Source organism: Hyaena hyaena, unplaced genomic scaffold (genome assembly GCF_003009895.1).
Source record: "Hyaena hyaena isolate Hyena2069 unplaced genomic scaffold, ASM300989v1 scaffold_83, whole genome shotgun sequence".
Classification (NCBI taxonomy): Eukaryota; Metazoa; Chordata; class Mammalia; order Carnivora; family Hyaenidae; genus Hyaena; species Hyaena hyaena.
The window spans coordinates 1,152,621-1,221,789 of record NW_024080715.1 but is presented as its reverse complement, the minus strand read 5'-3'; the positions used below and the strand labels follow the sequence as shown (position 1 = coordinate 1,221,789).

The following is a 69,169-nucleotide window of genomic DNA, read 5'->3' as shown; positions in this document are numbered from 1 at the left end:
ACTTCGGCTCAGGTCATGATCTCACTGTTCGTGGGTTCGAGCCCTGTGTCGGGCTCTGTGCTGACGGCCAGCTCAGAGCCTGGAGCCTGTTTCAGATTCTGTGCCTCCCTCTCTCTCTGACCCTTCCCTGCTCACGCTGTCTCTCTCTCTCTCTCAGAAATAAATAAAACATTAAAAAAATATAAAAAAATAAAGACGAGGGCCAGAAAAAATAAAGTGAACAGGGTTAAGTTCAAAACCAGGTTTCCTAATTCAGAGATTACCATGTGCAGTTAGTTACACAACATTTTTAGAGAAATAATGACCCAGACCAACTAGATTTATATCAGAAACGAAGGATCTACTTTGGGCAAAGCATTGTACTCGATGCTCGAAGCCATAGAGATATAAGCCAGAACTGTCTCTGCCCCAGGGAGCTTCCAATCTAGGGATGGGTGGGAAATAACACCAATACATGGAATAAATATAATATAAACAAGTACTTTCCCTGGCTTGGTGTTTATCATTTCAGAATAGTAAGGTCAGAGCCCTACTTTACCCCGAATGTGGGACACAGCATAAGAGACCTGGAGGAAGGCATGTCCCACCATGAGGTGGGAACAACTGAGGAACCGAGAGTCTTCTCGGAGGACAGGAGGCTTAAGTGGAACAAACTAAGTACAGCCAGTTAAATGTGTGAGCAGTGAGTTACGCAACAAGATGAGGGTGAGGCTGGGAGGTTCAGGAAACTACAAACGAGGGGCTCATTTGTCTGGAATATTCTCTTAGCTGAGCATCAACAGGGTACTTAAGGAAATAAAATTGGCACAATAGGAACAAAATTCCCAAGTGAGTGCTGGAATAAGTTGCAGGTTTTCAAAGGAAATGCCCAAACACTAGTTTCATAACTCTAAAACTACCCGCCCCATAATAAGGGTGTCACGGTCAGTCACCTGTGACAGTTTAGCCAGGTCACAGACCCCAGCCACTCAATCAAACATGAATCTACGTGTTGTAGCGAAGGTATTTTGTAGGTGTAATGAAAATCCAAAGTCAGTTGATTTTAGTGTCATTCTCTAGATAATCTGGGTGGGCCTGGTTCAGTCAACTGAAGTTGAAAAGCCTTAAAAGCAGAGCTGAGGTTTCCCTGAAGAAGAAGAAGCTTCACCTGTGGGACGCAGCTTTGGCTCCTGCCAGAGAGTTCCAGCCTGCCCCTCCTGACGGCCTGCCCTACGGATTTGCCTCCACGATCATGTAAGTCAATGCTTTATAATAGATTTCTTAACATATGTCTCCTATTGGTTGTTTCTCTGGTTGAACCCTGACTGACAGAACGAGTTGAAGGAGGAATGCTCGAGAGACAATTTACTAAAGAGGATGTCCTTGGGCAGAGGTGTTGGCCTCTGTACCCTGAAGTGGGGGGGGCGGCATGGACAGATAGCAGCCACCGAGGCTGAGTGGTGGGCTTGCTCCTTTAGCAGAGGAGCCCCGAAGCCAGGACAGAGGCTTCCAGGTAAAGATGTGAATGAAACACACACTGACATGTGCTTCCTAGTGAAAGAATGATCATACGTGAATTTTCTAAAAAGCCATAAATCGGGCGGTGCCTGGGTGGCTCAGTCGGTTAAGCTTCCAACTCTTGGTTTCAGCTCAGGTCATGATCTCGTGGTTTCATGAGTTCGAGCCCCTGAATCAAGCTCTGTGCTGACACCATGGAGCCTGCTTGGGATTGTCTCTCTCTCTCTCTCTCTCTTTCCCCCTCCCCCACTCACGCTGTCTCTTTCTCTCTCAAAAATAAACTTTAAAAAATAAATAGATGAAAAATAAAAAGACAGAAATCCCTAAAGATAGGAAGCTTAGAAAAAGGGACAACAGGAAGAACATCTTGTCAGCAAGGGGATAAATGTGGTAAAGTCCTAGCGGAGCCTGTGGTGGACAAGGCCAGGTCTTTCTCTGAAGGGCCGGCCTGATACTGCAAGTTACTGCATGGTGGAGAACAGGGGGGCACCCCGTTTCTGCAGGCTGCCTGCTCTCAGCAGGAAGGGAGAATCTATCCCTGGCGTCTTCTTCCAGAGCGTCTAGTTAAGTAAGTTCCCCCTTTCTGCCAGGGGAAGGGAGGGTAAGCAGAAGGAGAGGCCAGCAGAATTATACAGTCACGTCCTCCACATGCCATCCCCTGCCCACCCAACAAGGTCTATGCCATTTTTTAAAAGTGTTTATTTTTGAGAGAGAGAGAGAGAGAGAGAGAGTCCAAAGTGGGCTCTGCACTGACAGCAGATAGCCCCACATGGGGCTCGAACTGACAAACCATGAGATCATGACCTGAGCCAAAGTCAAGAGTAGGATGCTTAACCGACTGAGCCACCCAGGTGCCCCAAGATCTATGCCACTTTTATGTTTTTTCTGGGTTTCACAAGGACTGACTTTTAAAAAAGACACCGGCACAGTTGGATTATAACACATATCAGTTAAAACTCCACAGGGGCACCTGGGTGGCTCAGTCGGTAGAGGGTCCGACATCAGCTCAGGTCATGATCTCCCGGTCTGTGAGTTTGAGCCCCGCGTCAGGCTCTGTGCTGACAGCTCAGAGCCTGGAGCCTGCTTCAAATTCTGTCTCTCTCTCTCTCTGCCCCTACCCCACTCACATTCTGTCTCTCAAAAAAAATAATAAACTTAAAAAATAAATAAATAAAAATAAAATCCCACATTCATAATCTCCCAATAACAAAAAAGAGAATGAAATAACTTCAGGGGATTTTTTAAAACATAAAATTAAGTACAATAAATTCAGCAAAGTACAACCATAGAAAGTTAGCCATTGTATTGGACACCAATTCTGGCTGGTTTCAATAGAAAAGGGATTCATTGCAATGATGTTAGGCATTTTGGAGAGTTTTGGGGAAGGCTTAAAAAGCAGCATTGGAAAATGGGCAGGAACGAAAGGAGGCTAGCCAGCCAGGAAGGGCCTGCCTCCCCGGCTGAACACTGTATGTGGGCTGTCGCTTGCATCACTGATCTTGAACACACTTTTGGCCTTTGGTCACCATTGTCCTCCACCCCCGCCCCTCCCCTAAATGAAAATGGGTGGTGCAGCCACCGCCAGAAAGAATTCTCCACTTGCTTTGCTTCTTTGCAACACTAACTTCACGTTCAAAGACGCAGGTGGATGCCTCTGACACGCTAAATTCAGGTCACATGCCCTCTCCCTTGTTAGGTGCTGTGAGAAAGTAAATATCTGCTGTTCTCACCTGATTGTGGGAGGAAGACCATTCATAGGGAATTTCCTAAATATGGGAAACAGGTCCACGGGCTCAGAAATGAAGATAAAAAATGACAAATGTGCACTATAACAATTTTTGGCAGTGGTGCAAATAACCAAATGTTTTTGTGTATTAAGACAAATCATATCTGGGGCGCCTGGGTGGCTCAGTTGGTTAAGCTTCCGACTTCAGCTCAGGTCATGATCTCGCAGTTTGTGAGTTCAAGCCCCGCGTCAGGCTGTGTGCTGACAGCTCAGAGCCTGGAGCCTGCGTCACATTCTGTGTCTCCCTCTCTCTCTGCCCATCCCCCACTCATGTTCTATCTCTCTTGTGCTCTCTCTCTCTCTCAAAAATAAATAAAGCATTAAAGAAATAAACTCTTGGGGCACCTGGGTGGCTCAGTCAGTTAAGCGGCCGACTTCAGCTCAGGTCATGATCTCACAGTTCATGGATTCAAGCCCCGTGTTGGGCTCTGTGCTGACAGCTCAGAACATGGAGCCTGTTTTGGATTCTGTGTCTCCTTTTCTCTCTGACCCTCCCCCGCTCACACTCTGTTGTCTCTCTCTCTCTCAAAAATAAATAAACATTAAAAAAAAAACTATCATTAAAAAAAAAGACAAATCATACTTAACTCCACCATTTTGTAGTCTTACAGTGGTTTTATTATCACCAGACAGATCAAATACAAAGTTCAACTTATCAAGTATTAAAGTCCACAAAACAAAAAGTTAGCACAACAATAAATCTTGGTTCCAAGGAGGAGAATCAAGTAAGAAAATACCTAAGACAAGAAATATTGAAGTTCTCACGTTCACTTTATCACACGTGTTCACTACTTTTTAAACTCGAAGCATTCAGTATGTGGGTACAGTGATTTAACATTGTCTTCTCAGTTCAGAAATGGAGCCTCAAGCCAATATTTTAAAATGGCAACGAAACTTGTTTTACTTCTTCCTGTCTTTTTCTTAAGTATTCAGCATCAGTAACGATGTTAATAAGTGTTCTGGGCAGATTGCCCCTTAATTATTCTTTAACACTTGCTACAATTCAGGACTCTCATCTTGAGAGTAAGGTTATGCTGGAATATAAACAGTTACTATTTTAAAACAACTTTTGCATGATGGCATTTCCTCTGCTTGGATGCAAGTCGTGAGATGGAGCTCGCTGCTCCTTTTCCCACATCAACTCATCATTCCAAGGCCGGACATACCTGCCTGCGTCAAAGAGAGTTTCAAAAATATATTTTTAAATATATTTGTGAATTGGCATTCCTTATTCTTGATTACATATTTTATTTGCCTGCACTTTTTTTTCCAGGCAACCATATTGGAAACTGGCATTCTGAATATATCATAGTAAGCATCATAAACTTGGTTGATGTGAGTGTACTTCTGGTTAAAGTTATGATTCCCACACTGCTACTGTTCTCTTTACCTAAAATCTTACGATCATTCCCCCTGTCTCCCCCCTCACCCCGCCCCATCTCCAAGTCTGGCTAATGCCTATTAGTTCTTTAAATTCAGCTCAGTCACGCTTGTCTTTTTGTCCGTTCATCAGACAGGGGTAATTTATTTCTATCTCAGAACCTTTGTACTTGCTGTTCTTCTTGCAACATCCAGAGCTTCCTAGGACTGGCTCCTTCTAATCATTCATTTCTCAGCTCAACTTTCACAAGAAATGACTGTTTTCCTAACCCTTCATGTATCACCATCCACCTCTCAGCCAATCATGTTCTATCTTACCCTCCTGCTTTGTTTTCTTAGTATTCTCTCTGGAAACATTTCAGCTTATTTATTAACTTATTTATAGATTTGCTTACCTATTTCACTGGCTCCTCTCCATGTTTAACACTGTGATTTATAATTAGAAATGTATTTTTGGTCAGTGTCCCATTTCTGGCATGGAGCTGCTAAAACCCTTGGCACATCCTAAGTGGTCAGAGCAATAAAGGTGTCATTATTCATAACAAACCCTTTCAAGCCCACCTGAGTTTATGTTCATGAGGTGACTTTTGGAAAGCACCTAAAGATGCTGGCTGGTTTGCAGGGAACCAACCCTGTGTTTAGAGTATTGGAACTTTCAGTCCCTCTACCCGTCCCCCCCATTCCCCACCCCTCGGGAGGGGAGAGAGGCTGGAGATTGAATTCAATCAACCATGCCTAAGAAATGAAGCCTCCACAAAACCCCAAAAGAACAGAGTTTGAAGGGCTTCTGGGTTGGTGAACGAGAACCTACCCAATGCTTTGGAAGACGACACACTCCAAATTCCATGGGGACAGAAGCTCTTGTACTTGACACATTTCTGGATCTTTCCCTATGTTATCTTCATCTGGCTATTCGTTTACATCCTTAAAATCCTTTGTAATAAGCCAGTAATTACTATTGTCTAGTAAGTAAACTGGTTTCCTCAGTGCTATGAGTTGCTCTAGAAAATTAATTAAACCTAAGAGGGGAGGGTACCATGGGAATCTGATTTATAAGTGGTGGGAGAGAAGCACAGGTAGTAACCAGGACTTGTGACTGTGTCTGAAGTGGTTTGAGAGGGAGGCAGTCTTGTGAGACTGGGCCTTTAAACTGTAAAATTGGATGCTTTCTCCAGGTAGATAGCGTCAGAATCGAGTTAAATTGCAGGACATCCAGCTGGTGTCGAAGAACTGCTTAATGTGTGGGAACCCACATGTCTGGTGTCAGAAGTGAAGTCGTGATAGAGAGAATGGAGGAAGCATATAGCAGTGTGTTTTTCCTTAGACCACCCTGCTAGAAAGAAAGCTCTGTGGGCACAAGGATGTTGCTTGTTTTGTTTCAAACTGTTAGCCTTGTGGGACGGGACTCTTGAGCAAAGGTGCCTTTCTGAGAAAAATGCCAACACCAAGGAAATCAGTCCCCATGGGCGGAGAGTGCTATAGTAGTAAAGACATCGACTGACCTCTTGAATCCAATTATCCTTGAAATAAAACCAACCTCCTGGATTTTTCATTATACAAACACATCGATTAAGCTAGTTTCTGTTCGTTTCTGTTCTTTGCAACCCAAAGAGTATTGACTAATACACCAGTGAATGGAATCTCCAAATTAAATCAACCGGCAACCAATTTGGGTTTGAAGGGAATATTTTGCCATAAAATCCCATGTCTGGCAGGAAGAGTCCTGGGATTACTCAGCCTCCATGCAGCCCCCAGACACCTCCACCCACACATCGGATGGTGGCTGCTCACGTAGAACAGCTCCCAGCTGGGGACTCCTCCATCAGGCAGATCCAAGTCCTGCCTACCCTTTAGTCTTTTGCCCCATATTCCTTTTATTTTATTTTATTTTTTAAATATTTTTATTCATTTCTAGGAGAGAGAGAGAGACAGCATGAGCAGGGGAGGGTCAGAGAGAGAGGGAGTGACAGACTCTGAAATAGGCTCCAGGCTCCGAGTTGGCAGTCAGCACAGAGCCCGATGCGGGGCTCGAACCCACGAACCGTGAGATCATGCCCTAAGCGAAAGTCGGACGCTTAACCGACTAAGCCACCCAGGCGCCCCCACCCCCCCCATATTCCTTTTAAATAGAACCCAGAACTTATTTCAGAGAAGGCTGAAGCTGGAGTGCCTGGGTGGCTCAGTCGGTTAAGCATCTGACTTTGGTTCAGGTCATGATCTCACAGTTTGTGGGTTCGAGCCCCGCATCAGGCTCTGTGCTGACAGCTCAGAGCTTGGAGCCTGCTTCTGATTCTGTGTCTCCCTCTCTCTCTGCTCCTCCCCCCCACCCCATGCATTCTGTCAAAAATGAATAAAGATTTTTAAAAATTTAGAGAAGGCTGAAGATAATAATAATAATGGTATTCCCCCATAACGATTGATTTAGGAATGGGCACGTGATGCCATTCTGCCCAATGAAATATGAGAGGATCCAGAGAGGCTTTTAGAAAAGTGGTCTTTGCTCTTCCAAGGGGATTTAGGGAAGGAAGCCCCTTCCCCTCTTCTATCCTTTGAGTATTGTTAGGCGAAGACATAAATATTAGACCCGTTGCAACCATCTTGTGATGTGACTAAATAAGCCTGAAGACAAAAGCCAAACAAAGCCACGGGGGTAGTGGAGCAGAACCATGGCAAGATCTTCCTGCAGCAACCACACAGCCCTCACCCCTTGTGTACGAGGAGAGCCTTCACATGCAGCCGTGGGAAGCTCTGAGGTTCTCTTTCATACTCTCTTAGTGTCGTGGCATCATACGACAGGGTTTCCTGTCTCCTTCGCAGGCAATACCTCAAGCGACTATTCCAACACATTTTCTTTAAAAAAAATCTACAGACCAAAGCAGGCACTAATCTTTACATTTAATGTTCTCCCTCCCTTCCCCTGGGGGATATATGTAAATTTTTTCCAAGAATTCTTCCTCCACTCCCCAAAGTGCTCCTAAGGCAGCAGTGGGACAGGACTTTAGGCTGTGCAGCTCAGCAATCTGGTGGTCAGTCGAGGAGGGAAATGTCAGTCTTCTCTTCCTGTCAATAACCCCAAAGTTTGATTTAACCTGGGAGCAATGGAGAAATAACCACCCTTCCTCCTGAGGGCAAGAAGTGGCCCTCTCCCTAGAATCCCAAACTTCTCTCTGGGCTGACGTCTCTTGACCTCCCTCTCTTCCTACCCTCACCACTCAATTTTCTTTTATGTTGTGGAGGTAGGGCAGGTGGTGGTTGATTGTAGAAAGGTTTTCCTTTCACCAATTCAAAATTCCTTTGTAGGAATGAAACTGGCTCCAGTATTGCTCTTTACAGAGTGTAAGGTATTTAGTGCCTCTGTACTTCTCAGCTTTGGGCCTGAGGGCTCAGTGCAGGCCTGGGCGCTCCAAATCTAAGGTGACTCACTAGTAACCACACCGCATTACTCAGGCTGTTTTGTGGGCTCGACACTATCTTAACATATTCCTTCCATACGCTACTGTGAGGGAGACTGACACCAGTATGTGTTTTCAGGGGGTGCTGTCTTCTGTGAGGTACCCCCAAGGACCGGGAAACTGTCATCTGCTGAAGAATAACCTTTAACAAGTTGACACATACTGAAGCAGAGATAGAAAAAGTTACTTTGAAGAAATCAAATATTACTCAGGCAGTAAGACTAGACTTTAACCTGACTGATTGTACTGACTTGTTTAGAGAACAGAATGGGAAGTAGAGATGGTCAGTCACGGATTCATAAAAAAAGAAGTCATAGATACAAATGCAAACCATGTCTAATTAAGAATGAGTCACAGAAGAAGCGATTAGGAGTGGATTATGTATCAAGTATTCTTGAGCCATTGGCAAAGCCAGTCTTAATGTGGCGTGGGTAAAGTTCATTGGTAGTTTCATGGCCTTGGCTTATCTTCACTCCTACTGGGAAGACCATCCTATTGAAAAATGGATACATGATGTTACCCTAACCTGAGGAGAAGAAGAGCTTGAAAGAGCTGTGTTTCTAATTTTCTTCCCAATTCCATGTTTGCCAATTAGTATTCTGAGGATGACATGACTTTCTGTGTTGGTTAACCTAGAGGGTGAGTCATGTAGACTTTGAGGGTTGTGGTCTGTTTTGTACTATCAGTAGTAAACTGGCATTCTGATTTTATGCATCATAAACTTGTTATGCAGTGCACCCCTCACAGATGGACTTGCTCTTACTAAGCTGGTAGAAGTCTGCTGAGCCCATAAACCAGGCACCAACTGTTATATGGTAAGAGTCCCTAGGGTACTAAGTGCTGTCCTCTGAGGCCACTTGGGAGAAGTTACCTACCTTCCCTTACCTGACATATACCACCCCACCCCAGTCCACCCTCTTTGAACACAACTGTGTTTCTGTGTATAGAATAGTAGAAGGAACATGGGTTTTGACATCACAAGATCTAGATTTGAATTCTATTTTTGCTACTTTTTAATTGAGTAACTTGAAGTAAGTTACCTAACTTCTCTGCACCTCGGTTTCCTCATTTGTAAATTGGGTTTTACACAGTGGTAAATTGGAGAGATTGTGTATACAATATACATATTATAATCTCAGAAAAACACTATATACTCAGTAAACTCTTACTACAAATGTTGACAAGTGAGAAGTAGATTAACCTCAAGATCACACTGTGGGAAGAACATTCCATTGAACTCACTCCTTTTCTTCCCAACTGAATGGAAAAAATACCATACTCTGCTCTATTAACACCCATTTTAAATGAAAAACCCAGCACAAGGGAGATTTTACTGGAACTCACCACCACTTGAACTTACGCTATCATTCTTGATTGAAGTTGCAGTTCCCACATTATACAGTTGATGGATCTCTTTCCCTGAAATGACGCACCCTCCCTTGTTCATGACCTAGGTCCATGACCCAGATATCTCCTGTCACTCCTTCCATACTCAGCTCAGACACATGGGCCTTTTGTTTTCTATTCTTCACCAGGCAAGCCTTTGCCCCTGCTGGCCCCTCCACTTGGCATCCCTCTGACCCCAGATTTTCATAGACTGGGTCCTTCTCAACCTTCACGTGGCATTATTTCAGAGAGGTTTTTCCTATCCACCTCACGGACGTGTCCACCCCACAGGCATTTTCTGTCTCATTGCTACACCGCATTCTATTCTTCACAGTATTCTCACTGCCTGAAGAGACATCAACTTATTGTTTTTCCTACATAATGTTCAGTTTTCCTTCACTGAAGGAAACACAAACAGAAATTGTGTCTGTCTTCCTTGCCACAATGAACCTCTGAGCCTAGAACAGTGCCTGGCACACTGTAGTGCTCCGTAAAGACCTCTGAACATGATAAATGAACAAATATCACTTGCTCTGGAAAACCTTCCTTTGACACCACGAGGAGTTCGATGCTTCTCCTTTGAACTTCTAGCATCCTTTGGGCATGCTTCTTTGTATAGCACTTGAACTATGTTGTGATTACTAATTGTGCTACTTAAGAAATATCTGTCATGCATCCTCACATAGTAATAACCCTTTCAGGGATGAAGTGGGAAAGAGGAAGTGCAAGAGATAAACCCCTGAAGAGAAGTCTTGTTGGAAACACTACCGGATTGTTGGGGTAAACGTGCTAAATCAGTAGGGTTTTCAATCAAGTTCCCATTAAGAAATCTTTGAGGAGGGGGTGGATGATGGTTCTGGAGAAAGGAAACTATATCCCTGGGTACCACAGCCTACTTTGGAATGCAGCAGTGGAGGTGAACTAGTGTCACTGTGCTGTCAGGTAGGGACAGGTCCCGAGTTGTGTGGAAGAACTACAGAAACTCCTCACGTCACACAGAGCACAGGAGAGAGCTGAAACTGGCTACGTTGAGGGGTCATGCTGCAAAAGGGGGTGAGGGAGCCTCAAGTCAAGGTCTGCGGTAGGGCTGCTGAGGGTGGACTGCTGGTAAGGCATCCAGTGAAAGCCATGATGAGCCTTAAGATTTTGCAGAGCCGAGTCCGGGTTCCTGTGAGCACCAGGAGGCCAGCAGGAGGGCCCAGGAGCAGGGCTGAGCACCCTGCTCTCCTCCGATGTACAACAACCCAGTGAGCTCCTCCAGAATCCATCTTGCCCAGTCGAGGGGCTTGTGGAGAAATAGCCCTAATAGGGAATTAAACGTTGAATCTTTGGAATATTTAGGCAAAATAAAGCTGTTAAACCTGAAGAGATGGAATTGGCAAATTTGAAAATTCCTCCTATCCCACCCTCTCCTACTCTTTACCTAGTGAGATGGAAACCCAGCCTTTTGCCATATTTACTTTTCTCCATTTGTTAGACTATGAACTCTTTGAGGAAAGAGTCTTTTGTTGGGTCTTCCTACTGTCTAGCACAAGTGGGAGCCCAGATAAAGTTTTACATTTTCCAGGAGTTACACTAAAACTAAAAAGAAACAGGTGAAATTAATTTTAATAACATATATTACTTAACCCCATAGAATCAAAATATTATTGTAACATGTACCAATATAAAGATAATTAAGGTGCTAGTTCCTATTTTTGTACTGTCTTTAAAATCGGGGTTGTATTTTACACTGATCTCATCTCACTTTGTGCTAGCCACTTTTCAAGTACTCAAGAGCCACATGCAGCTAATGCTTGCTTTATTGGACAGCATAGGCCTGGCACAATCCCTGCTACAAAGCAAGCAAAAAAGTGTTTGTCCAATGGATGAATTTATAATACTAAAGGCTATCATTAGATGTTCCTGCCTCTAATAAATTTTTGTTCCTTTCAAAGCAGGGCAGAACAATAAACCATATTTTGACTTTGATGTGTAGCATCTATAGTGCATGACCAATATGACTTAGCATTCAACTTAGAAACTATAAGAAAACATAGATCTTACTATGTCTTAAAAATGCACATTCAAGTACGGCATTGACTTGACTATGCTTGTATAAAATTGTACCGCAGAGAAACTTGCAGCCCCTTCCAAAATAGATATATGTCTATTTTGTCCTCAACTGCATGGGCCATAGCTGATATTTGTGTAGCTTCGTATTATCTATTATATTTCACAGAATCTCTGAGGCTTGTTCTTAAAAATTCAATTAAGATGCTCTATATCTAATTATTAACCCATTTTATTGCTTATTGCTTAGCTTCCCAGTATCAATAACTGTGCTCACTTTGCTTAATTGAAGATTAACTCGATCAAAAAGACAATCTGTGCCTTTTGGGAATTTCCTATTGTACAAGATGATCATCCTCACAGTTATCTGCTAATCATTTCTTACTGTGAGCTCCTGGAGTTGGAACTATTTACTCTCCTTTCTAAGGATAAAGCTGTATCTTCTTCCTTTGGTTGTCCTTCCTGTCTTTCAATGCATTCTAATATGCCAAGAATGTTTAATTCCCCCCTCAAAAGTGCTGTTGATCACAACCAGGCAATTTTTCTCTCTTTTAACATCTACTTTTTGGGTGTATGAATCAGGCAATACTATGGGGCGATGATAGTCATTGAGTGGCCTGTTTCCCTGAGTAACTTACGCCACCACTTCACAATAGTTCCATTGCCAGTATATTTTGCCACTTTGCTGGTGACAATGTCTCTTCCTAGGTTAATATCTATAGCAGATAATAAATCTCATATAAAAGTAGTTGTGCGATGCACAGAATCATCAATGGGCTCTTGTTAGCAGCATTCCTGGGTCTCAGTGAAACAGAGGGGGAGAGATAGGAACGACCCTCAGGGTCCCCCGCCAAATCTAAGTTTTATGAATTCTCAATCTAAGGAGGCGATGAGGCAGAGTCTAATTTAAGGCCATAATTGTCCTCCCTTGGATTCTCCCAAATGGTGTTCCCAGTGATTTCCTCTGGCTGCCTCTCCTGCTCCTTATTCTTTTCTAGGGAAGCTAGACAGTTCATATCCCATGGATTCGCTAAACAGGCAATTATGGGGCCCTTCCTTCTTTCAACAACCTTTTATTTGGCACCTACCCTATATCAAGCTCAGAAGATACAGTGAGGCCAGATTGGAGCCCCTTTCCTCAGAGTGCGCGGGCTACCCAAACCCCTACAATTGGGATCAATTTCCCTGCTCAGGCAAGGCCCCTTACGTCCTCACTGGTTTCTAACCCCAAACCGTCTTGTTTCCAGTTTACTTAGGAAGAATCGTACCAATAGCAGTCTCTTAAAATTAGTCACGTTAGTTTTGAATAGAGGTATTAAGTACTGACAAATAGGGTGTTTAGAATATTTACACATTTACAAATTCTGAGTGACATCCTGCTTCAACTTGTAAGGTAGGCGCGCTTGGCTTCTCTGGAAACTAGAAAACGTTAAGATTGAATTCAAAGAAGGTATTTCAAAAATCTTACAGAAGCCCGGCTCGGTTGCTAGGCAACCGGACAGAGTCCCAAGTGGGGACCAACTTGCCTCCCACACTTGACCATCTCGCCCCAGTGGTGGGACGCGGAGACCTCATTGGCTCCCGTCTCCTCTCCCTAGACTCCCATTGGTCGGAGAACCTCTCACTCCGTTCCTGTTGGCTCTGGCTGTCTCTCGCCGCTCTGTAATTGGCAGGCCGGCTCTCGGGCCACCCCACGTCACTCTCTCACCCCACTTCCTCGGCCTCCAACTTAGTTCCCGCCCCTTCCCCCGCCCTTCCAGCCACGAGGGAAAACCCTAGCAAGATCCCGCCTCTAGTTTTCTTCGGATTGGTAGAAGTCGGACTGGGGGGCGGGCGCTGCCCGGCTACTCTGCGGGCCACGATTGGCTGCTGGAACCACTGTCCAGCCTCCCACCGACTGCCGGCCTTGCCGGAGTCGGGTGGGTCGGTGGCTATAAAGCTGGTGGTGGAGGGGAGGCCCCGCGTACTGCCCTTTCGTGGCTCGCTCCCTTTCCACGGCCACCACCCGGAGGTCACGTTTGGGTGAGTGCCCCGCGCGGAAGGGAGCTAGGTTTGCTTCTGGCGGGCGGGGTGAGGGCTGGGCCGAGGCGATGTCCTTGACTAGGCCCGTAGGAGGTCCTGCTTCGGCCGGGTGGGGGGAGGTGTGGACCTGTCCCGGCCCGAGGAAGGGGCGCCGCGATCAGGGCCGTGCGGGGCCTCCCCTGGCAGGGGCCTGGGGCCGACTGCGGTAGGTCTCACAAGGTGCCAGAATGTCGAGGAGGGGAGAAGGCGAAAGGGCGTTGAGGGCTAGGGTTCTAAATGACACAGTCAGCCAGGTGCTGAAGGTGCCGGGGACGTGGCTGTGATCGCCAGGAGGGGACTGGGGGGCAGGGAGGCGCATCTGGAGCGGACGAGGAATGAGCTGGGCTGCCAGGGTCTTCCCAGAGCTTTGGGTTTAGGGTGGACGCCGAAGGATGGGGAAGATCACAGTTAGACGGAGGCTTGTAGGTTGGCAGTGGGTGTGTCCCCCCCTGCAGCCACATACAGAGTTGCTGGGAAGTGGGCAAGCATAACTTTTGTTACCTAGCTCTGGTGCAAGAAAGCGTCACACTGCTTCAGTCAGCTTGCTTCAGATGTCACAGATTCCTGCCTCCCACGTTCCTGCCTCCATATTTTTTATGCCCATATGTAAAAAATAAAAGTTTCCTTGGTATTCTGAAATCCCATACCTCCCTCCTGCTAATAGCTTTAGGGCCAGCCCGACCTGATATGATGATGTAATGGGCAGGCACCCACAGGGCCTTCACACACACCGGGTTTTGGATTTAGCCGGGGACATTTCAAAGCCAAGTGTATGGTGTCTTTGAAAAACGTGTGTCCTGCTTTGACCAGTGGTCGAGAAAAAGATTACTCTGACCTACTCTGGAGGAGAGATTTGGACAACAGGTAATGAGATTGTCTCTGCTTGTCACTTTTGTCCTGTGGCCTTGGCCATCACAGGCTTTCTTTCGCTGCTCACCTCTGCTGCATCTCTTCCCTGCTGCTGATGCTCTTGTCATCTGGCTGCAGTGGGATGAAATGTTCTGGTGGCTGCTGAGTAACATTGGCTCCATTACACGGATGAACTATGAAAAACAATGGCAGGATAAATGACAAAATTAAGACAAATTGAAGTGCTCATATAGTTAACAGGTTTTTCCTTCTGAGACGGAGCTTGGACTTTCATTGCACAGATTCTGTTAGAAGGCAGAGTGGAAGTCCTTAACATGGATCGGTTCCAAAAGGTTCTTTGCATCTTGAGACGTCTAAGCAGTTTTGTGTTCTTTCTCTGATCAAAACTTTATTTTTAAAATTTCAGTTATTTTTGTGGGGGGTGAAGAGGGCAGGGAAGCATATTTTATGGGAGAGGAGAAAGACTCTCTTTTCTTGGGGTTTAACCTTTGTAGGTCTCTTTCTCCTAAATTTGTAGGTTTGTTCTTTATTCAATTCTAGCTTAGTCAGGAACCCCAGTTTTCAGGAAGGTGTTTCCAGTGGGGAGAAATTATGGGATATTATGTTTGGGGCCATACAAGGCCACGTCATCTGCTGGCAATTTCTGGGCCTTGCTTTTCATTTTGTTTCCTTAAGTATTTCTCTAGAGTGCTTTTATACCTTGTCATTCTTTTTGTTTATTTTTAATTTACATCCAAGTTAGTTAGCATATAGTGCAATAATGATTTCGGGAGTAGATTCCAGTGATTCATCCCCTGTGTATAACACCGAGTGGTCATCCCAACAATTGCCCTCCTTACTGCCCCTTGCCCATTTAGCCCATCCCCCACCTACAACCCCTCCGGCAACCTTCAGTTTGTTCTCTGTGTTTAAGAGTCTCTTATGTTTTGTCCTCCTCCTTGTTTCTGTATTATTTTTGCTTCCTTTCCCTTACGTTCATCTGTTTTGCATCTTCAATTCCTCATATGAGTGAAGTCATATAATACTTGTCTTTCTCTGACTAATTTCGCTTAGCATAATACCCTCTAGTTCCATCCATGTAGTTGCAAATGGAATACCTTGTTATTCTAGCCGTGGGGTTGACTTTAAGATTTTTTGATTGAATTGAGATTTTAGATAGCTTTCCTGGAAGGAAGTGCAAAACCCCGGTATTGATGTAATGTGTATTTCCTGGGTACCCTAGCATTATTTAAAACCATAAAGCAGTGGAACCAAATGAAGGGATATGTAGTTGAGGTTCTGGTTCGAGGAATTTGATGCACTATCTATCAGAATCTATATTTAGTTTCATGTGGAAAGGAACAGAGTCTTAAAATTTTATGTTGGGTTACTAACAAACCAAATAGAAGGGTGTGATATTTTAATGTTTCTCAGGATGGTGATATAGATTCAGAAAGCTCGAAAACATGTTACCCAATCTAATGGGAAGGTGGTAGGGCTCAACTCTTAATAATCCATTCCTTCTGACACTTCTTGGCATGTGATGATGTTCAGTTGCTGTCTGTCAGCCGAGTATAGATAGAGTGGTAGAGGAGAAGCCGATCTTTCCAGGCTCACAGTCTTCATCTTGGCGGGGTGTGTGACGGGGGATGTATCACATGGGAATGTTTGTAAGACCAACAGATGTTCTCTTATTCTGTTTGGACTCCTTACATTTTTCTGTAGAAAGCCACTTTTCTTAAATACCTTCTGGACACTGTTTGGTGCTGCAGCTCATTTACAAAGTGATAGCAAAAGGAACTTAATAAGGGCTGCTGTATGTACTTGAAACTAAAAGATTTGTCCTCTCCTTGTGCTAACTCCAAATTTAGCTCCTCAAAAACTGGCAGTTGAATGCCCTTTTCTCCAGGGTTTCAAGGGGATTTCAAGGGAATCAAAATACAGCCCGTCTCCCAGCAGGAGCCTAGGACTCTAGTATGGATAAGAAGACTGCCAATAACTAGTTTTTTCCCTGGAGAGTAGAACATAAAGACTATGTGTGAGTCACATACTTGCTGTAGAAGTGCGGGACCCTGATTAGAAAGCTCTAGGAAACCTTCCTGGAAGAGGTAGCTTAGAACAGGGCCTTCAAATAGGAGTAGAATTATGAGCAGTCCAGTAACTCTGGGGAGAGGCAGCAACGTCTGTTTTTTACTTAGAGAACTAGACCAGAGTGTACAAGCGATGCCAGAGCCTTCGCAGTAGTTTTGCTTGCTTGCTCCTAAGGAGGAAAGGTTGCCAGCTCTTTCTCTCATGAGAAAGGATGTCCTGGATTCTTCTCCTCTTATAGTGAAAAAGATCAGCAGGTAACTGCTTATCGTTTATCACGGACCAAAATGTGTGCTGGACGAACTTTTCCGACGACTTGTTTGAATCCAGGCTGTAGAGGGGTGCCCAAGATGGAATTCAGAACTTGGAATAAAGCCCCGGAGAAGGCATCCCTGCCTGAACCTCGCTGGCCCCAGCAGTCTCAGCAGTTTTCAGTTTCAATCTTTGCCAAATTACAAGTGCCTATATTGGGCCTCTGGAGGCTCCAGACATGCTCTGTGGTAACATTAGTGCCCAGCCGCTTGTGATTTATTAACTACTTTTTTTTTTTTAAATGTTTTATTTATTTCTAGGAGAGAGAGAGAGACAGCGTGAGCAGGGGAGGGTCAGAGAGAGAGGGAGTCACAGACTGAAACAGGCTCCAGGCTCTGAGCTGGCAGTCAGCACAGAGCCCGACGCTGGGCTCGAACCCACGAACCGCGAGATCATGACCTAAGCGAAAGTCGGACGCTTAACCGACTAAGCCACCCAGGCGCCCCTTATTAACTACTTATTATCCTGACCCATGCTGCTCCCCCATTTGCCCTGAAAGGCCCTTCTGTTAGAAATAAGCTCATGATCAGCTGGAGACTTTGGCGGTGCTGTCTCAGTGAGGATAGAGAACCCTGCAAGCAACTGCAGAAGAGAAAGGAAATCTCTTTCTAATGGGTTATTCCCTAAAGTGGCATTTACACCCTCTATTTCCTTTCCTGGTCTCCCGGCCTCTCTTTCTCCTGAGGGCTGAAGTAGCACAGCAGCCGACTGTGACTCTTCTTTTTTCTTCTGGTTCTTTCTTCTTTGCTCTAATGCCCTCTTCTCTGTCTCCTTTTCTTTCCCCTCTTCTCTTCCACCTCCTCTCTTTTTCCTCCCCTCCTCTTCTCTCTGGGTGTCTCTCCCCAATTTAAATAATCAAAATTGAAAGAGGGAATATTGGCAATTCAGGAGAAATTTCTTTGGGAAAAAAGTGTCAAATACATATGTCTACATGGCTTCAAGAAGAAATATTACTAAGTTATTTAAATAGTCTCAACATGGAAGGGGAATCACCAGTGAGGACCAGTCCCTGCAGTCTGCTTAATTTGCAGGTTACAGAAGCATAATTGAAATAGTAAAGGACAAAATACAGGTTATTTCCCAAAGTGTATATATAATTTTGTAATCAAAGAGATCTTTTTTTTTAATGTTTATTTATTTCTGAGAGAGAGAGAGAGAGAGAGAGAGAGAGGCAGCATGAGCAGGGGAGGGTCAGAGAGAGAGGGAGAGAGAATCCGAAGCAGGCTCCAGGCTCTGAGCTGGCTCCCACGAACCATGAGATCATGACCTGAGCCGAACCATGAGATCATGACCTGAGCCGAAGTCGGACGCTTAACTGATTGAGCCACCCAGGCGCCCCAAAGAGTTTTTTGGAATTTAGTAGTCTTATCTTTTCCTACAAAACTCAGGGTTTGTTTATTTGGGAGCAGAGGGGAGTTAAACGTAATGAAGTAAAAGGAAGTAAATCTGTGAGGAGCTCTTAAATGTAATCCTTTAAAAGGAATAATAAAGCTTTACAAAATTTTTTACGATAAATAATTCAGACTACTGAATGTGGTCTCTGGTTAATCAGTCAAGGACAGATGTAAAATTTGCCAATAATTACATAGAGAGCAAAGGTAATTGTGTTTTTGTTATTAATATAGGAACTGTTGTCTCAAGTAATACTCCTTCAGAACAGATGGACTGAAGAAAATGTGCCAGTGTCACGATCCCTTTGTATTTCCACATAATTTAAATGATGATAAAGCTTGATGCTCTTTTGTCTCGATATTGCATGCTTATCTTTTTAACGCAAGCACTATAGGGAAAATTACTTACTAAAAAGTTGGGGAGAGTGAAGGTGGATCTCTTGAAAACTAGGGGCTTAAGATTAAATAAAGGAAGGTAATTAGGTCTTGCTGGAAGTATACGTATTTCGTTTGAAAAATTCTAAGAACTAAGATAACGATGAGTTGGTGCTTTATATTACAAAGCATTATTTACATGATTTATCTTCTCAACAAACTCTTCAAGATGATCTGGGAGGATGGGTATCAAATCCATTAAAATTTTGTTTTAGGCTTATTTATTAATTTTGAGAGAGAGAGAGAGAGAGCACAAGAGAATGAGTGTGAGCAGGGGAGGGGCAGAGAAAGGGAGAGAGAATCTCAAGTAGGCTCCACACTGTCTGCGCTGAGCTCTATATGGGGTCCAATCTGACAAACCCGTGCAATTAGGACCTGAGCCAAAATCGGGTCGATCACTTAACCGACTGAGCCACCCTGGAGTCCCTTCACTCCATTTTATAGAGGAGGAAATGAAAGCTCAAAGAGGCACAAGTCACTAAAGCCACCAACTCTTCTAAGTGTAGAGCAAGCTCTTGATTGTATAAATCAGTTTATTCCAGAGTTTGCCAGTCCTGTACAACTTACTGATAATCCTTTCCTTCAATTCTTAATAATTTCAAATTAGTGAAGACAACTAACAACTCTCCCAGCATCACACTTGGTTTAAAGCCTGAATCAGTGGTACGAACTTCAATATGTCAGTTCATTAGCAGGACTGAACCTACCAGTAGAAGCACTAATGAAGTAAGCGGAAACGTATAATAATAAGCTTTAAGTACCATTTTTCCAAGCAAAGTCAAATTTTGTTCTATGTTATGTAATTGGACAAGGAAATGTTTATTTTAACACACTTGGAATTGGAGTCATTATTGGAATTCGTGTGGTGATTTATGACTTTAAAAGAAGTTCTTATTTGAAATTCCTAGCACCTGAAGGAGGAAACAGAGTGACAGACCTGGAGACTGCAGTCCTTTATCCCTCACACAGGTATGGCATCCTGTCATGCTGCTGAAGGAAAGCGTTCCTCTCTAACGGAAGGGGGAAATTTAGTTTTAATCCTAGGGCCAATAGCCATTTGTGTGCCCCACACATTCTTAAAGTCCATTACAGAGTTATACCTCGTCTTTAAACCTCAGTTAATGCTGTAATGTTTTGGGAGACCATCCAATTTTGTGATGATTAGACTAATGTTTAATATCTGGAAACTCATTTTTTTTAAACGTATGCCTTTCCTCTCCTTTTTAAAAAGAAAATTTTAAAAGAAAATTTCTATATTTTATTATAAACACAGAATAGAATCCCCATTATCCCACTGCTATATTTTTCTAATTGTGCATACAGTGCTCTGAAAAGTAATGAAGTACCTTTTTACCAGCAAAAGGCTAAAAATATATGAAGGTAATTTTTTAACTGTCAGATTTTTTATTTTAAGTTTATTTATTTTGAGACAGGGTGCGAGTGAAGGAGGGGCTGAGAGGAGAGAGAATCCCAAGCAGACTCCGCACTCAGTGCGGACCCTACGGAGCCCAATGTGGGGTTCAAGTCCTCAGCTGTGAGACCATGACCCAAGCCAACATCAAGTGTCAGACGGTTAACCGACTGAGCTACGCAGGCGTCCCTAAACTATCAGATTTTTAAACTATGTTCTAGTTAGATTTTTTATTGTGATATTTAGAATAGTGAATTAACCAAAGTACCCCAGTCTGAATGGAGTTAACACCATAATATGAAAATCTGGGATCTTTAGCTGGCTTTTTTCTTTTTCTTTTTATAATTTATTTCCGGCCCACTTCAGAGAGCATTGAGAGGACAACAGAGAGCACATGCTTAGTATGATAGTTAAAAGTAAAGATTACAGATCGGAAACTATATCATATTTTTTGTGGTTTGAAATGCCGTGGAAGCAGTTACTTCCCTGTATTAATTTTCCATTCTTTTCCTACTTTTTACTCCCCCTTAATTTTCAACCAAAAGCTACGCATTTCTAATTAGATGGTTTTTTTATTGGGAATATAATAAACATGTTGGCATCAAAACCCCTCAGAGAATGAGAATATTGGCTGAGTAAGATATTATAAAATTTTTTCCATACCAAGATTAGGGTCATGGTTGACTTTCACCTTGATGTGAGTGGGTTAGTTAAGCTACATTTTCTACCCCAAATGAAACAAGGCACTTAATTTAACCTCTCGGAGGTTTAAGAATGACAGAGTTATACCTTATTTCTTAAGAACCATAATATAAGAACTGATCAGAGCTAGTCAGATTATGGTAAATATGGATTAATTCTGGAATCACAGCCTTGCATTATGGCTTTTTATAAACTGGTGTATACCTTCAGAAGATTGTATATATTTGTTTATTTTATTTCTAAAAGCATGGCAAGCTGTTGGGCCAGGCAGGGGAAATCACACTGTGCTCAGGATGTTTAGAGCAGTTTGGAGAGTTGGAAAGAACCTAAAGTGTCAGCTTGTGGGAAAGGCTGGGAAGGTGGGTGATCGTCCTGCCTCTGGTTTGGGGACTTCGAGGGTAGCATGTAGGAGGGACTCCTCTTCTAAGGGTATGGATGTGTTTCAACACTAATTGTAGAGCTTTTTCCTGCGGATTATCCAGAGGACTTCATCTTATTTTTCTGTGAACTGAGAATCTCCCTAGTGACATTGTAGTCCCTTTACGTCTTTATTTCAGCTTCAGTGTAGCATAGTTTAGAAGATCATAGACTGCTAGGTTTTCGTGGAAGAGGGGAAAGAATAGTAAAAGGAAAGAGGTGCTTCTCTGTTCACTCAGCCGATTTGACAGAACGTCTGTCAGGTCATAACGGTTGAGGATAGAAATCTGGGAGCCATCCTAAACACTTCCTTCTTTTCCTAACTTCTTGTCCATTGCAATTTCTGCCAGTGTTTTGCTTCCGTATTTTTTTGACGCTTTTCCTTCTTCCCCCCCGTGTCATGTAGTCATGGCTCTGCTTCATGACCTGTCTTATCTGGGCTGCTGGACCTGCTCCCTAACTCACATCTGTTCTCTGCACAGCACCAGCAATTGTGCAGAACGTTGACTCTCAAATCGTTTTGACTGTGACCCTCAGTAAGAAATAAACTTTATATTGCAACACAGGGTATGTGTGAATGATTGAAAAGGAATTTTCATGAAAAAATTCTTAAATGTACTGTGTGCCAAACAATCTGATATTTTCTGTTTTTTTCTATTACATTTTTAAAAATGTTGTTTGCCATTCACTAAACTGATTCCAGAGTTGGAAAAACACTGATCTGAATGCTACTATGACCCATGTCATTCCTCTTTAAAACCTTCGATGGCTCCTTAATGTCTTCATGATGAAGTTGAAGCTCCTTAACATTAGCATACCAGAACCGTTCTGACCTGACTCTGACCTAGTTCTCCTGACCTACTACATGCCTGATCTACTCCCTGAGCCTCACATTTCCCCAAGTAAATTAGTAAAATTTTTCACAGTTCTTAGGCCTGTGCCTTTATGTATGCTGTCCACCCTGTTGAAAATCTTCTACCACCGTTTGCTTCTGTAGAGCTTTACTGATTACTCCTTACTCATTCCTAAGACTCAGGTCAGTGCCAGTAATCAAGAAACCTCTCTCCCCACTCTTTTCTCCCGCCACCAGGCCGGGTCAGGTAGTTCTCCATAACATAATCTGACTGTCTCTGCTGTTTCACTTGTTTAGTATTAGGTGTTTGTATCTTACGCACAAGGTGGGGAATATTTATTTGAAAGGGTGAGGATTATCTCCTATGAAATGGATCCCAAATGTTCGGCATATAACATGTTGTCATTGTTTGGATGACTGAGAAAACATATACATAAGAATCTTGTATTCAGAAGGAAGATTCAATGATATCCCTTAAGACTTTTTTTTAAATGTTTGTTTATTTTTAGAGAGAGTGAGCATGAGCAGGGGAGGGGCAGAGAGACGGCGAGGGAGAGAGAGAATCCCAAATAGGCTCTGTGCTGTTAGTGTACAGCCCGACGTGGGGAGCTTGATCCCACAACCATGTGATCGTGACCTGAGCCAAATCAAGAGTTGGACACTTAACTGATCGAGCCACCCAGGCTCCCCACCCTTACTTAAGACCTTTAGCTTAGATTTTGTGATTATATATAAGTCTAGGGGCTTATTTTTTAGGTTTTGATATACTCATAACTTGATGACTTATGGGCTCAGAGTAGATTATTACATGATTTAAGGATAACCTCTCTGTTTTAGATACTCTCTCAAGATTTCAATAATTAACAACTCATTATTGTAGTAGTTTGTAACTCGTTATACCTAATATTATACCAGAGTTTGCAGAGTGGCAGGGGACAAATGACATAAATATAGGATCTTACTTTTCACTTTTAGGAGTCAAAGTAGTGAGTTGGTCAGTGCTACAGAAGGTTGGTGACCCAGTAGGACCCAGGTAACGCTCACAAGCTAAGACCTTTAGGTCAATGAAGACCTGAAATTCTGTCACCTAAATAGCACCTTACAATTATGTGATGCCTATAAAGGAAATTGAGTTGTAGAAGTTTGTCTTTTTTAAGTTTATTTATTTTGAGACAGAGGGAGGGTCTCAAGAATCCCAAGCAGGCTCGATGCTGTCAGCACAGAGCCTGATGTGGGGCTCGAACCCACCAACCACGAGATCATGACCTGAGCTGAAATCAAGAGTCGGGCACACAACCAACTGAGCCACCCAGGTGCCCCAAGTTGTAGAAGTTTAAATAAGGAAAAACTTCTTTCTCTAAAACTAATAGGCTGTGCCATTCTTCAAAGCCTGATGACTAGATTTCTCTGACTCCTATGCCAGCTGGGTTTGGGTCGACTGCCCATGGAAGTACTCAAGAGAGATTGGAAGGTGGGAAGCAGGGGCGGTCTTGTTGTTGGTGGCGGACGCAGGAAGGGTTGGGACAAGAGGGGCATCTTGGCTCTAGCTCAGTAGCAGAGGTGCCCCAGCAGCTTCAGTAGGAGTGTGAGCTCTTGGGATCTGAATAACCGCCCAGCCAACAAATTTGTAACCATTCCCTATATTAGATTCTCCCGTGTTAGAAATAATCTAGAATACCTTTTCTTGACTAATACAGTTTCTAAAAGAATTGAGACTCTAGTAGGTCATGTGACTTGCCTGTAGGCACAAAGCAATGGTGTTGAGTGGCTAGTACATTTATTTTTACTGTTAGTAAATAAATCTAGACGCTACTGAAAGTTTGTATAGTGTGGCAACAGTTTTCGGTAGTGACCTTTAAAAAAAAGAGTAGTAGTTTTAAGGGGTGTTATTTAGATGCCACACAAATAATATATGGATTACCAGTTTTCAAATTTGAATCAGAGTTTGTTTTTTTCCCCCCTGATTTAGAAGCTAAGTGATACCTTGTGACCATTTATTGCCTATATACTAGCTGTAGAAAGTATAGGATATTGGCATGTCACCCTGTGATGGGTCCTGGAACTTATTTTTGCTTAAAATTAAATCATATGGGTTCTGGGTGAGGGAGTGGAGTTCTTTATAATAACAGGGACATCGTACAGATTGACTTGATAGACTTCTATAGTTGGCTTTTCTTTAATTTTGTTTGTTTGTTTGTTTGTTTGTTAGAGACAGGGAGGTGCAGAGAGAGAGAATCCCAGGCAGGCTCCATACTGGCAGCTCAGAGTCCAGTGCAGAGCTTGAACTCATGAACCATTAAACTGTGACCTGAGCTGAAATCAAGAGTCAGAGGCTTAGCTGACTGAGCCACCCATGCGCCCCTGATTTAACAATTTTTAAAGTCTCTTAAAGTCAATAGCTGTGAATAATCCATATATCTATGATGAGTGACTGACTGACTTATTTATTTAAACTTTCTTGGGTGTCCAGGAATAGATCAGGTACTTGAATTCTGATTTGAGGACTATATTACTAAATTGTCATTATATTTTATCTTATAGTTCTTTACAATAGAAGAATCTTATTTGAGTTTTCTTTACCTTTCATAATCATTTCTTAAATCTAAAGAGGTCTAGGGTTTTTCTGTTTGTTTGTTTTTGCTTTTTTTAAAGATTTTATTTTAAGTAATCTTTATGCCCAGCATGGGGCTCAAATTCCTGACTCCGAGATCAAGAGTCGCCCATTCCATCAACAGAGCCAGCTAGGCACCCCTGAAGAGATCTAGTTTTAAATAAAGTGCAGATCTTTCTAAAAGACAGTAATTTTAAATAATAGTATTCCATTCATACTATAATTGCTACTTTCACACATTAAAATTGCCCCTAATATAGTCAGTGGTATTGTAATAGCATTGTATGGTGATGGATGGTAGCTACACTTGTGGGGAGCACAGCATATTGCATGGAGTTGTCGAATCACTATGTCGTACACCTGAAACTAATGTAACGTTGTGTGTCAGCTATACTTCAATTAAAATAATAATATAAGAAACTTTGCCCTAAATAAAATATACTAAACTTAGAAAGTGAATTAACATTTTGGGTGAGAATTGAACTTTTAATGTTGATTTCTTAAGTTTGAACTTGACAATCTGCAATTTATAGCCTAAAACAACATTTTTTTTCTGTTTTTCTTTCTAAAGCTCTTTCACCATGCCTGGGTCACTTCCTTTGAATGCAGAAGCCTGCTGGCCAAAAGATGTGGGAATTGTTGCCCTTGAGATCTATTTTCCTTCTCAATACGTTGACCAAGCAGAGTTGGAAAAATATGATGGTGTAGATGCTGGAAAGTATACTATTGGCTTGGGCCAGGCCAGAATGGGCTTCTGCACAGATAGAGAAGATATCAACTCTCTTTGCATGACTGTGGTTCAGAATCTTATGGAGAGAAATAGCCTTTCGTATGATTGCATTGGGCGTTTAGAAGTTGGAACAGAGACGATCATCGACAAATCCAAGTCCGTGAAGACTAATTTGATGCAGCTCTTTGAGGAGTCTGGGAACACAGACGTAGAAGGAATTGACACGACTAATGCGTGCTATGGAGGCACAGCTGCTGTCTTTAATGCTGTTAACTGGATCGAATCCAGCTCTTGGGATGGTATGTTACGTGTTTTCCAAAGGGACCCTCCTTGAGGATACACAGGCCCAAACGCTTGTTTGAATAGGTTCACAAATCTAGCTCTTTCAACTTATCTGAACTACAAGCTTGTTATCTTCAGCATGTAGGACAAAGTTATAAAACTTTGGAAATATTTTTTCTTTGCCAAAGATGAGGAAAGCATATTCTAGAAAAATAGAAGACTTCAATTTATACCTGTGTTATTTATACTGGTGATCGCCTTCTGATACACTAACAAAAATACTTTTCAGGACGGTACGCCCTGGTGGTTGCAGGAGATATCGCTGTATACGCCACAGGAAATGCTAGACCCACGGGGGGAGTTGGAGCTGTCGCTCTGCTCATTGGGCCAAACGCTCCTTTAATTTTTGACCGAGGTGAGTGTTTAAGAGAACATTTCTTTTTTTTATTAGCAAAGTGTGCTGAGAAAGTTGAAAATAGAATCAGAAGCCAGTAATTACTGAGTGTTCATTAACTGCGGGTACTACCTGCTCAGTGCTTTATGTGTTTAGTCTTTACAGCAATTTTATGAAGTGAGTAATGTCATTCTCATTTAAAGAGAAGTAAGATGGGTTTAAGTAATAACTGAAAAGAGCAGCTGGCCCATTGTCACTCATTAGTGACAAGTTTAATTTGTTTGCAGTTCAGAAGAGCAATTGTGATATACCTTTAAGACATATGAAGTTAGTGTAAAATGTTGTGTATCAAAGAAGTCTCAGGCCTCTCTGTGGATGCTGTTACATTCCATTTCAATTACATACTAGTTTCACCTTGCGATTTCTATACTGCAAGTGGCAAGAGTGGACTAGATAATTAAGGAAAGTCCCCATGTAACGGGATATGCTTACTAACATACAAACATCACACATCAGAAATATATATCATCTTCCTTTTTTGTTCCAATAGGACTTCGTGGGACACATATGCAACATGCCTATGACTTTTACAAGCCTGACATGCTTTCTGAATATCCTATAGTAGATGGAAAACTCTCCATACAGTGCTACCTCAGTGCGTTAGACCGCTGCTATGCTGTCTACCGCAAAAAGATCCGTGCCCAGTGGCAGAAAGGTGGGTTTCATCCATTTTTCTTGGTTTTGGTGTCTGTTGAGGGCAGTGTGATGTACTAAGTGTCTTTAATGAGATGTTGCTTTGTAGGTGTCCTTTATTTGTGTCCTTTAACCATTTCTTCCTTACCTACCAGATTGCATATTCCCATAGTTTCTGGGAATGTGTAATTTAGGAAAAGAGGTAAGCTTTGGAAATGAGGTATATCTATGCAAAAATACTTAGATTTATCCTCAGTTAAAAAATTAAAACTAGGGTAAAAGAAAGTGACTTGGGGGCACCTGGGTGGCCCAGTCAGTTAAGTGTCCGACTCTTGGTTTTGGCTCAGGTCACTATCTGACGGTTCATGAGTTCAAGTCCCATGTGAGGGTCTGAGCTGACAGCACAGAGCCTGCCTGGGATTCTCTCTGCCCCTCCCCCACTTGTGCTGTCTTTCTCTCTCTCTTTCAAAATAAATGAACTTTAAAAAAAGAAAAAAGAGTAACTTGAATTTTGTTCATCTTTTGAGGGATGTTCTTTTATAAGGCTTTAGTTTGCAGCTAAACTCTAATGAAAATAAATTACCGAAGTGACTCCCTCCCCCCATAGGCCATTTGCATGTGATCTGTGAATTCATACTGCTTTTTCAGTGTCCTCATTAATCTCTATCTTTAACCCTAAAAAAGTTACTGAGATATACTGAAAAGTACAGTATTTGAATTAGTGCAATTAAAACATGCAGTATCATATAAATCAGGCCTTTTCCATAAAGGAACTTTGCTTTATAGAGGTTGTGAGAGAGGGTTAAAAATAATATTGAATAACATCATAAGATTTATAGTGGTCCTGGAGAAGAAGTGTTCTTTCATTGTGTAAAATGTCATACTGTTCAACAGTATTTAACAGTACAGTGATTTTCTAGCTTTTTATTAGGATCCATAGTGAGAAGTACATTCTACATTGTGCTTGCTAAACTGAAATAAAAATACTGTAAAATTACTTATCCCTGCCACAAGTTATGTAGTTTGCTATTTTCTACTGTATTGTCTTTCATTAAAAAAATACTCTAAGGTTAAAAAACAAAAGCTGGCCCCCAACCCACTAAATTAATTACAGTCTTAAGACTCTTAAGTATGAAAACAGTGCTGTGGTCTTGGATATTGTTCTGTTTCTGGATGTCTTTTTGATCTGCATTTTAAGCCATTAGAGATATTTTGTTATACAGTATATTTTTGGTTGCTGTTTAAAGATATAAAACATCCTAGCCTTGTTCTAAAATCACACTTCAAAAGTTAGTGGTTTAAATGAATTTCATAATTTCTTTGGGTTTCTCTTTCAGAGGGAAATGATAAAGATTTTACCTTGAATGATTTTGGTTTCATGATCTTCCACTCACCCTACTGTAAGCTGGTTCAGAAATCTCTAGCTCGGATGTTGCTGAATGACTTCCTTAATGACCAGAACAGAGATAAAAACAGTATCTACAGTGGCCTGGAAGCCTTTGGGTAAGAGTTGTTACGATTTTTTTCCCTTCTGTATGAGAGTATTTTATTATATGTTTGTTAAACCATTATTTTTATAGACATGAAAATTTTATTTTATTTATTTATTTTAATTTTATTTCTGAGAGAGAGACAGTGTGAGCAGGGGAGGGTCAGAGAGAGAGGGAGACACAGAATCTGAAGCAGGCTCCAGGATCTGAGCTAGCTGTCAGCACAGAGCCCAATGCGGGGCTTGAACCCACGAACCGTGAGATCGTGACGTGAGCCGAAGTCGGACACTTAACCGATTGAGCCACCCAGGCGCCCCTGGAATTAAGTTGTCTTACCACGATTATAAAAAAGTTTGACAAAAAAGGACCATATGTGTACAACAGTTACATCTTCCATAACAATTAGCATGTTGCTACTTGGCTTTTAATATATAGGGAAAGTGATTCATACACATGGATTAGAATATTAGTTATGTCCACTAGTATAATAAAAATGTAGTCTTTGAGTATTGTAAGATGGTCTTCTGTCTAAATCTTTCAGGGATGTTAAATTAGAAGATACCTACTTTGATAGAGATGTGGAAAAGGCATTTATGAAGGCTAGTTCTGAACTCTTTAATCAGAAAACAAAGGCTTCTTTGCTTGTGTCAAATCAAAATGGAAATATGTACACCTCATCCGTGTACGGCTCCCTTGCTTCTGTTCTAGCACAGTAAGTACACTTTTCAGCTGCTTTGGGGACATTTGATCTCGAAGACCGAAGCTGGTGTCGGGCATGTTGTTGGCAGGTCACAGGATGACATTTTATTGCTAGGCTCTCTACCTAGCAATAAATTGACCTATGGGATAAATGGGACGAGGCTACAGTTACTCCTGAGCACTTCATTTCATACTGGCTTTTCCTGGCTGCTGTTCTTGTGGTCTTCTTACCCTTGACCTGCAGTTGAACTGTGAATCCCTGGTTGACAGAGTAACTTACTTTATGGCATACTAACTTTCATAAGGCCCCATCATTCCCAAAGAGACGAATACTTCTGTTTCCTCTGTGCTTATTGTAAAGCGCTAGGCTTCCCGAGGCTACAGGATGAATTTTAACTCCCAGCTTAGTCTTCCCACACCCTGTAGTTTTGGATCAGTGGGACTTTTTCATGACGCTTCTTCCCCCTGCGCAGGTACACCCCTCAGCAGCTGGCGGGAAAGAGGATTGGCGTGTTCTCCTACGGCTCTGGTCTGGCCGCCACCATGTATTCCCTCAGAGTTACGCAAGATGCCACACCAGGTAAATGCCAGCTCTCCTGACAAGTAGGTATTGAGCAGCTGCCGTACCAAGGTCGATTAAGCGGGCTTCCCAAGTGAGCGCTTGAATCTGTCCCACAGATAATTACATTGGAATCTTCATCACTTCTTTCAACGTGGCCAGCTTTTTACTCTTGAAGAATCTGCCTTAACTGGGTAAATGGCAGGATTATGTCTCAGTTGGGAGATCTTCCCTCTCATCCAAGTCAGAAAATATATATAATGAGCTTTAAAAAATCGTATTACGGCAGGGCACCTGGGTGGCTCAGTCAGTTGAGTGACCAACTCTTGATTTCAGCTCAGGTCATGATCTCACGGTTCATGAGATCAAGCCCCATGTTGGGCTCTGCACTGAGTGCTGAGCGTGTAGTCTGCTTAGGATTCTGTCTCTCTCCCTCTGCCCTCCTCCCCTGCTTGCGAGCATTCTCTCTCTCTCTCTCTTGAAAAAGAAAGAACGAACACAGCACTGCACTATACTTCCTCCTCCCCAAATGTTTACAGAAATGTTTCTTTTAAAGGTTTTATTTATTTTTTGAGAGTGAGCAAGCTCAAGCAGGGGAGGTGCAGAGAGAGGAGGGGATTAGAGGGTCAGAAGCAGGCTCTGTGGGTTATGTGGGGCTTGAACTCACGAACCTCAAGATCATGACCTGAGATGAAGTTGGATGCTTAACTGACTGAGCCACCCAGGCGCCGCATAAAAAAAATCTTATGGCATAGTCTTTGACTCTTCCTTTTTCAACGAGTAACTATTTTTATCTTTTGTCTCATTTTTAAAGCATTTATAACCAGGAGATATAGGTATGGAAAGTGATGCTTATCTATTTACTGTAGGCGGCTTTTGAGTCTGATCAGATGAGGACTAGCAAACCTTTCCTCGTTGGTTTGGTTTTATACTAAGATATCTGATTTTTATAGGCTTATGGTTTCACCTTATATTTTAAGAAACCTTTGTGCCTTCCCTGAGCAGGAAGGAGCAAAAGCATGGAGGAAAACTGATGGAAGACTTGGCATCACTCTAAAACTGGATTGACCATAGACAAGTTATTTATAGTTTCAAAGCCCACTGATTTCCTAACTTGTCTATTGGCTGATACCAAACAAATGTCATAGGAAGCTGCGCTTAACAGACACCATCTTCTCTTGTTGTTTAACTTCTGGTAGTTCTACAAGGAACAAAAAGTTGTTTTTCCATTTGGTAGCATTTTGTTCAGGCTTTGGGGCATGCAACTTTTTGTCTTTTAATCTTGGTGTTTACTATTTTAGGGTCTGCTCTTGATAAAATAACAGCAAGTTTATGTGATCTTAAATCAAGACTTGACTCAAGAACTTGCGTGGCACCAGATGTCTTTGCTGAAAACATGAAGCTCAGAGAAGACACTCATCACTTGGGTAAAAATACCAAATTGTGTTTAAACGTTTAGGTATACACCGAAAAGCCTATTGGAGGGCTCTAATGATATGAAACCTGTTACGTATAAGATAAGGATATCTAGGCTTTATTCAGTGCTGTACGGTGTCAGTGAAAATTGTCGGGAAATACACAACTTTTTATCTCTAGTTTTATTAGCAGGTGAATTGTATGTCATAACTAACGGTTCATATTGTTCCTTTTCTTTAGTCAACTATATTCCCCAGAGTTCAGTAGATTCACTCTTCGAAGGAACGTGGTACCTGGTGCGAGTGGATGAGAAGCACAGGAGAACCTACGCCCGGCGCCCCTCTCCCAGTGACGACACCCCGGGTGAAGGAGGGGGACTTGTGCGTTCGAGTACAGCCACTGAGGTGGGTAAAGCTCTTGGTGCTTGCTCTCTGCCTTTGATAGCATAAGAAATTTCCAGCCCCAGATCTCTGAGGGACTTGAGACCGAGCCACCTAAAGGAATGTGGGTAAAGCAGCGTAAATCAGAGCTAGGGCTTGGGTGTTAGATTCCAGCTGTATAAAGTGCTCTGCATTCAGATTATCAGCATTTTGAAAATGAGTAGTAAATACTAGGTTTTATTAATAATACCAACATTTAAAGGAAAACTGATGTAGAGAGAAGGCCCATTTGTGGTAATGAGGGGTCTGTAGCCCCCTTCATCTCTTCTCTCAGGCCATTGTCAAATCTCTACACATTGTCAAACAGGAACAATAAAAGCAATGATTTGAACTCCTATTATATGCTAGGAACTTCATTTACATTTTTTTTTTTTTTAATGTTTATTTATTTTTAAGAGAGAGAGATTAGGGAGGTACAGATTGAAAGAGGGAGACAGAGAACCCAAGCTGTGTGTTGATAACACAGAGCCCCATGTCGGGGCTCAAACTCACAAACTGTGATATCGCGACCGGAGATGAAATCAAGAGTCGGATGCTTAACCGACTAAGCCATCCAGGTGCCCCTATTTATCTTTTCTAATTTAATCCTTACAAAATCCATCTTGACTAAATGATACTGTCCCATTTTACAGATGAAACTGCAAAAAGTTAGATGACTTGCCAAGGATCATGGCTACACTTTAAACTAAGGACTTTATAACCTTGAAGTTGTATATTTTATCTGCTCATCACAAATTTGATGAATGCATAGTCTGTCTTCTTGCTCTTACACAAATTAGGTAGCAAGTCGTGGCACTAGACTCGGAGTTGGGAACGCAAGAGTAGCAAGTAGAATACTGTATATGGAAGGTCTCTGTAGGCTTCTCTCCCTTGCTCTATGAGTATTTGCGTAGTATTTCACCTTAAGGTAAAGAATAGCTATTTAGTTCCTTCCATGAAAGGTTCTATAGGATATATGTTTAGCATAAACCTCTCCAAAGTTGTCCTCTCTCGGGTTTTTTTAATTAGAATTTTAATTAGCATTCTCTTTAAAAAAAAAAAACCAGAAGACTCAACAACTCTTTTTCCTTTGACTTTAGCATATTCCAAGTCCTGCTAAGAAAGTGCCAAGACTCCCCGCAACAGCAGCAGAACCTGAAGCAGCTGTCATTAGTAACGGGGAGCATTAAGATACTTGTGTGAGGTGGAAGACTTCAGTGTGGGTTCGGGGGGCGGGTATGTATGGGAACAGTTCTGGGAAGGGGATGTCTGTGTCTGGGGACAATTTTAAAGGATTACATGTTACGTAACTTTTTATGTGACTGACATGGAGCCTGGAAAACTATCGTGTTCTTGGGAAAGTCTCTTTGCTCAATTTGCTAACATGCTTCCTATCGTGGTCTAGCCAATGCTTAATGTACCGGAATGATGTCTAAGGGCTCTGTAAACTTCATATCTCCCTGGCCATTTGTATGCATGAAGCCTAGTTTTTAAATGTGTTATGACGAGTTGTGTGCTTTGGGCGAAGAAAGCAGAGGTACTAGTCTCCGATTTTAATGTTTTTAAACACGTGGGAATTTTGTACTTTGAACAAACAAGCTTACCGAAAGTACCTGTGGTTTTTGAAAAAAGTTTCTAGTTTAGGGCGTATGGTCTTAAAATGTGATATGCACAAACCCTGTTTAAAAATGGCAAGACAAACATGCTCTTTTTCTATAATTTATAAGTCCTGAGGAGGGAGAGGAGTTGAGACGATAGCACTGGTTCTGGAAACTGGAACGTTGCTTTAAATCCAGGCCAGCGGTGACGAGTTATTGTAATGACCTCTGTAAACAGAGAGATGCTAGCATTGAGCGGCCGGCTGGTATAGACAGCGTGCTGCACCAGGGAGCCATGGAGGTAGCTCTGGGTCTGCTTCTGGATCATTGGCTCAAGGTGGATTATGCTCAACAACACTGAGATGTCGGTGAAGCAGTGTATGAGGAAGTGTTGGGATCCTTCCTTGCACCTTGTTTTGGAGAATAAATAAAATGTCTTTCTGGCTGCCTTTTCAATTTTTAAAACAAAATGGAAGGATGAGGCCGGGCATTATTAGCTTACTTCTGATGCTTCAGTGTTATAAATTCAACTTAAAGACTGACAGCCTAAATTCATTGTGTAAGTATTCCTTTATTTTTTCTTCCTTTTTTGGGTCTCTTTTCAATGAAAATTAAAAAAAACTGCAACCCACGTTTTATATAGTGTGACCAGCCAAAAAGAGTATTCCATTTCAAGTTCTGGAAGTAGGATTTATAAAGCATTTTTTTAGACTTTCACCTTAAAAAACCAACAAAAACTATCACATAGGATGAATATGACAACCGGTTAGATCGTTTTGTAGATCTTCTTGGTGCTGAACTATGACATGAGCCTTATAGATTGTAACATAGAGATAGTTGGAACTAATGTACAGAACTCAATTTTTTAAACTTTATTTGCTCTTAAATTCTGTGAAGTTTCAGTTATCTCAGATAAACTTACACAAATATGAACTGTAATGTTTCAGATTGCAAGGTAATATGTAATGTAGTGTTTGTAAAATACTCTTGTCTAATATTAACTAGTGGTGTTTTGATTTGTACAGTCGTAATTTGTTAAAATGACTTCATTTTAACATCCACTGATGTAGATTAATAATGTAAGTTCACATTTAAAGATTAATGGGAAAATGGTGCATGTAATGCTTTCACAAGTATTGGGAGTTTGGTATGTTTTGAAAAGAGTAATTTAACTTTTGGGTGTCAGGAAATGGGTTTCTCCAAGTCCATTGCCGGCAATGGGCAAGCCTAGTGATATTGGCACAGAGCATTAACTGTACACCTTATTAGCAGTGAGGTGAATAACTTTGAATAAAGTTTTAGAGAAATATTTCAGATATTTGAGTATTCTTTTTTTCCCCTCCTCAACTAAGAGTTTAGGCAAGAAATCAACTACTATGCTATTTTTAAATGTGGGCATTTGTTTCATTTCAGTCATACATTCACTAGTTTATTCATTCATCACTCAGAAAACAGTTGAAAACCGGTTATAAGCAAGGCACTCTGCTTAAGTCAGAATTAAAGAGTTACAAGGCATATGGTCTTGCCTTCAAGGAGCTAGTCAAGAATCTGTACGGATAATTTATTATTCTTACATTTCAAACAAAGACATTAATTCCCAAAATGGATGGTGAGAATGTATAAACTTGGCTGTAAATATTTATGAAGAGAGTTACTATGTTTCCCTAAAAAACAACCTAAAATTAAGAGTTGCCAATTAAGGATCAAACTTTACAGCCAATGAACTGCTTTTAACCAGCAAGAGTCTCCAGCTTAAGAGTCACATGCTGCTGGTACTCCCTGGAGTTTTATAGAGAGAATCTGTGCATTGGCGGTAACTCTGGACCAGATCATCGCTAAGAGCCTTATCAACTCTGAGGATTGTATGAATTAGGAATTAACCTAGATTATTTTCTATTCCCAATCAGCTCATATCATCATGTCATGTCTCGATTCAATACTTATTAATCATTTATTTTCTGGGCCAGTCTATCCCTCTGGGTCATTTAGAAAATGGGCTAGTGTTCTCTAAGGTTACTTCTGCAAATTCTTGGATCCTGATTAATAGGCTTCCCTTTCTCCTTTTTGGAATTTGTGCTTTTCTATTTGTGCACTTAAAAAAAAATTTTTTTAATGTTTGTTTATTTTTGAGAGAGACAGAGTGTGAGCAGGGGAGGGGCAGAGAGAGGGAGGCACAGAATCCAAAGCAAGCTCCAGGCTCTGAGCTGTCAGCACAGAGCCCATTGTGGGGCTCAAACTCACAGACCACAAGATCATGACCTGAGTCGATGTCGGTCACTTAACCGAGCCACCCAGGCGCCCCTTAACTTTTTTTTTTTTTAAACCTTCTGGGTTTTCGTTTGTTTTTATGAGCACTAATGAAAAAGTTTAGCACTAGATCAAACTCAAACAGATGCAAACAGCTACTTTTGATCCTCCTGTGACTCAGTTGAAACACTTCTCTCATCTGCTGTTTGAAATGTCCTGAAAGAAACACTAAAGAAGTCAACAGAGTGAGGAATGTAACCAGATCTTGAAATCATTTCAAGCTAGGGAATCTTGACATCAAAACAAATACTTTTCTTTAAAGTTTCGAGCAACTACTTTTAATTAAATCCGGGGTTCCTTGTTTTTTTTTCCAAATTGTGGTCAAAGAAAAGAGTCATCTTGTGATTCCTCCCCCTCCAAAATTATTATAATGGTAGTAATTTGGTACTGAGGATTATGAATACCAATCCTCAAGAAGTTTATAGATCATCATAGTTCTGGCTTCTAATAATAACACATTTTTACTTTAAATATTTAGAAGTAAAAAGAAATTCATCCTTTACTTTTTTTTGCCCTGTGTCATCATTGTGCAAGCCTCTATAGTAAAAAGAAAGAAAGAAAGAAGGAAAGAAAGAAAGAAAGAAAGAAAGAAGAAAGAAAAATGAAAGTTTTGTTAGACTCGTTTTACAAAAGCATCCTTGGGCCTCCATGTCTTTCAGATGCTATTAAACGAGTGCTTCCAACCCACCTTAGCAAAACCTTGTTGATCTTTGGGGCCTCATCTCAAGAGTTGCTTCCTCCCTGAAGGCTGCCTAGACTGCCTTCCTCTGCAGTAAGCACATTTCACTCCATGTACTGAATTCCTTATTCAGGCTTGAAAACTCCTAGGGGATCTGTCCTCTGCCTACTTACCACACTCATCACGATTTACAATGTTTTCATCTAAACATTCTTTAGAGATGCAACATTGCTGGCCTTGCAGATGGAAGACTGGGACCACAAACCAAGGAATGTGGACAAGGAATATGGCAATTCTTTATCAGAGTCCAAGCCTTGATAAGAAGAGATTAGGATACTGGGGCCTGAGTTAGTAACCACAGGGTAGATGAACCTAAAAATGTTGGCAACAATTTCATTCTCCCTCAAAATGTGCCCGGTTTCTTCTTCCAGCCTTAGGGCCTTTGGTCGATGCATCAGAATCCTTGGCCCCATTTCAGATGCTCTCTGCCTTGCCTTTACCTCCAGCCACAAGGGTGGCAACTCTCTCCATTCGGTCTTTGACCAGGATCTTGGAGAACATGATAGCACTTCCTTTTGGGTTCCCGCTATAGACCTTTTGCTTTAGCCTCACTGTGATACGGGGTCCCTGCAGAACTCACTTGGCACTATTTCAACAGCCTGCAAGTGCAGAGGAGTTAAGTTCCCATGGGGCCACCCTTGAGCAACAGTGTACCTTTGGCTGGCAGATAAATGCTTCCTCCTTTCGTCCCTTGGGCAGACAGTTCTGAGAAGCATTCCAGAAATTTCCTCAGAAGATCCTGCAGAATCAACTAGCAGTTGGCCCATGGCCAATTTGACAGTGCATCCTTACATGGCTTTCCTCTACTCTACTTATTCCTTTGCATCTCCTGCATCCTGGGGTCATTTTGCAAATATGTGACTTGCATGTAAGCTTTTGTGTCTGGGTTGTTGTTGTTAGAATCCAGGCTAAGACGATTAGCACCCAGAATGGCCCTATAATGCAGACCCTCAAGATAAGAGTTGAGGGCTGGTTTACTGACCAGTCATGGCAATCACCCATTGCTGTTTGTAGTAGGCATATGACTCCCCCCAACCCCAAAGATGACCATCTCTGGAACTTGCGAATATATTTACTTTACTTGGCAGAAGCAAATGTCATTAAGGACCTTGAGATGGGAAGATTATGCTAGGTTGTCTGGATAGGCCCACTCTACTCATGTAGGCCCTTAAAAGCAGAGAACTTTTCTGGGCTATGATCAGAGAGGAATGTGAGTACAGAAAGATGGTCAGAGAGATGTAACATTGCTGGCTTTGCAAATGGAAGACTGGCACCACAAACCAAGGAGTGTGGACAAGGAATTTGACAATTCTTTATCAGAGTCCAAGCCTTGATAAGAAGAGACTGGGATACTGGGGCCTGAGTTCGTAACTACAGTGTAGATGAACCTGGGAACGAGATTCTGTTTACATGGGACTGGCAGGAGCAGCTGTTCTTCATTGCCTGGAGCCCCGGCCAAGGTCTCTGGTAAGGTGGATGCCTGCAAGATGATGCATGACCTCCTTGAGATCATTTTCCAATACCCTTATTATTCTCCAAACTCAGAACCAGGTCAGGCCTCAACACAGCCTGAGAGAAATATACAGCATCTGTGTGAGAGGAAATAGCTTGGGCATGGGAAGGACTGTGGAATCAGGCTAATATGTATTCTCAGAAACCAGGGCAAAATGTGTTCAAGCAGATCTTGAAGACGTTGGGCCGGGGTAGAGTTCGAGGGAAGACTATCAGGTGGGATAAGGGAGAGCTAATCATCATGGGAGCATTCACCCATGACTTGGAGTGAAGGACACCATAAGCTGGTCCTAATATGCAGCTGGGATGGCTGTAGAGGCTTGGACATGAGTGTGGCCTGCAGTAAATGAGACAGAGATGGCACAGTGTTAAGGAAAAGGTAAGAAAGTAAGGAAAAGTACAAATATTAGACTGGATTCATTGAGACTAAAGAACCACCTACGTATATTCCCCAGGAGGACATTACCTTCACTGAAACCATAAAGAATGTTCTGGGGGCATACCAGCATCTATGTAAAGGTCAGTGATGACTACATACTGCCGGCAGGACTTGGCAGTGGGAAATGCTGCCATGGAACCAGGCATGCTATGATCAGTGGGGACGATGGGATTCCAGAATGGCAGAGGCCATGTACTATTACTTAAATGTCAGAAGTGAGGTGGACATAATAGAATGGACAGTGTGGCTGGTGTGGAAATCAAGGAGCCTTGATCTGCAGGGCTTTGTGACAAAGGCTTATAGTTCACAGAGTTCTGAGTGACAGCTGGCAAGAGTGTTAACTGACTTGTATAACCAAAGAAAGAAAGAAAGAAAGAAAGAAAGAAAGAAAGAAAGAAAGAAAGAAAGAAAGAAAGAAAGAAAGAAAAGAAAGAGGAAAGGCTGATGTAGCGTGTCACGAGAAAATCATGGTCCCAGAGCTAACTTAATTTACCAGGGAATCCTAAACACTATTATGACCCTATGTGTGGAGGGAGGTCTTTGGAAACCAGGTGATGAGTGGAGTTCTGGCCAGTCTGTCTCACAGTGGGTCCCACTTTGGGGTTCCTTCCCAAAGTTCCAACTATCTATTTGGGATAGATACCTTTAGACCACGGACGTGTGTGGAGGAAGAGCCACATGGAAACCTCAGGGGCCGTACCCTCTCCCAGGCCATGCTAGTAAACCACGAGCAATCGCACAAGGAAAGGCAGCCATCAGTATTACCATCCAAACTCAGTTTCACTATTAAAAATTTTTAGACACAAAGGTAATGGGCTCCATCAAAGCCTCCTTTAACTCATCCATCAGCCTTCCAAAAAGAGCAGGCAGGTAAGAGAGGATGAACGACTATTCTCCGTTGCAGCCTCCACGCAGGACGCTGTGTCCTCACTGGCAACCTCTGGCCCTGACAGGCAGCTGTTAGTTTGGAAAGTGCATTCCTTTCACTTTCCATCAGAAAGGAGGATCAAAACAGCGCATGGGACGGGCGTCTGGCCTCATTTACTCTAGACAATTGTCACTCTCCGGCTCTATGTCACATATCATCTAAAGGACCTTAGTTATCTTGACAGTCTGCAGAACATGATGCTAGCCCACTGCATTGTGACAGTGCGCTAGGTGAGCTTAACGTCAGAAAGTGGCAAGAACTCAGATGCCCTAGTGAGACTTATGTGTGCCAGAGTGGGGGTGATAAACGCCCTGATGAATCAGGGGCCTGTTATGCTGACAAAGTATTTACAGGACCGATGACCTGGGGCACACCTACACATTCCTTCTATGGTGAACGACAAATTGTTTCATCTTTTACTCCTTAGTGCTGAGACAGAGGCGCATGGTTTAGTAGGATTCTCTGGGTTTTGAAGTACATATATTATACTTAGTATATGCTTCCAATTCTACCCATTTGTCATGGCTGTTAGTTTCCAGTAGATCACACACACACACACACACACACACACACATACACACAGTCCAGTTTCAGGCTATGACGGTGAGGAATACTCTGTGGGGTCTCCGGCAATCCCAGTAGCAGCTACAGCACAGCCCCATAGGGTCCCGGAGTGAGGCCACACTTTCCACAAAAGAGAACTGCTCGGGCTCCTGGTGTGCTACGGGGCCCTTGTAGAGACTGAGCACCTGATTATGGGACACAAAGAGACAAAGCAGATGGAGCCATCTCGTCATGCGCTGAGTGACTGACTATCAGATCCATGGAGTCGTGAATTCAGATGGCACAGCAGGGATTCACCTTACTGGAATTGACATCTACTTGGGATATGGGTTTGCCTTTCCTGCCCGCGGCACACCCTCTAACACAATCGTGCTATGACGTAGAGAATATCTGATCCGTTTTCATGGTATCTCTCATGGCATTTCCTCAAAGACTTTTGTGGCAAAGGCAATGGGTACTTGACCATGGGACTGACTCCTCTCACTACATACCTCCACAGCTGAAGCAGCCAGCATAAACAGGACAATGAAGTGGTCCAGCCAAGGCACTGGGCTCTATAGGACAGTATCCTGCAGGGTTGAGGTTGGATCCTGACAGTCTCCAGGATTCAGTACTAGCACTTGAAAGATGGCTGATGGAGATGTGTCCCCTGTTGTTAAAATACACAAGCCTGGTGGGGTGCCTGGCTGGCTCAGTGGACATGAGACTCTTGATCTCAGGGTTAGAAGTTCGAGACCCACATTAGGGGTAGAGATTACTTAAAAAGAAAATCTTAAAAAAAAAAAATAGGCCTAGGAATCAACTGCTAGAAGTGGGATAGCGTTCTCTCACCTCACAATCAGTGACCCACTTGCAGAATTTGTACTTCTCTTTCCCTACAACCCAGGCTCAGCTAGATTTGGGGTCTGGGTTCCCAGGGGCAGGGGATGCATTCACCAGGGGACCCAGTAAAGGTCCAGTGAACTGGAGTCTATGACTGCTACATGGTCACTTTGAGGTCTCTGTGCCAGTTGACAAGCAGGCAAAGAGAGGAGCTATTATACTGGTGGAGATTATTGATCCTGATTACCATAAGGGGATACAGAGAACGTCTGGAACCCAGGAGGTTCACTGGAGCGTAACTTTGGGGCCTCGTGATACCAGTGAACAGGCAGTTGCAGTAACCATGGCCTGACAAGGGCAAGGGGGTAACTAAAGGCTCAAATCCTTTTTTTTCTTTTTTGAAGATTTTTAAACAGTAATCTTTACACTAAATGTGGGGCTCAAACCCACAACCCCAAGATCAAGAGTCGCATGCTCCACCAACTTAGCCAGCCAGGGGCCCCTAGAGGCTCAAATCTTTGATGATAAAGATCTACACCATACTACCCAATCTAGACCAGTCGAAATGCTGGCCAAAGGTGAGGGAAATTTAGAATGGGTGACAGAGGAGGGAGGGATGAGTCTAATCACAACCTCGGGACCAGCTGCAGTAATGACTGTGGCTCCAAAGTCTGCAAGCGTGGTCCCTAATGCCATCAGCATCACCTAAGAACTTGTCAGAAATGCAGGTTCCTGGGCTCCGCTCCAGATGCACTGAATCAGAACTCTGGGGGTGGGTTCTCACGGCCTGTTTTAACAAGGCCTCCAGGAGATTCTGATGCACTGGAACCGAGAACCATTTGTTGTAACTTGTCCTACTAATCCTCCTGCAAGGAGCAGGGGATGCCAGCAGTGACTTGGATATGACGAAGGGTGGGTTGGAGCAGAGCCTGGGGTGGGTTGTGTCAGACGGCAGCTATACGCTCGTCAGATCCTTCCAGCCACGCTTCTCCCTCCAGCAACTGAGGCAAGGACTGTTTCCATGCAAGTCTGAACAGCCTCACGCAGGTCGTCCTACCTGACTGCATCTTGTCTCAGGCCACCTCCAGGGCTTCTCTGACACTAAGGCGTGGGAAGCACCGAGAACCCATCTGGCACTCAGACATCATAGCCTGCAAATGTTCTTCCAAAGCACGCTCCAGGGGTACTTATACACAGCATAATCGGGGTGCAGGGCAGGTGACACCTGGGACCACTCTTGACCAGTGGTGAACAGGAGGCGAGGGGCAAATGATTTCCCCATTTGTGCCCGAGGCAGCACCTGAGATGTGTTCCCCAAGGCTCCTCAGAGCGTCCCGCAGGGTTGAGTGCTGACCACCCATAGCGCTGGCCAATCTGTGTTGGCTTTTCCTGTTTCTCTCCCCTGCCTCTCACTCCTCTCCAGGATCATTTCCCAAAGAAACTATTGTTTGGAGCCTCTGTCCTAGGCTCTGTTTGGGAGGAACCCAGCCTGGAACTCCTAGCTGCCTGGAATGCTCTCCGCCTGCTTTCCAAGGGTCACTGCAGCTTCCTATTCAGATCTCAGACTGTCTACTCTGAGTGGCCTTTCCTAATGGTCCCATCCATGATAGTAGCAAACTCTCATATCACACCACCCTCTTTGAATTCTCTTTGTCAGTGCCTTTGTCCGGCACTAGAACATCGTGCACAGGAGGAGAAGGGCTGGGCCTATGTCATTGCTCTTTCCTCAGCACCTTCAACAGTCCCTGGTATGTGACACCGCAGAAATAGTTCTCGATTGAATAAATGAACGAATGTTAGAGTTTAAGAAGGAGAGAGCAAATCTAGACTTTGCTGCGGGGGAGGGGAAATGCAGATCTTAAGTTTAAATTTATTTAAAAATTACAAAAATGTCTCCACCCAAGTTCTCCATGAAAAAATTTAAAAGCAGCAACAGTGCTCTTGGTTAATTATCAGCAGTTCAACGCAATTTATAAAATTGAACAAAACTTAGATGTGTGTCTTATGCCTCTATAGACACGGGACCCTTTCTTTAGGTCCCTTTCTTTAGGGTCTGGGAGTATCATTATCGGGACACTTTCCAAAGCCTTTTTTCGTTGGACTCTATGTAAAATGATCCGATAGACCCCTGTAATGGCGCTTCGGGCGTCTCTCCCTTGGTTGTTTCGAATGTGCTCTTCTGTAATACCCAAGTGTTCTAAAGTGCTTTTGACCTCGTTTTCTTCTTCCTTGAGGGTGCTGGTTTCAGACAAATGTTTGGGATCCAGTTGGAAAGGTTCCAGAGGGGTGGGGTACGGCACCCCTTGCATCCACTCGTTGCTCATGATGGAGTCGATGCCATGCCTGTCGGTGGGCACGGGCTGAAGGACGCCGCGGATGAGGCGGAGGCAGGGCTCGGACACGTGCGGGGGCACGCTGTACGCCCCCTCCAGGATGCTCTTCTTCAGCTTGGCCACGGTCTCTGCCCGAAACGGCATGGTGCCAGTCACCATGAAGTACAGAAGCACCCCTAAGGCCCAGATGTCCACATAAATGCCCACGTAATGTTCATCTCGGAAGAGCTCGGGTGCGGCGTAGGGAGGCGACCCACAGAATGTGTTGAGCATTTCGCCTTTTTTACTTACTGTGCTGAATCCAAAATCACCCACCTTCACACAGATGTTACTGGTATAAAATACGTTTTCTGCTTTCAGGTCTCTGTGAATAATTTGGTTCTCATGCTGTGGAGGAAGACATAGGGAAAAGCTATCATTTTCAAGGAATACTACTACCATAAGAAAATGTCAGTTGCTCTGAAACGGTGAGGTGGTTGATGGTGGAGTAATAACCAGTTCAATGGATGCCAATTTAACTCAGATCTGCAAGCCTTGAGGGCTGCCCTGCCTTAGCCTTTAGCCAACATAAAACCCACACCCCGCCCCCCCTCCCCCACAGACCAAAGGTTCTATTCTGTGGGGCAAGGGTTGGAGTCTCTCCCACACATGTGACTCAGGAATTAGTGCCAGAACTGAAACCTCGGTCTTTGGAAATTGCACACTCCAAAACACAGTGAAACATTAATCCTTCATGTCTGAGGCCATGAATGGGTTTTTTTGGGGGGAGTGGCTCTTAACTAGAGCAAACACCAAGAAGGCCTAGAGCCCTCCCCAACTTTTCAACCATGCTCCTTTGTGGGGGCTCCTTTACAGAATTCAGTAGAAGGAAGGAGACTACAGTCAGCAAGGTTTTAGCAGCAGGTCCCATTGTGGGTGGCAAGTGTGTGCCCTACCCCAACTCTTGCATTCTGGATCCATACAGACAACCTTGAAGACCCCTGACCTACTTGGTCCGAAGGGCTCTTGGGAGATGGTTTAATGTGACTTTGCTGGGCTTCCTGGGGTGAGAATCTTGGGCTTTGGAGTCTGATGCCTTGGTTAATTTTAGGTTCAATGATACCAGCTGTGTAATATGAGTGTTTCCCTTGCTTGTAAAATGAGATCCCGAAAGCCACCTCATGAGATTGTTGCGAAGGTGCCACATGGTGCCATAGCTGCAGTGCTCAGCAAGGTCCCGCCACAGAGTGGACACACTCAGTGGAATCCGGATCTGTGTCTGTGACTCACCGCCGGACAACTGGGAAAATGTCAGGGCATAGAGCTGCAGAGGCCTCAGTCTGAGTTCCTTTCTGCTCTCCCACCCGATTTATTTCCCAAGTAGGATGTGGAAGACTCTTTTCCCATCTGTTCCATGGCTCAGTGTGGGTCTGGCTTACTGCTTGGCCCTGGGAGAGTTCACCACAGCATGGGGCCACTTAAATGACAGCTGGTGGAACCGCAGGTCTGAAACACCCACCGCCATTACAGTTGGGCTCTTCGCTCTCACTCACTTCTTCTTCCCTCTCTTCTCCCTCCCAATGCCTATCTCTGGTTGCTAGGTCACTAACTTCCTTGCTAGTAATTTCTCCAGGAGGTCACGGAGGCCAGCCTCGCCTCCACAGCTTCCAGTCAGAGGAATGAACTAGAAATAGCCTCTCAACTCACACAGACCCCGACAAGTGTCTCTTTTCTGCCAACCGTACTGAGACTGTGCTGGGTAAAGAGGACAGCCTAGCCTTCTGTACTAATGGAGCCGTAAAGATGGTGGTCAGGCCCACACATCAAGCTCCTCCATGTGTGGGTGCAAAACCGCCAACAGAGGGGAGGGCACAGCAGAGCCAGTTCCGGGAGGAGGTAGGGGGTGTGTGTGCTTTAGGAGTCCAGATTTACCTAAAGAAATTATCGGAGGACTGAAGTAAGAATGACTTAAGTGTTAATGTGCTGAGCACAGAAGAGCTGGAGGGATTCACTAAAGGCAAGAAGGATCTGTATGAGCTGATGTGACACTGAAGAACATTCCAGAAAGAGACAAAACTGAGCGGAATCATGAAGGGTGGGTAGGCGGAATGTGAGACACGGTACGAGGGGAGAGAGACACAGAGGCAGGCAGACAGGGTCACGAAGGAGTGCAGAGCCAGCTGTCTGGCAGTGCGAGGTAGGGGCAGAGAGTGTAATCTCATCCAGACTCACAGAAAGGACTGCTGTCTGCCGTTGCAGGACTAAAGCCTCCCGGGGCGATTGGATGGTGGTAAAGCGGAGCCCACGCTCCCATGGTGGGCAGCGTGAGAGCAAGACTCCTTCCCTCACCCCACTCACCATGTGCTTCACCGCAGACACAATCTGGGAGAAGATGAGCTTGCTTTCTGGCTCTGAGAGTTTCCCTTCAGTGCTAATTTTCCCAAAGAGCTCCCCACCCCCTGCATACTCCATCACCAAGTGGAGCTTGGACAGGGTCTCCACCACTTCATACAGACGGATGATGTTGGGGTGGTGCAGTTTTTCCATGCTGGAAATTTCACGGGATAGTAGCCTTTGGGTTTTCTGGTCCAACTTGGTCTTGTCCAGGATCTTAATGGCCACCTTTTCTGGGGGAAAAAAAAAAAAAGTCAAACGATGTGCAATGTTCATGGGCGCATAGAATTTAGAACTGTGAGAGACCTAGATGGGCCCCTTTGTTTTATGGGACTCAGAGGTTAAATGACTGTTCCCAAGCTCGCAGGGCTTGTCAGCAGTGATGACAGACATACACAGGAGATCCCTGAGTTCACAACAGTGCTCGTCCCCGGAATCAGTGTGGGTCTTCCACGCACAGGTTTTGATGACAACTCCTGCCTTCCAAGGAAGTTTCAGTTTCATGATCTTGATCTAGTTTTCTGGGTAAAGTTACAACTTCTTTGCTTAGCCCAGAAAGCTCCTCCTCATCAAACCCAACCCACCTCTTCTGCCTCACCCGGCATGGCTCCTGTCCACAGCCCCCACAGCCCCACGCACAACTTTAGTCCAGCTGTTACACAACTGCTTGTTGTTCTCTGAAAAGGGACTGAACATCCATGCCTGGGACCTTTCCTCCGTCTGGATCATTTCCTCTACTTGGCTCATCACCGCTTCCCTTTTCTGTACTCAGGTAACTCCTGATTACCCCTCAAGGCTAGGCTCAGAACCAGCCTCTCCCTGGATGTCGGTTCCATGTATTCTCTGTACGATAATCTCAGCACACCGGCCTATAGATGCTGATTCCTAGTCTGTCTCCCCCTCCACCCCTTTCCCGTGTGGCTACGTTTTATCTGACTTGGGCAGCACCAGGCACGTGATATAATAGTACAGGCCACACTGGCACTCTGTGTGCAGAGGGTCAGGGGGTGCACGAGACGGACTGGCAGGGTGACGTGCGGCTGGCGGGAGGGTTCGCTGGTATGATGGTTCTGGACCGCAGTTTGCTATTACGTATTGAGAGCCTTAAGAATGGCTGCACGTTTTGAGCCAGCCATTTTACTTTTGGCGATTAACCTTAAAGAAATAACCGGACACGTGCACCAGATGCCATGTGTGAGAAGACTTCTGTGATGCTGGGAACAGCACCCAGCAAGAGAGATGGTTAACATGAAGTGTGGTCCATCCATCACTAAAACGGTACACCATGCAGTTGTCAAATTAATGACGCTGATCTCTATGTGATGTTCAACATAGAACAAGTGAGAAAAAAATACAAATACATGCATAGAAAAAAGTCTGGCAAGTTATTCGCCAAAATGTTTAGAATGGTTATTTTATTAATAGGGTGATCACGGGTGGTTTTCCTTTAAATTTTTTTAACTTATCTGTATTCTCTAATTTTCCTACAATTAACTATACAATTAACATAAATTGCATAATAAAAATGGTTAATGTTTGAAGATGATGAATCTACTCCAAAGTAAAACAATTAATTTTTTTGTTTGAATTGGATCATACTTTCTATTAGGTAAGAAAGAATTTTCCAGGGGTGCCTGGGTGGCTCAGTCCATTAAGCATCTGACTCTTGATCTCGGCTCAGGTCATGATCTCAAGGTTCATGGGATCGAGCCTTACACTGGGCTTTGTGCTAACAGCAAGAAGCCTGCTTGGGATACTCTCTCTCTCTCTCTCTCTCTCTGCCCCTTCCCAGCTTGCACTGTCTGAAAGAAAGAAAGAAAGAAAGAAAGAAAGAAAGAAAGAAAGAAAGGGAAGGAAGGAAGGAAGGAAGGAAGGAAGGAAGGAAGGAAGGAAGGAAAAAATTTCCAGGCAAGTAAATGGGAAAACAGGATTGCAGGACCCCTGAAGACCCACAACTACTTTGAAGAACTTTGGCACAGGGGCTGTGGGCACAAGAATAGATGCTGCTTGTTAAAAATAGGAGTGCTGTTTGTATATTAAAGTCAGCCCATCAGGGCTTCTGGAATGGAAAGGGGCAGGTTCTCTGGTGTCTGATGTAATGTTTGCTCTAGTGGAGGTAATAATACCGGGGAAGAAGGAGGCGAGCACAGCAGGGCAGAACCTTGGGATTTTGCGTTCCCTCGGCGGGCAATCAGCGCCAGGGATGCACTGCCACTACCAGCCCTCTGGCCTCTGCCTCCTCTGTCACATCTTTCCTACTGTTCAGTCTTTAGGAGGAAGATTTGCTTCACCTGCTTACCGGAAGCAGAAACTTTTGGCTTTGGGTAGCCTGTTGGGTGAACTGCTATTTTAATGGCTGGAATAATGAGCCCCAACCCCACCTCCGCTCTTCCCTGATCCTTACCCTGATCCTGACCCGGACTCCTATTAGGGTGCATGTCCTCTTTGCTGCTTGGCTGGAAGCGTCCGCTGTCACCCCTGTTGGGGGCACCCAAAATTCAGGTCAGGGGGAGGTCAGGCTGCTGTCGCAAACCTCCTTTGAGCACAGTCCTAGTCTTATTATTATTTTCTTATTTTATTTTTTAAAGTTCATTTATTTATTTTAAGAGAGAGCAAGTAACATAGGGGTAGAGAGGGAGAGAGAGAGAGGAGAGAGAGAATCCTAAGCAGACTCTACAAGGTCAGCGCAAAGCCCGACGCGGGGCTCAATCCATGAACCGAGAGCTCATGACCTGAGCCGAAATCAGGAGTTGGACGCTTAACTGACTGAGCCATCCAGGCGCCCCATTTTTTATTTTATTTTATATTTGAATGGTTCTTGGCAAAGGCTGCCCTCCCAGGGCCTGAACCAGAGTAAGGCAGGAGAGGAGCCGCAAGGCAGAGGCCTTTCTTAACCTCTGCGCCCCGGGTCCCCAGGGCCTCACTCCTCTCCACCTGTTTCCTCCATTCGGTGTTAAATCAGACTATCGCCATACCTCCTAACATCAATGGATGATCACAGAAAACATGAAAAGGTCTCTGGTATTCTGGACTGTCGCTAAGTGGTAGAAACTGCTCTTCCACGAAGAGCGGGGTCTCCAAATCCACTCTTTCAACACGTGTTCAGTGAGCACAGACACGACGTGCCAGGCATGAGGAAGACGCTGTTCCCGTGGCCCAGCAAGGGACAGAGACTTTTAAAAGGCCCATGTTACAAGTGCAGCTCATGTGAGGAGGGGGTGCAGGTAGGAGCCGGGAAAGGACACTTTCCCACTCCCTGGGAAAGGACACTTGAGCTGTGACCTGGAGGTGAGGAGGGAGGCCCGGCACATGGCCGTGGGAACAGCATGTGTGTCGGGCCCGGGCAGGGACAGAGGGACACCGGATGTGCCCGAGGACTTGAGTGGAGCCCACTGTGCAGGCACAGAGAATGAGGGGAGCCCAGTGGGGTACACAGGACCAGAAAATCCAGGGCTTTGGAGGCTGCCTTAAGAAACGCAGCCTTTACCTGTAGGACGGTGGGGAGACGGTCCACAGTTTTAGGGAGAGTGACAATCTGACTTTCCTGTCTGAGTGAGCACATGGGTGGCACTGAGAGAGAGAGGACACTCCTGGTTCTGGCAGGAGAGTGAGAGAGAGAGTGAGAGAGCGAGAGAGAGAGCGAGAGAGAGAGAGCGAGAGAGAGACTAGACACATTTGAGTAACCCTCCCCTTTCTCCAACTTGAATCGAGTCTGACATAGGTCCCATGTGGTGGGCGACACATTCCTGAAACTAGGACTTGCAGACTCGAATATCTCGAGAGACCAGGGTGGTAATAGGGGGTGAGCTTACGTAAAGCAATCGGGGCCAGCGGGGACCACGGTGTCCTGAGGAGGACATGCCCCAGTGCAAACTCAACTCCAGACAGTTGTCACTGTTTGCAACATAGACTCGGTGTTGTCACATGAAAGTTTTTCAAGAGAAGCCAGACATCTGAATTTTTATACAAAGATTCCAATCACTAAGTGTCAGCAACTAATTCACATTTTTAAACCTAGACTGAACCAGGCAGACCAAAGGGACAAGGGGGAGAAAGTGGATGTCAGAATGCAGAGTGTTCTGTAGAAAAATCTGCCAGGAGAGGATCTAAGGTCTTCTTTACAGACACACAGCCAGGGCCTGGGAGAACAGGTATCAGGCCTCCCTCTGCTTCCTTTGATCTCTTACAAGAGACCAAAGCCAACTGGGACCCAGAGAAGTAAGGAGACATGGCATAGTCTGGGGCAGAGAGCAGAATGGGGGGCGGAGAGTGGATCTGGAGCAGCAGGTGGAAGATATTGGGCACAGCAGGCCTGCAGGGTAAGGGTGTGGGAGGTGATGTGGGCATAAAGCAAGGGGCTGTGCCCCTAATCTGGGGGTCAGAAAAGATCTGTAATGCTTTCTCTGGAATCTAAGTGTTAGCTAGAGGAAGGTAGTGGAGAGGCAATGAGGGAAGGTTCTAGTGGTAGGGATGTGTAGGAAAGAAGATCTTGAAGGAAGAAAGGTCTTGATGCCTTAGGGTATTGGTCTATACAACTTCTGATTGGCTTTCTTTATCCATGAAATATTTTTGAACGCTCTTCTGGTTTCACTCAGAGGAAAAGCCAGAGTCCTTCCTATGACATAATGACCCCACACGATCTGGTCGCTGCCATCCCCGGCCTCATCCCTCTGGCCATTCCTGCAGTACACAGACACACTCCCTCGTTAGGCTTGCTATGCCTCCACACGACCGCTCCTCTCCCACCACTGTGGGCAGTGACCTCATTTCTTTCAGGTCAGTGATCACCCCCTCGGTACGGCTGCCCCTGCCAACTCATTTAAAATGTGGCCTCCTCGGGGCACCTGGGTGGCTCAGTCGGTTAAGCGTCCGACTTCGGCTCAGGTCATGATCTTGCGGTTTGTGGGTTCGAGCCCCGCGTCAGGCTCTGTGCCGACAGCCAGCTCAGATTCTGCTTCGGATTCTGTGTCTCCCTTGCTCTCTGCCCCTTCCCTGCTCTCGCTGTCTCTCTCTCTCTCTCTCAGAAATAAATAAAACATTAAAAATAAATAAATAAAATGTGGCCTTCTCTGTTCCACATATATATATGATACATATGTTCCATATATATATGATAATATATATATTAGTAATATACACATTTTAAATGTATATATAATCATGGAAATTAAAAAGATATCATGACAAATATAAATGGGAATTCTTTTTTTAAGTTTGCTTATTTGAGAGAGAGAGGGAGAGCAGGGGAAGAGCAGAGAGAGAGAGGGAAAGAGAGAATCCCAAGTAGGATCCACTCTGTCAACGCAGAGCTCGATGTGGACCTTAAACCCATGAACCGCGAGGCCATGACCTCAACCAAAATGAAGAGTCACTTAACCGACTGAGCCACCCGGGCTCCCCTGGAAATTCTAATATTGCCTTCCCTTATCCAGTGAATCATCTCGGGCACCCCCTGGGGAATGTGCACTTACTTTGGAGGCCTCTCGGAGTCAGCAATGACCCCCAATTTGCTAAGACCAATGGTTATTTCTTAAGCTTTATCCCTTCTCCTTGAAACACCTTTATCACTTGGTTTCTAGGGCATTTCCTCTCTTTTGTTTTGTTTATTACTGGAGCATAGCTGACATACAATGTCCTACATTTCATTTCTGGTGTACCATATAGTGATCCGAGGTGCACACACAATGCACACCTCAGTAAGCACTGCCCATCTGTCACCACACAGCGATACTGCACTGTTATCGACTATCTTGCCTGTGCTCTGCTTTTCATCTCCGGGACTTATTTATTTTATAACTGGAAGCTTGTACCTCTTAATCCCCTTTGTCTATTTTACCCATCCCCCACCCTCCTTGCCTCTGGCAACCACCTGTTTATTCTCTATATTTCAGAGTCTGCCTGTTGGTTTTGTTTTTTAGATTCCACAAATAAATGGAATCACAGGCTGTCTGTCTTTTCTCCTGCCTCTTCTACGTTTAAGCCTCCTTCCCTGTGTCCTTTCATCTCGGTAGCCTCTGAATGTTGGCTACCTGGAGGCGTCATCCTTGGACTCTCTCCCTGCAGTAACTTCCTTAGGGATTCTAGATGCGGAAGCACGTCTGCCTGCATGACCTCTCAACTTAGTTGTCTTAGTTTGGGTTCTGCCTGAAGCAGAGCCTGAGGCAGCGATGTGAGTGCAAGTAGTTTATGAAGGCGATCACCCCAGGAGACACAGGTAGAAGAATGAGGAACTGAGATGAGAAAGGAAAGATGGCCAGTAAATGGTGTGTCACTAAGCAAGTTACCAGTCAGTCCCGCTGAGTTACTGTGCCTTGATGTCAGAAGAGCCAGGGTGTTGCTTGTTATTCAAACAACTTGTAAAAGTGAACATTATCATTCTCATTACACAGAAAGGGACACTATAACTCAGCAAAGGTAAGCAACTCCACAACATCACAGAGCTAATTTTCTAAGTCAAGTCCACCAGACTCTAAACCAGTACATTCTACTGCCTAGCAGTTAAGCTCTACTATTGACTTCGAGTCAATTTCCCTGCATCTCAGTTTCCTAATCTGTCAAATGGAGGAATTTCCTGACTGCTACTACCCTTAAATTGTTGTGAAGATTTAAGATATTTAGCTTAATTCTGCCTTAATAAAATTGTATGTGTCACAGAAATGCATGTTGTAAATATAAATTGCAATTTGAATGCCTTCGGGTATACCGTTCAGAAGAATCCAACTCCCTATGACCTTATGACAAGCTTGTTTATACCTCTTGTTCTCAGCTTAGAGCCTGTCGGCATTTGTATGTGCAATCCTTGGTCTAGAGATTGAAACCTTATCAAGCAATAAATACATTTTAAAGAAAAAAGTTAAAAAAAAAAAAAGAAGAGCCAGGGTGTTGATATATCAACGACTGCCAGTAATTGGTTGTTTGGCTACTCCTGGGGGATGTAAATTCCCCTCTATTTCTGGCCTCCCAGGCATGCAGGAAGAGCAGGCTCCAGCAGCTAGAGAAAGTCCAGAGGCAGAGAGAGACTGGCCTGTGAAGGTTAGGCTTGCGTGCACTGAAGTGGTAAGGTGCTGGGAGACGCGGTGCGTCTGCGTGATAGATGTGTAGCAAGTATGTGCGACGTAACATGCTCAGTGCCCTGCTCTGGACCTTTCCCATCCCAGACGCCCCCCCCCACCCCCTACAGTCTTCCCAGTTTCAGTTTTAGGAAACTCTGTTCTTAACGCTTGTCAGGACCAAACCGTTTGAGCATTACGCTCTTCTCTTACACTCTACTTGGAATCTGTCAGCAGATCCCTGCTAGGTAGAGCCAGAATCCAGCCGCTCGCAGCACCCCACGGTGACTGTCCTGTTCCACGCCACCGCTAAGCTCTTGCCTGGATAACTGCAGTAGGCGCCTAACTGGTCTCTCTCTTTCTGCCTTTGACCCCTTGCAGTCTATTTTCAACGGAGCAGCCAGGGTGATCCTATTAAAGCATAAGCCAGATCGTGTCACTTCTCTGCTCTCTCAAAGGACTCCAGTTTCACTCGGAGGAAAAGCCTGAGTCCTTCCTATGACATAATGACCCCACACGATCTGGTCGCTCCCCCCCCCGCCCCCTCATCCCTCTGGACGTTCCTGGGGTACTACAGACACACTCCCTCCTTAGGCTTGCTACCCCCTCCACACGACCACCCCTCCCCCACAGCTGTGGGCAGCGACCTCATTTCTTTCAGGTCAGTGGTCACCCCCTCGGGAAGGCTGCCCCTGCCAACTCATTTAAAATGTGGTCTTCTCTGCTCCCTGTCCCCCTTGCTTGATGCCCTTCCTATCACTTACCACTATGTAACATAATGAGTATTTTCCTGACATATTTTTGTCTGTCTCTCCCCGGTAGAATAGAAGTTCCACAGCACAGAGATTGTTGCCTATTTTGTTCACTGCCGTATTCCCAGTCCCTAGAAGCACCCCTGTGACACAGTAGGTGCTCAACAAATATCTGTGGAGTGAATGCTCTGATCTAACCTCGCAAGAACCCAGGGTGAAGAATATCATCGCAGAGTAAACTCAGTTTGGCACTTTCCTTTTTCATTGACTATTCTATTCCATGCACCTTCCACGTTACTATAGACTTTTCATTAATCCTGATTTATAATGGCCGTGTAACCTTCTATCCAGTGTATATGCTCTCATTTACCTGACCATTCTTTTTTTTTTTAACTTTTTTAAATGTTTATTAATTTTTGAGAGACAGAGCATGAGCAGGGGAGGAACAGAGAGAGGGGGAAGACACAGAATCTAAAGCAGGCTCCAGGCTGAGCCATCAGCACAGAGCCTGACATGGGGCTTGAACCCACAAACTGTGAGATCATGACCCGAGCTGAAGTTGGACGCTCAACCAACTGAGCCACCCAGGCACCCTCTACCTGACCATTCTTATGTCGTTGGATCACATGAGGGATTTCTAGTCTTTTGCAGTATAAGTAACACCCACAATGAGCATTTTTTGGTTATAATATTTCTAATATTGGACCTATTTAGGATGGATTCACCAAAGCCACTTTTAACCATTTTTAAAATAAGAAAACAAGCTTTAATTGCTGTTTAATGAATGTGTTCAAGAGGAGATAATCACTTCTTTAAGATCTGTGAGCCTTCTCTATGAAGCTTTACTCTAGACTGAGTTAGTCCCCAGTCCTGTCTGCCAGGAGGTGACAGCAGAGAGGATCTACCAGACAGTACTGCCATGCATCGTTCTGAAATCTCTTCCCTGCCACCACTGGGTTTTCATGAGAAGTTTTATACTAACTTATTTTACCAAATATATGTTTACTATTTATAACCCATGCAGGGAAACTCTAAGGATCAAAATAATACAATGACTTCATGGAGCTTGTAACCAGAACACCCAAGATTCTCACTACTCCCTGGATTTGGTAAGCCCTAAATCTTTTCTACTTTCCCTCGGGCTCCAAGGTGGCTGTTAGACTCCATGACCCTCATGTTCCTCCAAAGCACTGCTTCCAAATCTTTCCTCTCAAATCTGCTTCTTTTTCTACAGCCACTAGCCACTTCTGAGTCGTTAAAGCTGAGGGCCTCAGGATCACCTTGAGCACCTCTTCTCCCTTCCTGCTCTCACCTGTGCAGCTGACCACACTGTTTTCCAATATTCTGAAATATTTCCCAAAGGCATCCCCTTCTCTCCATCCTTTCTGTCACTTCTTTAGTTGAGATGGACATCATCATTCCATCTGGACCCTCGGACTAATACTTTTTCTGACTTCCCTGACTCTTGTCATGCCCCAATTTCAACTCGTTTTCCTCTCCAAAAGCTGATCATATTAATCACTTATATTAATTGCTCGCTTAAAGCTCTTCGGTGGCTCCCCAATACCTAAATGACAAAACCCAAATGCACAAGAAGACTCTCTATGATCTAGTCCCTGCCTGCGTCACCCCCTGTACCGCCCTTGCTGAATTCCTTTTAAATCTCCAAAGACTCCCCTCCCTGGCTCATCCCCCCATGCGCTTCATAAACCTCAGACCTACCCCAGGCCTGTCCCGCTCAGGACCCTGTCCTGCTGCCCTCCGCACAGCTGAACACGCCCATCTGCCTCACTCTGCGGCACACCATCCAGTCATATCCTGTGTCTGTTACCTACTGTGAGTTCCTAACAGCTACCACTGTATCTTACTCATCTCTGTAAGGCCCAGAACAAAATACAGCCACAGGAGAGTTTATTGTATTTTTAAAAAGAAAAAGTGGGGGGGGGGCATGAATGAACAGATGAATAAGTAGATTGAGAGAGAAAAGAAGAAAGGGATCTAGAAACATGAGACTAGAGTCATACACAGGAAGCCCAGGGAAGAGGAGGTCAGGAGGGGCAGCAACAGAGAAAAGGGACAAGCACCCGTGACCTTGTTTACTTTTGTTTGTGACAACAGATGGAACATAAAATATTCAGAAGCTGAGTGCAACATCTCTTTTGAGAAATTTCTAATCAGCTTAAAAGGGGGCTCCTAGCTCTGCCCTATCCGCTTGCAAGACCCAAGAGAATCTGAGCTGTTAGCTATAAAAATAAACTCCAGCCAACAGGGACCCCTTGCTGGAGCCTTCCTTCTAGAGATCCGAGGGGCTGGTGTCCTTTGAAAATGACTGTCCTAGGAGCCGCCCCCCGCACTGAAACCCTCTGCTTTCCTGGGAATGGCCTCTGCTGTCTTATCTCGGCTGTCCCCACTTCCCAGGAAACCCGATGACGATTCCGGGCCAGCACGCTTTGATGGGGACCATACTGCTACAACCACCGTCCACCTTGCACCATCCGATGGGGCCGGCCAGCGGGGCCGCTGTCTGATATTCCCAGCGAGGCTTTCGAAGCCACTCGCTGATAAATCTCCTTCCTCTCTTGGAGATAAAGATTTCGGAGGCACGTTGTTTCTCTCTTTCCTTTGCAGTCAGCTCGGGGTGCCCAATTGTCCCTCCTCCTTTCCTCAGGCCAGGTCTTCCGGTCCCTGAGACTCCACTTCCCAGTACCTGAACCACCCTCCTGTTTTGCATCTGGGGGTCCCCCCCGCCAAGCTCTCAGCTCCCTTCATTCTCACTTTCCTGCTCCTTCCTGACTTGGGGGCTCACTGAAGGCAGAACCGCCCGAGAGAGGTGGCACACTGAGCCAAGACGTGCCCATCACAAGATGGGCCGACCGTGAGGCCGAGGGTTTCCTTTTCTGTTGCTCAGTTACCTGCCATTACGTTTTCTGTTGTTCAAACTTGCTTGTTGAACGGATTTTCCCACTGCCTGTGCTTTTGGCCTTTGTCCCCTCTTTTGCACATACATCCCATCGCCAGAGGGGGACACTGAACCTTTGACCATAGGGCTGCTCTGTGGCGGGTCAGCACTGAAGAAAGCAGGTCAGTGAGGCAAGTGAGGCACCCGCTTGCACAGCAGAAAAACGCCATGTTCTCTGAAACTCAAGGAACTAGAATTCAGTTAATTTTATAATACAACAGACAAGAAGCCTTCCGCATTCGAGCAGAAGCTCACCGTATAAATACCAGTTGTTGTTACTTGTCTTTTCTTCGGCCCTCCTCACTTCACAGCCTGTCTGCAGGCTTAGATGCTTGCTTCCTCCTGGCCTGTGCTGATTTCTCTGCTTAGCTGCTTATCGGCTCTATGGTGGATGTGTCCGTCGATTTGCTGTGCTCTCTACTCTCCCCTCTCAGAGACACTACTTTGGACCTGAGGCTCCACTGAGAGAGCCGTGGGACCCGTGGCCCTAGAGGCTGCGGCTGACCTTGAACTCAGCGGTCATCGGTCAGCCAGTGAACAAGCACATTCTTTCTCTTCAAAATTTGAGCTGTCACAGAACGAAACTAGTGGTATGGAGATGGGTAATAAAGCTGGGACATTATGTAGACATGGAACTGGCCACCAACATTCGTGGCCGTGAGTCTTCTGATAATCACACAGAGAAAGCCACTCTGCAGAAAGAAGTATGAAGATGCAACACTTTCATCAAGGGAGGTAGAAATGAGCAAGTATGAGCCCCAGAGAAAGAGAGGGAGAGGGTACTCTCTTGAGACCCAGCTCTGCTTCCCCGTTGTGGGCCCACAGAACCCCACCCCCCCAGCCCTGTATGTAATCTACCGCTCTCCACATGAGCTCATCTGACTAGGCTTCTGCTCCATGATGTGCGACTAGGCAGGCCTAGGGAATCTAGACTTTTTGAAGTCGGACTAATAGTAGCATTTGATGAATAGTTAGTGTGGCTCTGTCTAGCCCATGGTAGATATTCAATGTATTATATTTTTAAACTTTATTCATGAAGAAATTGAGGCCCAGGGGCACCCAGGTAGCTCAGTCGGTTACGTGTCCTGCTCGACTTTGGTTCAGGTCATGATCTCACGGTTTGTGAGACTGAGCCCCACATCGGGCTCTACACTGACAGCAAGGAGCCTACTCTGGATTCTCTCTCTCCCTCTCTCTCTGCTGTTCCCCTGCTCATGCTCTCCCCACCCCCAAATAAATAAATAAATAAATAAATAAATAAATAAACATTAAACAAAGTGAGGCACAGAATGATAAAGTAACTTGTTCTGGGTCACATAGAGGTAAAAAGAATAGCAATTCTACCCAGGTCTCATGGAGTCCAAAGCTAGTGTCTTTCCACCATATTTACTGCACGCCCTTCTGCTGTTTAACGACCCAGCTCTCACTTAGCGTCTGAACAGGGAGAAGGGCTGGCAGAAAGCAGGCTGTGACGTTCGGCAGGGGTGCATGAGGCCAGTGTTTCCCAAAGTGGAGCCTATAACACTCATGGGGCACGAAACGATTTTCGTGCATGGAAGCCGCCTTAAATGGCACTGATGCACAGCATAAAAACGCTATTCTTGCTTCAGTTATTCTTGAATTCTCCTAATTAAGGCAAAGAGAAAGTGTCAGACTGGCTTTGGGAGTGTTTTACTTTTTTGTTACTTGGCGGTTTTCCTTTAAAACTTTTTGAAAGTTCCTAAGAGACTAAATCTTAAAAGTTCTCACCATACACACAAAAATCCTAACTATGTGAGGTGACGGTTGTTTTAAATAACCTTACTGCAGTAATCATTTCGCAATATATACATATATAATAAAATCACTGTGATGTGTATCTTAAACCCACCCAATGTTATATGTCAATTATGTCTCAATAAAGCTCAATATAAAGAATAAATCTTTTAAATTTGTTTGCGTTATACCTGTTTTTGCCATTACCTTTTATTCATAGTAAGTGACACTGGTTTTTTGTTACTTAAATAATATTACATTTCCTTTTGAAGTAAGTTCAAGTAAAAAATTGAGTTGTACCAATGATAGCTACCTTTTATTGAGTGGCTACTATGTGCCATATACTTTGTATATGTTATTTCTAATTTTCCCAACAATTCTAAGGTAAGAATCATTATCTCTATTTTACGGCTGAGCTACTAGGGACCAAAGAGTAAGTGCCTGGCAAGGGACAGAACCAGGACCTGAAACAAATTTGCCTGATTCTGAATCCCTGTTCTTCCCACTGCCTCACCCTGGCTCCTTGCCCCTGGAATCTAACACCTGAACCCGCCCTCGGGAAAAAGCTCCAAGTTGGCCCCATCCGGTAGCCTTTGTTCAGACTTTTGCCCCGTGGCCTTTCTGCTGCACTAGACATGCTCTTCTTTCTGAGTTCCTCCCCCGTTTTGTCTTTACCCAGCTTCTCTTCTCCCCTTCTAACCATGTCTTCTCTCTCAGTTTCTGGCCCCTCGTCTCCCTGTGTCTTACCTTTGTCTTTCATTCTTGCTCCAGACCACTGTAAAGCAACATGTGTCCCAATTAGATTTGAGTTACAGCACTAGACCTACTTCTGGGGATAAAGTCAGCACTGTCACTGGCTGCTTTCTGTAAGGCAGGAAGATGAGGCTCACAGAAGTACTGTCATTTACCCAGGTAAGCAGGGCCAGTAGCCGAGACGTGAGCGTGTGAACCCAGCTGCGTGGGCTCTGAGCGAGATGGAAGACACTTGGAGCTCAGTGACTTGGGGCTGTGCATGTGTGCACATGTGTGTATATGTGTTGGGGGTGGGGGTGCCTTTTATACAGGTGCCAAATATAGGGATGAGATTGAAGGTTGGAGAAGAAAAGAAGGTAAGAGTCAACTCTAATATAAGAAAAGAGAGACACTGGAGATAAAGTAGCAGGCTGGGCCTGTGGTGAGAAAATGTCAGTCCAGTACTCTCAGGAACAGGCTAGGGTCCATAGGTAAAGAAGTTGGTAAATTATACCAAGTGACAAGCGTTCTTTTCTTGCCTTACAACTCCCTTATGATCATCTCTAGGCTTCAGCTAAGTTACCTGTGACCTGGGGAAGAGTCCACACTGGGCGGGGCCAGCAAAGGGCTGCTGGGCTCTCTGCATAGCTCTTCCCCGAAGCCAGAGTGGTGGCACAGCTGGTCTGGGGCCCAGTATGTCTGGAGCCAAGGAAACAGGGGTCTTTGGCAGAGGGCGAGGAACCAGGCAACAGTGAGAACTAGCAGAGTAGACTAAAGCCGAGAAGGTCCTGCGATGAAAAGCCTTTTCCCCAAATATAACAGAAGTAGCAGCCTCAGGTGAGGAGGGGAGACTGAACCCTGCTAGATTCCGACAGTGGTTACCTGGGAGGCCTCCTGGGCCATTTGCACTGACACACAAACAAACGGAAGTGAGAAGTAAGGCCTTGGAATATGAGTTGCCTGGAAACCAGCCTCCCCACCCACCCTTCTCCAAGGCCTGACTGGACACAGTCCCCTCCACTGGAGTGAGCTCATCCACATGGTACAGTGGGAGAGATTTTAGAGTCCAAATCTTCTGAGCTGGAACTGCCAAAAACCACATTAAACTCCTTTGGATCTCAGTTTCCCTCTCTCCAAGTGGAAATAGAAATCCTGACCTCACACCGTTACTGTGGAAATTAACTGAGGTAACAATGGAAGGTGTGCGGCACAGGGCTCGCACCCAGCGGGGCCGCAGTAATGGCGCTTCACCTGCTTCCCGGGCCCTGGCCTCCTACTAACCCTGTCCCCAGACTAGGTCCTGATAGCACAGGAGATGATTCTGGAAGGTCAGATCCTACCTTTAGTTAGGGAGTGAATCCCAAGCTTGACTTGGGAAAAGTTCCCGCTTCCAATTTCCCCTCGGATCCTGTAGAAGCCAATGCGTTTCCCCAGCGTGATCTCCCTCACCACCTTCTCATCCTGGGACATGTCCTGGGTCAGCTTCTCGAAGGGCGTCAGCTGGCGGCGCTGCCCCTCCTCGTCCTCCTTGCTGCACTCCGTCTGACCGCCACTCTCCACGCTATCCCGCCGCTCCCACCTAGCATAGTGGGGGTTCACCAGGCCGCCTCCATTCGCGCACACTGCGGTCATCGTCCACCACGGGCTCACATCTCCGCCTCGGCCAAGGGCACCGATCGATCGAAGGCAGGCTTGAGGAGCAGTGCCAGGGGCCCAGGGGGTTGGAGAGGGGAGTTAGGGCCTGCCAGAGCCCCGTGTCTGTGTCCGTGACAGCTGGCCTGCAGAGCCGGGCGGGCTCCTTGAAGAGCAGACCCCTTCCTGGCTGTAGTCAGAGGAGGGCAGACGCAAACGGGCCAGGAGAGAGCTGCCCACCTCACTCAAGACATCTCCCACCTTCCCTCACATTGCACTTCCCAGCTCTCGTTGTAGGGCACGCGCACACACATCCAGTTACCATAACCACTTCCCTGCTCAGGCTCCAGGAACTTTCCAGCCCACCAGGCGGTCTGGTGCTCTGTGGTAGGTGGCTGTCCTAGGACAAAGCCTCCAGTTTGCTATTTCCTTTGATGGCCAGAGAATCTTACACTGTGGTGTCTAAGAGCCCCGTGGAGGCCCCCGGGTCCCTTCTGCTGGCCTTCCCCTCTGACCTCCTTCATTTTGCACTTGTGCTCGCCAGCCTCAGGGCCCCGGAGACCCAGTGATCTGGACCCCAGGAGAAAAGCAACTTGCAAATCAGCCTTCTGGCACACGGGCTGCCAGAGAAGGATTAAATCCCTGCAATGTCACTTTAGCCGGCCTTTATTTAGATGAGCCTTCCTCTAAGCCGTGAGCTGTCTCAAAAATTTGGCAGGTGCTGATTCACCCTAAGAACAGAGAATAAGAAAATTAAGTATTAGTCTATGCTAATGTACCGTACAGGATTTATAATGAACATGAGACTGCTTTGTAAGCACTGATCTTAAAAAAAAGCACTACACAAATTTCAGTTATGACTGTCAGTAGTAAATGCTTGATTATAGATGATTTAGTAAGACGAAAACGTACACACACACTCCTCAGTCTACATTTTAGAAAAGCCCTCAGAGCCTATAAATAGTTTTAGCAAAACTATTTTTCTGTTCCTTTTTGGTCAGGAAAATATGCATGTTGCTTTGAATTGCTTTAAAGCCAGACTTTTAAAATAACGGTACAGTATTAATGATGATAAAGATTTCCTATTAATATCAGCTTTCAAAAATTCTTACATTGATTCAAATAACAATGTGCTCTATGTTCTTATATAATGTTTCTTATATTGGTTGTTACCACTCTTTTTTTCTGTGCCACTTGATGACAAAGGCTAATTTTTCTCCAAGCTTATTTTCTGGGTATTTCTGATCAGGTATTAGCCCCGGGCCCAACAGCTCATTCTCAAGGTGCAGAAACAGAGGATAATGTTACTGGAGGGTAAACCTCTATGGCATTCTCAGTGATAAGAAATACCGTCCAGCATGAATGTCTTCACCACTTTTTCTCTCATATCCTCCAGTAAGAAATAATTACTTTCTGAATCCCTACTGTGCTTTGTGCTTTTTTCCAAAATGTCTTATCACCATGAAAGTGGGCACTGGGTTTCATTCATCTGTATTTCCTGCTCCCCTCTTTTCTCCCTCAGTGTGGAGCACAATGTCTTATGTAAAGAGTCTTTGCTAAATGTGTGTTGAACTTGACTTTTGAACTTGAGCATTCTTTTTTCTTTTAATTTTTTTAATGTTTTATTTATTTCTAGGAGAGAGAGAGAGAGAGACAGCGTGAACAGGGGAGGGTCAGAGAGAGAGGGAGTCACAGACTCTGAAACAGGCTCCAGGCTCTGAGCTGGCAGTCAGCACAGAGCCCGACGCAGGGCTTGAACCCATGAACCGGGAGATCATGACCTAAGCGGAAGTCAGACGCTTAACCGACTAAACCACCCAGGCGCCCCTGAACCAAAAGCCTGAGTGAACATAAGAGACTGCCTTGGAAATGTGATTCCCAATTCTGTTTGATAATATCACGTTATTACTATTAAATACAGAGTTGCTTATATTATTATTGTGGTTAAGTATGGGGTTGCCAAATGAGATAAATAAAGACAGGAAAAGAGCAAAGTGCCACCCAGCTCTGTTCCTCTTTTTGGACAGGGAGAGAGGAAGCTGGGAGAAGGATAAGGGATAGAGGTTTTTTAAAAGGAGCCAGGTATTAGGAACCACACACATCTCTAGGTTAGAGTCTCATTAGGATGGTTTTAAAATGTTCTTAAGATAAAAGATCCTTAATTAGGTTTAGAAAAATCTAGCCACCAGTTTTCTTTGCTTTGCTTTCTCTTCTTTTCCTTCCTTCCTTCCTTCCTTCCTTCCTTCCTTCCTTCCTTCCTTCCTTCCTTCCTTCCTTTCTTTTTTTCCTTCGTTCTTTCTTTCCTACTTTCCTTCTTTCTTTCTTCCCTTCTTCCTCCCTCCCTCCCTCCCTCCTTCCTTCCTTCCTTCCTTCCTTCCTTCCTTTCTTTTCTTTCCTTCTTTCTTCCTTTCTTTTCTTTCTTTCTTTCTTTCTTTCTTTCTTTCTTTCTTTCTTTCTTTCTTTCTTTCTTTCTTCCTTTCTTCCTTTCTTCCTTTCTTCCTTTCTTCCTTTCTTTCTCTTTCTCTTCCTTCCTTCCTTCCTTCCTTCTTTCCTTCCTTCCTTCCTTCTTTCCCTCCCTCTTTCCCTCCTTCCTTCTTTTTTTAGAGACAGAGAGTGGGAGCACGAGCAGGGTAGAGAGGCAGAGAGTGGGAAGAAAGAGAATCCCAAACATACTCCACACTCAGCATGGAACCCAATCCCAGGGGCTCAATCCTATGACCCTGGGATCACGACCTGAGCTGAAACCAGGAATCAGACACCTAACCAACTGAGTCACCCAGGTGCCCCTAGTCACTGGTTCTTAGGCTTTCTGGGATCACATTCTCTTTTGAGAGTCTCATGAAATCTATGGCCCTGTCCCCAGAAATAAAAAGCATGCACACGTAATTTGCAACCAATTTTAAGAGGTTAACAGACCCTCTGAAACCCATCCTCAGATTAAGAACCTCTGTGCAGGGTGCCTGGGTGGCTCAGTCGTTGAGTGGCCGACTTTGGCTCAGGTCATGATCTCACGGTTGTGGGTTCGAGCCCCCTGTCGGGCTCTGTGCTGACAGCTCAGAGCCTGGAGCCTGCTTCGGATCCTGTGTCTCCCTCTCTCTGCCCCTTCCTCACTTGTGCTCTGCCTCTCTCTGTCTCTCAAAAAATAAATGTAAAAAAAAATTAAAAAAAAAAGAATCTCTGTGCAGATGAAGTGGCACTAAATCTCCGATCCCTGGCAGAAAGTTACCACACACATGATAAGTGGGGTAACATTAATTATAATTCTGAAACTATAGTTCCTAAGCTTTACCCACATAAAGAGAGTAGGGATTTTAGACAGGAAGCAGTGCCTGGTCACCTCATGTCCCAGCAGACTCTGTGAAGAACTTCTTGGGTCTGTGTCCTTCACGGGACTTTCTTGTGACTCCAGGCATGCCCCTGTCCGAGCGCCTCACTGCTCTGCTGTCTTTGCCGCCGACCTACCTGGACCCGGACTAGGTACGCACCTCAGTGGCCAGGACCTTATTCTACCTCCCAGAGCTCAGCACATCGCCTGGCACTTTTCTTTTAAATGTTTGATGAAGAAGGAATGAATCAATTTACCAACTTATCAACCCTTACATTTGGGTATGATTTAGTAGCGGTAAAGATTTTTATTTATAAACTAATAACGCTATCCCAAGATGTACTTGAATTATTTCAGAAAGCTTATTTCGGTCAATACTTCCAAGGCCAGAGCTAACCTCCACCGGCCGGTAGGTTTCCCGGCCTTAACTTCTAGTGTAGGTGAGAGCTTAATCGGAATTCCACCAGCCCACGGAGGATTGCCACAGGGCGCCTCCCTCATTCCTGCTCCTGCCAAAGGATCGGCTCAGGCACCCACGCCTCGCCCAGGCCTCCTGAGACCTGCTCTCTGACTCCCCCAGCTCGGCCAGGCCTGCTCTGCTTTCCTGGTTCCGCCAGTCTCCTGATTTGAGCTCAATACCTTGAACTCTGTTCAGGCCTGAGATTTACAACTGGGCTTTAAACTGGCTCCACCCCCCCCCCCTTTAACTTCAGGTGCCCCCAGGAATTCCTCCCCTTTCTCTTCCTAATTTGACACTAGGTCAGACACAATTGTCAGATGTCAGGCTTTATCTTGCGAAAATACCCTCTACCTGCTAATTAAATTTCTTGCACAATGACCTTGAGACCAATTGTCTTGCCATAATGGCTAGGGAGAGAGTCTTCTGTTTATATCAGATAAAGAAGTTTTGCAATTTTGGAAATGTTGCCATGCGTTTGTATTGAGGATGAATTGCAACTTGTTGAAATAAGTCGCAAGCCGATGGGGGAAACACTGAACCCCTAATTCATCCTACTCTAAAAGAAATTCCAAACAGACCACCTGAGTAAGAGTAAAACAAATGAAACCATAAAATACTAGAAAAAACTTAAAAGAAAATTTTTTATGATCTCAGAGAAGGTCATGAAAGAAAACATTAAATTTGACTACATCACATGCTCACTTTCTGTTTGCCAAAAGGTAACATAAGCCAATAAGGCAAATTAAATGATAAACTGGTAGGAAAAGCTTTCCAACATGTATGATGGACAAAAGGCTACTTTTTAGATACAGAATTTTTACAAATTGATTAGAAAAATGCCGATATCCCAAAAGAAAAGAAAATGATAAAGTGAGGAGCCTGAAATTAAGGCCTCCATTAAGAGCAACCTCGGGCTGCCCGTAGCCCAGTTCCAGGAAAAGCTTCAGCTGAAGCCACCCTGGGACCGCCCTCGGATCAGCCGATCAAAAGAAATGTGAAACATTCCTGTGATCTGAGTCAGGGCTGGACACTGCAGGTAGTTACTCTGTACAAACTAGCCGATCACTCACCGCTTGCCTAAACCCCAGTAGGCCCTTTGAGCTCATCTCATAATTAGTCATTTTCAAAGGATTCTCAAAGGTCATGATTGGGTCCCGCCAAAAGTAACGGACGCCTCACAGACACTGAATGGTCAAAACTGTTACTATGGGGGCTGTACAATTAGGATTGGTGCTTATGTGATGATGCTGTATGTACAATGTGTGCACTGTAACACCCCCGCCCCTTACCCCATAAAAACCCTGCTCGCTATTATTCGGGGCTTCACCCTGCTGCCACTGTGCCAGTAGACGGGTGAGCCCCTGCTTGAGCTTATAATAAAGACCCTTATGTACTTGCATCGGTATTGGCTCTTTGGAGGCCTCTGGGGACTCGCGATTCGGGCACAACAAAAGAACAGGAGCAGACATTTCATAGAAAATACAAATGGTTCTAAAATTTAGAAGACAATGTTCAACCTCACTTACAACCAAAGAAATATAAAGCTACACGGAAATTAGATTTTTTTAACAAAGAAATTTGGAAGCTACAAAAACATTTTTGGTAATGTCCTGGTGAGTTACAGTTTGGGGAGACAGGGACTCTCCTTCATGACATTCATTACTACTTCAAGTCCAAGTGTTTGCAGGGCGATTTGGCTCTAGCTCTGAAAGCACAGGGGCACATTCCCTTTGCCTCGGGGACTCCCCTTCTGGAGTTCATCTTATTCATGCTACACAAAAATATACCTATTTTTTAAAAATGTTTTTATTTATTTCTGAAAGAGAGAGAGACAGCTTGAGCAGGGGAGAGCCAGAGAGAGAGAGGGAGACACAGAATCCGAAGCAGGCTCCAGGCTCTGAGCTAGCTATCAGCACAGAGCCTGACACAGGGCTTGAACCCACAAACAGTGAGATCATGACCTGAGCCGAAGTCAGACGGTTGACCGACTGAGCCACCCAGGCTCCCCAAACTATACCTATTTCTGATATGAGGACTGAGAGACAGATACGCACTACCACATTGTTTTGCAGCAAAAACTGGAAATTGTTTATGCGGCCACGGACATGGAACTGGTTAAATAGATGATAATACGTATATAATGGATTGCTATTCACCTGTGAAGAAGAATGTGTTGCAATCTCCAAGATGTCCTGTTAAGAGGACAGAAGAGTGTATGTAAATGTGATAGCAAGCGTGCAAGACGGCGGGGAAGGTATCTAAGGAACTGGCAATAATTACTGCATCTGGGGCAAAGATTTGGAAGGGCAAAGATTTGGAAAAGGTGTACTTTTCACTATTTACTCTTTTATATGATTTACATTTTTTCCATGTGCATGTATTTACACTTAAAAAAAGGAAATAGTAAAAATGCGATGTGTTGCCACATCACACAATAAGTTTGCTTTCTTTTGGTTATGGAGGGAAATCACTGTTCCTAATTCTTAGTATCTAATGGATTGCTTTTAAAATCAAAACATAATTAGGAATTCTGATTAAAGACACAAAATTTTTACACTTTCATTTATTTCTACTTCCTTCCAAACACCCACAATGGGAATAGGAGGAAAAAGGATATAAACTCACAAGGACAAAGAGAGCAAGAGAGAGGAGAGCAGCCAATGTGAGATACAACATGATTTGCGGGCTGGGAAAGCAAACTGAGGAGGGTGAGTAGTTTGGCAAAGAGGGTGACAAAAGCCTGGACCCCCGTCTCGCTGGCATGCCAGAGAGGTTTGAGATTCACCTTTCTGAACGCTCGGAAGACTTCAGGCTATGAGGGACCAAGTCCTTCCATGCTGGGACGAACAAAGCAGACAAGACCATGACGGGAACTATTTGAAACGTGGCACAATGAGAGCCCAGCCCTTTCCCTTTCTAAGCCGGGTTGTTACTTTCTCCTTCCACCCCGAGCCTGGCTCAGGAAGGCAAGGCCCAGGACAGAGGGTTCAGTCAGACTCTGGGCTATGGGGTCCCCCGGCCCCTTCTCTCTTCACCCCTGCACTCCAAGTTCCCAGAATGGAGGGAAACAAGCATATAATCTTCCAGGCAGGGGAGTCCTCTTTTTTGTTCCCCTTGTTGTTGTTTATTTGTTGATTACATAAACTCTACCCCCAGTGTGGGGCTCGAATTCAGGACTCTGAGATCAAGAGTCACTATTCTATTGACGGAGCCAGCCAGGTGCCCTGTATTCCCCTTTTGGAAAAACTAAATAGCTCAAGAGAAAAGACCTGCTGAAACCAATATATGCAGGTTCTTCAACTCAAACGGTGCCTGACCACCCGCCATGCAATTTTCCAGGTGCCTGGTTCCCTGACAGGCGGGGAGCTTCCGATCAGATTTCTGTGCTTTCTGCTGACAATGACTGTCCAGCCAAGAAGGACCAGACACCCGAGGAAAGGCTCCAAAATGAAAGGAAGAAACCAATATGACAACTAAAAGGAGCTTGAAGGAAACAGCAATGCAGGAAGCAGAAGACCAAAGATAAGATATTGCATCCATAACATCAGGACGAAATGCTAAAACAGACAAAGAAACACAGGCCCTCAGAGAACAAGAAAGCTCTTTTGGAAAGTGAAATGAAATAATACAATTGAAGATTTTTTTAAAAATCTAAAGCGATGAACAATAGAGAAAAAAAGAAAATTCAGTAATCCACCGAGAAAGTCCAACATCTATTTATTTAGAGTTCCTAGAGTCACACTCTCGTGTCCCCAGTACAGTAAGACATATGCTTCCTATTGTACTTGAATTGCCAACAAATTTCAAAAATAATAAATGAGGGAAAACTCGAGATTCTCCAATGTTCCAATGGAATAAAAAAGTAGAACGAAAAAATCTAATGGAAAGATAAATCCCCACTTGGGTATGTGTATAATCCCCACTCATTTTTATTTTGCAGAATGCTTTTTTTTTCCCCTAAAGACTTTTCTTAGATGTTTGGAAATAGAAATCTTGATTGCAGGTGGTGGGGTTGCTATAAATAGCTTATATTTAAATTACTTTCTAGTCGTGGCCCAAAACATCAAGTGACATCATGCCAAAAATACTCAAATGATGGAAATGATGACATATCTATCTGCAGATGAAATCCTCCTTTTCTCAGATGTATTTGTTGGAGGTTTTCCCTTTTGCCCTTTTGATTTTGGCCAATTTTTATGAAAGCTTAGAAGCCCAACCGGCCAAAAACATGGAGTCACATCACCATAGATCAAAGCTTCTGGAGGAGGGAGATCAGTCCTTAATTATTAGCTTACTGTTGTTGCATAGCAATGCATTAAATAAGATGAAAGAAAACTGAACTTAGTAATTCATGCTCTTGACTTGCAACCCACTGCGAAGAGTAAATCAAAGAAAACCATCTGGCCTTTGTTCTCTTTGTCTGAGTTTCAATTACAAAACTTTCTGGGCAAGGCTTTCAGACCTTTACCCTGGCTGGGAAGGGCAGCCACTGGTTTGCTTGGAAGAAAAGCTGGGTTTTTCTCTGTGAGGCAACTGAATGCAATGATAGCCAAATCCCATGTAATCCTTCTCAGGCATGGTGCACTTCAGGGAGAATCTTTAGCAAATAGTTTGCTTCATTTGTTATTATCATTTTTAATGTTTATTTATTTTTTATAGAGAGAGCGTGAGCAGAGAAAGGCAGGAGAGAGGGAAATATAGACTCCGAAGCAGGCTCCAGGCTCTAAGCTGCCAGCACAGAGCTTGATGGGGCTCGAACCCATGAACCGTGAGACCATGAACTGAGCTGAAGTCAGACACTCAGATGCTCAATCAACTGAGCCACCCAGGTGTCCCAAATAGGCTTCATTTAAAAAATATATTTTACCACTTAAAAATCATTTGCACCGTCTTAGCTTTTGCTCTTAGCTCTTTATTTCTCAACACGTGTCAAGATCTCCATGGGGAGCAGCTGGGAAATTTTGAAGCAAATGGAAAATCAGTATGAACTGGGTGTGCCCTAGTGATGAATAGCAGTGCGCTGTTCTTAATACCACCCCTCACCCTGCCTGACTTCACAGGCCACTTTGCCAGCCATTCAGCCTAGGTCTCCTCCCTTCCACTGACACCCACCATCCGTGGCCAATCCACCCAGTCTAATGAGATTACATCAGCTCTCCCTCCACAGAATTCGACCATACTTGAGGTCCCCTCAGCCTTCAAGGTCAACCTCAGCCACCAAGGTCACAGACTCAAATACCTAGAGGGCCACGCAGGTGTTCTGTGTGGCTAGTGTAATGTTCATGCCTTGCATAGTGCCCACCCCAAGCATGATGAGGAAGCCCGTGCTCAGCTTCAACTGGAGAGGCCATGCTGGAATGCAGGCTTCCTTTTGCTTGGCTTTTTGTTTAAAAGCAGCTGGAAATCGAGAAATCTTTGGTGAACTCTTTCAATATTTAAATGGTAGATTAAATGTGCGCGCACGCGTGTGTGTGTGTGTGTGTGAGAGTGTGTGTGTGTTTATAATTTTAAATATTTTTAAAATA

The 69,169-nt window shown here is 44.4% G+C and overlaps 2 protein-coding genes and 1 long non-coding RNA gene across 5 annotated transcripts in view; 1 reads left to right on the top strand and 2 right to left on the bottom strand.

Moving 5' to 3' along the window:
• Window positions 1-8,433: 8,433 nt before the first annotated feature.
• On the bottom strand, window positions 8,434-13,218 carry LOC120233084. Its single transcript, XR_005528710.1, has 2 exons — window positions 12,881-13,218; window positions 8,434-8,607 (listed from the first exon to the last, which is right to left on the bottom strand). It is a non-coding gene; the product is annotated as an uncharacterized LOC120233084 (long non-coding RNA).
• Window positions 13,219-13,430: 212 nt separating this feature from the next.
• On the top strand, window positions 13,431-34,277 carry HMGCS1 (3-hydroxy-3-methylglutaryl-CoA synthase 1). Of its 3 annotated transcripts, none has more exons than XM_039234161.1 (11): window positions 13,431-13,575; window positions 19,598-19,658; window positions 25,255-25,712; window positions 25,985-26,110; window positions 26,640-26,804; window positions 28,120-28,285; window positions 28,814-28,984; window positions 29,445-29,551; window positions 30,832-30,957; window positions 31,187-31,350; window positions 32,466-34,277. In XM_039234161.1, the coding sequence occupies exons 3-11, from the start codon at window positions 25,265-25,267 to the stop codon at window positions 32,553-32,555; spliced, it is 1,563 nt and encodes a 520-aa protein (XP_039090092.1). In that variant the 5' UTR covers window positions 13,431-13,575; window positions 19,598-19,658; window positions 25,255-25,264; the 3' UTR covers window positions 32,556-34,277. The 3 variants fall into 3 exon arrangements, with proteins under 3 accessions (XP_039090092.1, XP_039090093.1, XP_039090095.1); XM_039234164.1 differs by lacking the exon at window positions 13,431-13,575 and adding an exon at window positions 14,362-14,478; XM_039234162.1 differs by lacking the exon at window positions 19,598-19,658.
• Window positions 34,278-42,103: 7,826 nt separating this feature from the next.
• The window catches only part of NIM1K (NIM1 serine/threonine protein kinase), a 63,636-nt gene continuing 36,570 nt past the window's right edge, over window positions 42,104-69,169 (bottom strand). The window contains exons 2-4 of the mRNA XM_039234182.1: window positions 59,568-60,590; window positions 44,945-45,213; window positions 42,104-42,994 (exon numbers count right to left, since the gene is read on the bottom strand). Of these exons, the coding sequence (XP_039090113.1) occupies window positions 42,245-42,994; window positions 44,945-45,213; window positions 59,568-59,859 (1,311 nt within the window). The 5' untranslated portion in view covers window positions 59,860-60,590 and the 3' untranslated portion in view covers window positions 42,104-42,244. The remainder of the gene's footprint in view (window positions 42,995-44,944; window positions 45,214-59,567; window positions 60,591-69,169) is intronic.

Bases quoted from the DNA above. Each gene is read 5' to 3' on its own strand.
- HMGCS1 (XM_039234162.1), top strand. From the start codon at position 25,265: ATGCCTGGGTCACTTCCTTTGAATGCAGAAGCCTGCTGGCCAAAAGAT. The intron at 28,286-28,813 runs GTAAGAGTTGTT...TAAATCTTTCAG, and splicing joins AGTGGCCTGGAAGCCTTTGG to GGATGTTAAATTAGAAGATA. The intron at 28,985-29,444 runs GTAAGTACACTT...CCCCCTGCGCAG, and splicing joins CTTGCTTCTGTTCTAGCACA to GTACACCCCTCAGCAGCTGG.